Genomic DNA, 72,089 nt, shown 5'->3' with positions numbered 1-72,089 from the left:
AATGTGGAGATAGCCAACACTGTGCCTGCCTCGAGTGACAGGTTCCCCCTTGGGGTTACAGTGGGTATTTATGAGACATTTCCTGGAGCAAAATGCTTGTGCAAATACATCCCAGGAAATCCCAAGATCCCAGTGGGGAAGATATTCTGAGCTCCATCTATCAGACAGACCAACTAAGGGGCAGAGTCTGGAACAGAATACTCTGAGTTCCATCAGTCCTTCCCAGTATCCCATCTCTCAAAGCAGAGACACAGCCTCAGTTGGAAAACTTGAACATGTTTTGCTCATTTTCAACACAGAACCTTTGCAGAAACAGCCTGGTCTTCTGGGCAAGCCTCTGGAGGCACCACACCCCTCAAACTGGGCTCATCCCTCAAGATCCAGCCCAAAGTCCACCTTCTTCTGGAGGCTCTTCCTGCTGTCCCCAACCCAGAGTTAATTACACTGTGTTCCTGCCCACAGATTTGGCTGAACACATGCTGTCTTGCAACATCTCATGTAATTGCTTTGTATGGTGGGGAGCGGGGGAAGGATTTGGTCCTTAGGTCATTATTTAACTGTTCATGTATATATCTCTTCTCTCCCCAACATGCCTATCAGCTCTAGGTAGGAATCACCTCCGCTCATTCACTATTTCATTCAAGTTTTTCCTTTAAGAAATATTCTATGCCATCCTAGCAATAAATAGATGATCCACGATTACTGCCCTCACAGAACTCATATTCCTTATTTATTCTTTGATAGTGATCGTGTTAGTCACTCAGTTGTGTCCAACTCTTTGTGACCCCGTGGACTGTCCATGGAATTCTCCAGGCAAGAATACTGGAATGGGTTGCCATTTCCTACTCCAGGGAATCTTCCCAATACACGGTTTGAACCCAAGCCTCCTGCATTGCAGGTAGATTCTTTACCATCTGATCTACCAGGGAAGCCCATTTATTCTTTATGTCCCTGCTATGATTCCCCATGGGACCTGCTATAATTCATCTGTAACCAGCAGGCAGGAGTTAATAGTGACAGTCTCTGGCTAGCAAGTTCCAGCTGCATGTGTCTTTTTCATCTGGTCAAAGCCTAGTGAAGACTATTTTTAAGTAGAAAAGCAGGAAGGGCCACAGAGATGGGGCCTGAGCAGGGCTGCCTCTGGATGACAAGCCTAGAAGGGAATTCCTTCTGGGAGAGACTAGAAGCTCCAACCACAAGAGAGTCAGTGTTCGTGGGTTCTGAAGGGGTCTTTAGGCACACCAAAGGCACCCTCATGGCCAAGATGGAGAAACTGAGACACCCGGCGGGCTTGTGGCTGATCCAGTGCAGGGCTCCCAGCACAGTGCTCTTTTCCTGGACCCCCTGAGGTATAATTTCCTGCTAAAGGAAAAGATGCATTTTCCCACTTAGCTGTTGGAAGTCACTCTGGCACACTGTGGCAGGTGGAAAGAAGTGTGGGGAGACCAATTCACAACAGTGGCTTCCGTTACATTTAACTAGGCTGGAAAACGCTTGTGCTCTGACTCTGAGTGTCTCCTCCATGCCCAGCGCTGGGCACGGGATGGGAGAGGGGGCTGACTCTACCCCAGGAAGTCACACAGAATGATCAGCTGCTTGGCAGGTGTGGCCAGTGGGCCCCTGACAGGCACGAGCCCTGTGAGTGAGAGGGGCTGGGCTTGACTGGAATCCTGCCCTCCCTAGAAGCCCCCTGACCCTCTCTGAGTTCTGTGTAGGGTGGGTGGAGGTGTGTCTGCCCTGCCCACCAGAGCACATGGTGGAGGACTAAATGAAACACCATATGAGGAAGCACCTGTCCCGGAGCACACACTCCGTTCATTTTCACCCATTCAGAAGGCAGTTTTCATTATTCCCAACCACCTCCTTTGTTTCCCAAATCCCAGAAAAAGTATCCTGGCTAGTCTTTCTGAAGCAGGAATCGATGAGAGCGTGTGACCCCAACTGCCTCCTCCAGGGGTCATGATCCTGATGCTCCTGCTCATCCAACCACCCTCAGAATGGGTACTTTGGGTTCACCACTTGACGCCTGAAGCCAACGTGCTTCCTTTCCCTGTTCCTCACTTTTCTTACCTGTAGAAAGGGACTGCTCATGAAATAGGGACAAATCTGACTCCATATTGTTTCACTTTAACCTTTGTGTTGTATTGTTTTTGCTACTAAAGGGATGTTGCCTGTAGCTTGAAGTATACATAACTGCCCATCTCTAGGAACCCTGTGGGCTTCCCTGGTGGCTCAGGGGTAAAAAAAAAAAAAAAATCCACCTGCTAATGCAGGAGACATGGGTTCAACCCCTGAGTCAAGAAGATCCCATTGGAGAAGTAAATGGCTACCCACTCCAAATTCCTGCCGGGGAAATCCCATGGACAGAGGATCTTGGCAGGCTAGAGTCCATGGGGTCAGAATCAGATACGACTTAGCCAGTAAACAACAAGGAACACTGCCAAGGAACACCTGAGCATTAAGCTAAAATACCTTTGTTTAGCTCACAGGAAACCACCTGACCAGACCCACCTGTGAGTGGCTGCAGGCAAGAAGAAATAACACATTCCCTCTGGAGCCTGGCCAGAACCAGAAAATATAAACAACAACTTATCACCTTCTTTTTACTTTACCTCCTTACCTCCCCCTCTTTGTTCTATTTAAGAAAAAACAAACAAAGAAACTAGCAGCCAAACCTGGGCAAGATGGTTCTTTGTGACACTAGTCCACCATCTTCTTGTCTGCTGTCCTTCTGAATAAAATTGCTATTCTTTGCCCCAACAACTCATCTCTCTATTGATTGGCCTGTTTTGCAGTAATCAGGGCGAGCTTGGACTCAGTAACACGAGACTTACTCCCGTGAGGTTATGTGGCTCCACTGAGACCCTGCAAGTACATATTCCAGTGGGTCCCACTGGATACATGCTCCTGATTCCCTTCCCTCTCCTTTCTGGAGGGGGCTGTTCTTCAGAGAGGGTGGGAAAAGACCTAGAGGCGGGGCAAGAACCTCTTGTCCTCAGCTACCCCACTCTCTTCCCACCCCTTTCTACACCCTAAGCACAGGAGATGCCGTCACTGCTCCAGCCATCAGAAACACATGCAACGCGGGCCAGCTGCTGCTACCACCACCATTCCAGCCCAAGAGACAGAAGACATGTGTGAGACACTCTCCTTTTAGAAAAGAGGGCAATGGTGGGAGGGTTGCTGCGGGGACCCGGCTGTAGAAGACAAGCCACCTCCCTCCTCCCTACTCGGCTTCCACTTTTGAGTGTGGAGAAGTCTAGAGACTTACAGAAGTTAGATCTGGAGATAGCCTTGAAGGGGTTTCCCTGGTAGCTCCGCTGGTAAAGAATCTGTCTGGCAATGCAGGAGACCCCAGTTCGATTCCTGGATCGAGAAGTTCGCCTGGAGAACTTCCCCGGGAGAACTGAAGGGATACGCGTTCCAGTCTTCTTGGCCTTCCCTGGTGACTCAGATGGTAAAGAATCCACCTGCAATGAGGGAGACTCGGGTTTGATCCCTGGTCTGCTTGGGAAGATCCCCTGGAGGAGGGCATGGCAACCCACTCCAGTATTCTTACCCGGTGAATCCCCATGAACAGAGAAGCCTGGCGGGCTACAGTCCATGGAGTTGCAAAGAGTCGGACACGACTGAGTGACTAAACACAGCACAGCACAGAGCCTTGAAGATGACTTGTTCCATGACTCCCAAACACTTAAAATTAATTTTTACTTACTTGGGTAAAATTTTAACCGACTCACCTCCCTAAACTGTGTATGCAGATTTTTTTCTATGAAAGATCTAATGCAACCTTTTCTTTCTTTTTTAAAAAAAGTATTCATTTCTTTATCTGGCTGCATCAGGTCTTAGTTGCAGCACACAGGGTCTTTGTTGTGGTGCAAGACTCTCTAGTTGTGGCACGTGGGCCTAGCTGCTCCATGACGTGTGGGATCTTAGTTCCCTGACCAGGGATCAAACCCATGTGCCCTGCATTGCAAGGCACATTCTCAACCACTAGACCACCAAGGAAGTGCCAACCTCTCTTTCCTAGACGGGGAAAGAGAGTCGTTGGAGTGGGTGTGGCTTCCTGACGGTCACGCAGGAGTCGGTGGAGATGGAACTAGAGCCCTGGCCCCTAACGCGGGCTCCATGCCAAGGGGGGTGACTGTAGACCCTGAGGCTGGGCTCTGCATGTCAGACACCGGGAGGAAGGAGGCAGGGTGGGGCACATGTGACCTAAGTGCAAAAAGAATCCAGGCTGATCCAGGAACTCGGTAAATTTATATCTTAATTCCTTTTCCTAAGAATTGGTTCTTGGAACAAGGTCAGTATTTATAACTCAAGCTTTTGCAGGAAATTAAAATATTATTTTCGTCTTTTGTTTTTGAAAGGTGCCAAGAACCATTAGGCTCTGGGAGTCCCAGAGGGAGGAAATGTGGGCCTCAAACATCAGGCCTTGAAGGATGTCTGTCTCTGGTTCCCACTGTGAGTCGTGGCTTGAGACCTTCCGCAGAGTAGACTTGCCTGGCCTTCCTTGCTTTCTCCACCTTGCCTTGCCTTTCTTTTCTTCCCTCCTTCTTTTAACCCTATCTAGTTTGCACCCACAGAAGTTACAGGCCACAGAATGACAAGGCCTTACTTTAGGGCGGCAGCCCCAGCCTGTCCCCAGGACACTGGTTCCGCTAGAGCAGTGGAGTCTCTGGCAATTCAGCGCACATCAGCGTAGTGCAGGCTCCACCTGGTCAGCTGACAAGAAGGCATTGCCTCTTTCCAGATTTTGTGTTCACCTGGACCTACACCTGTGATCCTTGAGATGAAGAGGGCTCAGGGCCGTGGCACATGACATAGCTCAGAAAATCTCTGGACAGACTCAGGACCCTGGTTTTATCATCAAGGATGTGCTAGCTCTCCTCCTTATATCTCCACCTGGTGAACCCCTACACCAGCTCAAGGGCCACCACAAACGTTCCCCTCCTCAGCCCGCTCCTCCCCAAGAGAAGAGCTTACTTAGTTCTCTCCTCCAGTTCTCACTGAACTTTACTTTCATTCTGTCAACACACAACATTGAATGATACATTCTGGTGTGTGTGTGTGTGTGTGTGTATGTGTGTGTGTGTGAGAGAGCTCTGTAACCAGATGTCATGTGTACATACACAAACACACACCACTAACAGTATCACCTGTGAAAAGTGAGACCTTTCTGTTATTGAAGGAGAAGAATTTCATGGGAATTTAATATACCACAATAATTTATTAACAAATTAATTTACGTCATATATTGCTCTTCTTATCGGGAAAGAACAATAACTATCTTGATATGCGTCCCACCCACTGGAAGTTAACTCAGTTCTCTTCCTATGTCAGTAAGCATTCTCCAGTCCCTTATGGAGCAATAAACAATTCTTCCTGCTTCTGGGTCTGAGAGGAAGTTGAGTGTGCTGGGAGGGAACCCTGGTGTGAGAATGGGCTGCCCCTCTACAACCTCTAAACAGGACTCTTATTTTTAACTGGAGGCAGCTAAACCAGATTACCCTGGAGGGGAGGAGAATGGGTCTGGTGCTCTAAGACAGAGGTAAATGTGTTTTTAGGTGAAGAGTGTTTGTCATTAGAAAGAGTACACCACACACCACAGATCACTGAACACAATGTCTTCCTGAAATAACACAGTTGACTCATTCCCACACTAGCATTGATAGAGACATCTTTTAAACATCTGGGACCCAGGGTGATGTGGGGGTGCTAACATCCCCGGGTGGGGATTCCCAGCTCCCCGCACACAGGGCTGGGAGGGCCAGGCCTGCATCTTGTGTCACCAGGAGCAACAGCTACCATGGCAACTAGAGGCTGCAAAACCCCCTTTTAAGAATGCTAAGTCCCTAGAGGGCCTTTTGTAAACCCAAGGGAGAAGAAAAAGCAGGAATATGACTATATAAGGATATGAAGGATATGACTATACAGGCTACACTCCTCCTACTTGAGGGTCCAAAATAATTCCATTTCCTTTTAATAAAAGCAAGCCATGCCTGTAGTGAAAACTGCAAAAGCACAAGAGAACAGGCAAGGAGAGGAACATCCCTCCCATTTCCACAGGTGACGCTATGAGTGGTGGTGGAGGTATACACATGAGATCTGATTACACAGCTGCTCCCCTGACACACACACCTGTGCGCCAGAATGTACAGTTCTGTACTGTGCCTTCTGTTGTCTGCTTTGAAGATTGTTCTACGTCAGCTCACTCAGTGCCACTGGTTCTTTTTAATGACTAAAATTTCTAGTCTCTTTCAATGGATTCAACCTGACTTAGACACCATCAGGAGTGTGACATTACTTGGAGCTGACTGTCATGGTACAACTTCATTCCTATACTTATGTAGGTATTTAATATTCCATGTGTTACCAAGATTTGTGTCTGCATCTCTATCCCTCCTAAGAAGTGAGCCCACCAACTGCAAGGGCTGAGATGGAAAGTGGTTTAGCAGTGGCCCAGGAATGTGGTGGGGCGGGGTAGGGACAACTATAAGGGGACTCAGAGCGAGCTCCTTTGCAGTGACACAAAAGCTCCATATCGTGATTGTCATGATGGGCACAAATCTACACGTGTGACACACAGAACTACACACACACACAAAACACACACACAGCCCGACACACACACCATGAACACACACAGATAAGCATGTGCATGTGAACATCGTGTGGCTGTGCCTATGTCAGCTTCCTGGATTTACTATTACCCTGTGGTCTTATTGCAGATACTGCCACTGGGGAACGCCGTGCAAAGGGCACATGGGGCCTTTCTGTACCATATTTACAACCTCCCCTGAATCTATAATTATTTCAAGGTGAGAAGCTAGAAGGTTGGGGTTTGCGACGTCCTGGCATTCTATTCCCAGGTTCTGGTGCAAGCCCTGGAACAGAGAGGCACTGAAGGAGCGGACACTCTCTCCTTTCCGGGCCTCAGTTTCCCTGTCTGTACAGGGAGGCCCCTGAACTAAGTGATCTTCACACTTCCAGTCTCCATGTCCTGTTCTGTGCAGGCAGCATATAGTCCTGCCTTGGAATCAGTCAACAGAGCCTTTCTAAGCACTGACTCCCACAGTCCCCCTGCTCTCCCTCTCGCCCCACAGCCCCCTTGGGCAGAGACCCCCTGCATCTCCAGCAGAATACAGAGTGACTAAGATAGAAGGTGTAGCACTTTCTGAAGTGATGCTCCTGAATGCCTCTGACATGAGCAGGGGAGAATGTGTCAGATGTGTAGCTCAGCCTGCTGTGCTCCACGGGCTGCAGACACACAGCCAAGTGAAAGAGCTGTGTGATAATTAAGTCTAGGGCCTCTGGGCTCTCAGGCTCACCTTCCTCCACGTGAGGTTGCCTTTCCATTACCTCTGTCAACCGAGCTGGACTTGCTGGGATTTAAAGGAGACACTGGCATGTCGTGGACAGTGCTGGGGCTGCGCTCTGACTACCTTGCATCATTCCCGGGACCCTGCCCGCCTCCCATGGTAGACCCTCACCTCTCCTGGGGGAAACTGCCATCGGCGGCTGGAGTGGCCCCACGCTAAAGTGAAGAATTCAGGGCATTCCTGGAAGTAGGTGTCCTCTTCCTCTTCTCCCAGTGGGTGGTGGGCGGCAGCATGAGAGCCCAGCCCAGCCTAGGACGTCTCAAGTGTTCACACTCCAGGCTGCCCTGTGGAATTGGCAGAAGCTATCCTCATAGGCCTTTGTCTGAGGCTCCCCAGGCTTTGTCCTGCTTCCCCATCCCCTTACCTGTGTCCCCAAATTCATGCCTCACTATCTGCTTTGGGACAACCCATCTGAGCAATGCCATCCCTCAACAGGTCTAGCCATTGAGACCTGTCTCAGTGCTGCTCCTAAAGGAAGGGAGGCTGTCCCTCCCAGGGTGAAGTTTGGTGAGGAAAAGATGGTTAGAAGAGCTGAAAGCAAGGCCTAAGAAGGAAGAAGTAGTAGTTATTCTATCAAAGCTGACATCAATTACAAATTTAACTTGCTATTGACAAACGATGACCCAGTAAGAGATCTGGGACCCTCTAGAAGACCTAGGAAGAGGAACCACAGTTTGCCTCTCTTCAGGAAGCTGGCCTGTCGACTTTCGCCCCCCAATTCTCCATTTTATCTTCCACTTCCCTCCCTGCCATGCCCCAGCCCTAGGCACCAGGGCTGTCTTCAGACTCCATGATTTAAAAAGTGCTATTAAGGCAAGAGTACATACAATAAACTACAAATATTTCAAATGTACGATTTGATATGTTTTGACTTATATATAGATCCATGAAACTGTCACCACAGTGAAGACAGTGAACATATCCATCACCCCCCCAAGTGCCCACTGTTTTAATCTTAAATCAGTGTCAGGAAGACACAGCAATGTGGGAGCAGCCACAGTGAATGTGCAGGGACATGGGTCCCAGGTGGCATCCTGATCACACTGTTCCTGAAAGTGAATTTGCTGTGTTCTAGCCACCAGTTCTTTACAGCACTGGACCTTGCTTCTATCACCAGTCGCATCCACAACTGGGTATTGTTTTTGCTTTGGCTCCATTCCTTCATTCTTTCTGGAGTTATTTCTCCACTGATCTCCAGTAGCATATTGGGCACCCTCTGACCTGGGGAGTTCCTCTTTTGGTATCCTATCTTTTTGCCTTTTCACACTGTTCATGGGGTTCTCAAGGCAAGAATGCTGAAGTGGTTTGCCATTCCCTTCTCCAGTGGACCACATTCTGTCAGACCTCTCCACCATGACCCAACCGTCTTGGGTGGCCCCACACGGCATGGCTTAGTGTCACTGAGTTAGACAAGGCTATGGTCTGTGATCAGATTGGCTGGTTTTCTGTGAGTATGGTTTTAGTGTGTCGGCCCTCTGATGCCCTCTCGCAACACCTACCATCTTACTTGGGTTTCTCTTACCTTGGACGTGGGGTATCTCTTCACGGCTGCTCCAGCAAAGCGCAGCTCCTGCTCCTTACCCTGCATGAGGGGTATCTCCTCACAGCTGCCCCTCCTGACCTTGAACGTGGATTAGCTCCTCTTGGCCCTCCTGCACCCATGAAGCTGCCTGTTTCCAAGACAAACCATATCATGGTAATCAAACAATATCATGGTAATGCAAGCCTATGCCCCAACCAGTAATGCTGAAGAAGCTGAAGTTGAATGGTTCTATGAGGACCTACAAGACCTTTTAGAACTAACACCCAAAAAAGATGTCCATTTTCATTATAAGAGACTGGAATGCAAAAAGTAGGAAGTCAAGAAACATCTGGAGTGACAGGCAAATCTGGCCTTGGAGTACAGAATGAAGCAGGGCAAAGGCTAACAAAGTTTTGCCAAGAGAACGCACTGGTCATAGCAAACACCCTCTTCCAACAACACAAGAGAACACATGGACATCACCAGATGGTCAACACTGAAATCAGATTGATTATATTCTTTGCAGCCAAATATGGAGAAGCTCTATACAGTCAGCAAAAACAAGACTGGGAGCTGACTGTGGCTCAGATCATGAACTCCTTATTGCCAAATTCAGACTTAAATTGAAGAAAGTAGGGAAAACCACTAGACCATTCAGGTATGACCTAAATCAAATCCCTTATGACTATACAGTGGAAGTGAGAAATAGATTTAAGGGACTAGATCTTATAGACAGAGTGCCTGATGAACTATGGACAGAGGTTCGTGACATTGTACAGGAGACAGGGATCAAGACCATCCTCATGGAAAAGAAATGCAAAAAGGCAAAATGGTTGTCTGAGGAAGCCTTAAAAATAGCTGTGAAAAGAAGAGAAGCTAAAAGCAAAGGAGAAAAGGAAAGATATTCCCATTTGAATGCAGAGTTCCAAAGAATACCAAGGAGAGATAAGAAAGCCTTCGTCAGCGATCAATTCAAAGAAATAAAGGAAAACAACAGAATGGGAAAGACTAGAGATCTCTTCAAGAAAATTAGAGATATCAAGGGAACTTTTCAGGCAAAGATGGGTTTGAGAAAGGACCGAAATAGCATGGACCTAATAGAAGCAGATGATATTAAGAAGAGGTGGCAAGAATACACAGAAGAACTATACAAAAAAGATCTTCACGACCCAGATAATCACAATGGTGTCATCACTCACCTAGAGCCAGACATCCTGGAATGTGAAGTCAAGTGGGCCTTAGAAAGCATCACTATGAACAAAGCAAGTGGAGGTAATGGAATTCCAGTTGAGCTATTTCAAATCCTGAAAGATGATGCTCTGAAAGTGCTGCACTCAATATGCCAGCAAATTTGGAAAACTCAGCAGTGGCCACAGGACTGGAAAAGGTCAGTTTCCATTCCAATCCCTAAGAAAGGCAATGCCAAAGAATGCTCAAACTACCACACAATTGCACTCATCTCACACGCTAGTAAAGTAATGCTCAAAATTCTCTAAGCCAGGCTTCAGCAATACATGAACCGTGAACTTGCAGATATTCAAGCTGGTTTTAGAAAAGGCAGAGGAACCAGAGATCAAATTGCCAACATCTGCTGGATCATCGAAAAAGCAAGAGAGTTCCAGAAAAACATCTATTTCTGCTTTATTGACTATGCCAAAGCCTTTGACTGTGTGGATCACAATAAACTGTGGAAAATTCTGAAAGAGATGGGAATAACAGATCACCTGACCTGCCTCTTGAGAAATTTGTATGCAGGTCAGGAAGCAACAGTTAGAACTGGATAAGGAGCAACAGACTGGTTCCAAATAGGAAAAGGAGTCCGTCAAGGCTGTATATTGTCATCCTGCTTATTTAACTTCTATGCAGAGTACATCATGAGAAACGCTGGGCTGGATGAAGCACAAGCTGGAATCAAGATTGCCGGGAGAAATATCAATAACCTCAGATATGCAGATGACACCACCCTTATGGCAGAAAGTGAAGAGGAACTAAAAAGCCTCTTGATGAAAGTGAAAGAGGAGAGTGAAAAAGTTGACTTAAAGCTCAACATTCAGAAAACTAAGATCATGGCATCTGGCCCCATCGCTTCATGGAAAATAGAAGGGGAAACAGTGGAAACAGTGTCAGACTTTATTTTTGGGGGCTCCAAAATCACTGCAGATGGTGACTGCAACCATGAAATTAAAAGACACTTACTCCTTGGAAGGAACAGTTATGACCAACCTACGTAGCATATTGAAAAGTAGAGATATTACTTTGCCAACAAAGGTCTGTCTAGTCAAGGCTGTGGTTTTTCCAGTGGTCATGTATGGATGTGAGAGTTGGATGGTGAAGAAAGCTGAGCACCAAAAAACTGATGCTTTTGAACTCCGGTGTTGGAGAAGACTCTTGAGAGTACCTTGGACTGCAAGGAGATCCAACCAGTCCATTCTAAAGATCAGTCCTGGGTGTTCATTGAAAGGACTGATGCTGAAGCTGGAGGGATTGGGGGCAGGAGGAGAAGGGGACGACAGAGGATAAGATGGCTGGATGGCATCAATGACTCGATGGACATGAGTTTGAGTAAATTCCAGGAGTTGGTGATGGACAGGGAGGCCTGGCATGCTGTGATTCATGGGGTCGCAAAGAGTTGGACACGACTGAGCGACTGAACTGAACTGAGCCACCAGTTTCCTTTTGGTGTGTGATGATTCTTATGTCAGTTTTATAACTTCTCTATCAATTCTGTTAATGTACCAATAGTCTTCTGATCAGTGTTACTTAAGTTCCCCATAGCTGGTATCTGTTGCCCCTAACCTAAAACCTTTTTGATTGACAGATGGTGGGGGTAGATGGTGATTGTAAACAGATCACTGGATAAGAGCTCTAGGCAGGGGCCCTAGGGCCCTTCAAATCCATCAAAAGAGGATGCTCCAGAAGGTTGCCTCCCACCTGGTGCCCAGCTCCTCTATGGGCCCTTTAAAGCTCTCAAGAGGGGCCACTTAGGACCAGAACCAGATACACAGCTCCGTTCTCCCAACTGACCTCTGCTCTCACATGGGAACTTTTGGGGACAACAGACTACCCTGCCCCTGCCTGCTAAGGTAATATTAAGACAACTGCTCAATAATGATTGAGGCAGATCAGAGGGGAAGTTGGGAGTACAGCCTTTCAGATTAGCATGCCTAATTTCTTAATCCTGGCTCTGTTATTTTAATTGTATGTACTCAGGCCTCCATTTCCTCATCTGCAAAATAAAATAAAACCCACCTCACTGCCTGGAGAATGCCATGGACAGAGGAACCCAGTCCATGGGGTCGCAAAGAGTCGGACATGTTTGAGCGACTAACGCACACACAGACACAGACTGTGCTGAGGTTTAATAAGATGGTCCATGCACAGTGAGTGTTTGGATGTGTGCCTGGTTGTAACAAAAGTACCTGTTGTTTTGGCAGGTAGGGTAAGACATGCAGAAACAGGAACAACTTTCATAAGGGAAGAAGTGTGCTATACTCACAGATCCCTAGAAACAGGAGGCATGCCACACTTGCAGGTCTACGCAGGGAAATACCAGGGCCCAGCAGAAGGCAGAGAGAGTAGAGGAAACTGGGTGAGAGCCTTTATTGCAGCTTCATGGGAAAGATGGGTAAGGCAGGACTGGTTTTTAAAATAATTCTAGCAAGCTCTGGGGCACAGGGGCTATCCTGAGCTGTCCGGTACCTGACCCTGGAACGATTAGGACAGGAGAAGAGAGGCAGCAATTCCTCAGTCACCAAAGGGCAACATGAGGACATCCCTGAGGCCAGGAGGCTGTTAGCACTGAAAGTCACCGCCCAAGAGCCTCAGCTCTCTTTGTGGATCTGGAAGCACAGCAGGGGCCATGGTCTAGATACAGAAGCAGCAAGAGTCAAAGGACCTGCCAGGATGTGTAAGAGGGGAAGAGAAGCTGGCCATGTGTGTGTGTATATCCGTGTGTGTGTTGAGAGGTGGTGGGTAAACAGGTAGCCCTGGAAGTAGTTGAATTATATTGTCAAGAACACATTTTTAAATCCTTCCCCCACTGTATTTGCCTGAAGAAAATGTCTGATTTGTACATTCTGCAGGACCCTACACATGGGCATTGTCGGTCAACAGCAAACTTACTTGATAATGATCTGCATCATTATTTCCTGGGGTTTCTCTTGTCTTGATGGAGGCTTGCCACCTTAACTAAAACAGAAGTGCTCTTTCTCTGTTCTTCCCGTGTGTGAGCCTCACTTCCCCATATCATCAAGCAGGCTGCTAAGGGCCAACATGGGCTTGCCTGGACCTGCCTCTTATCACCATTCATCTGGACTGGGACAGAGCTTTCAGGCTCAGGCAAAACCACGGCTTACATCCTCATCAGTTGAGCAAAATCAATGAAGGGGTCTTGAAGCCAAATAGGAAGTAAGAAGTGAAATATGTCCTGCATATCAGCAAACAAGAATGTTATAGTCATTGGTGATTCCAGTCCTCCATCATGAGCTGGTGAGCCCTGAGAAAAATCAGGATGTGAAAACACAGGATACTGGCCCCAGATAGTTGAGAAGTCAAAGGAACAGTTTCAGTGAGCCCAGACTCTTGCATCTTCCCGCACATTGGAAAAGTGCTAAATTCCTTACCTTGGGATATCTAGTTTTCCTTAATTAACAGTAATCTTTTGATGTTCTGACTACCTGCCCTTTGTTGCAAAACTTCTTTATATCCTGACTCCTTCCCTCACCTCCTTGAAGCAGCTTCTCAGATCTGTCTGAAACACTGTCTCTCGGGGTACAGTCGTCATTTTGCCCCAAATAAAACTTAATTCGCAGCTCTCATGTCCTGTATTTTTTTAATTTAACAGAAGTGAAAGGACCCCCTTTTGGCCTCTTGAGGCTGAACTGTCCTGGCTATGAGGAGACCAGGACTTTCTCAGTTTAGCGCTGAACGTCTTGTGCCCTGCAAAACCCCTGGCCCCAGGCAACCTGGGTCAGTTGGTCCCCTTACCTGGACTCTGGTAGTGCTTGCCCTCCAACCTTCTACACGGGGCTTCTGAGGGTGACTGGCGGGGAGCAGAGCCTCCTGTGGGGCCTGCCGGGACTGTACCAGGTGTCCCAGGCACAGGGCCTACTCACAGCACCCCATCTGTTAGCTCTTGGTTCCAACACAGGTTTGATTTCTGAGAAGTCTGGGTTAGATCCAACAAGCTGGAGAGACTGAAAGGGCCACCAAGAGACCAGAAGATCATCCTTGTGGAATGACATGATGTCAGTAAGGAAACAAACTGAATGAGGTTCTGTTGAAAGGTGAAATCTTGGCTTGAGACAAGCAATGTGACAGGATGCTCCAGGAGACAGGAGGCTTGTACGTGTGTAATAAAGGAAGACAGGAACAGACTCCCTCCCCCCAATGGCTAGGAGCTCATCAGACAGCTGCATGCTCAGGCAGTGGTCCATGAGCCAAGACTGCCAAATAACACTTACCAGCAGGCACAGGGCACTGATAAAGTAAGATGGGAATGCTGGAAAGACTCTGGTTCCTATAAAAAAAATGAAAATGTCGGTTAAGAATTTGAAAGCAAGGAGACTAGGATAAGGAAGATGGGTCCGAAAGGGATTCAGAAGCAAGTGAGGAAACTCCAGCCTGGTTTGATCTAAGTGAGCAGAGGAGCAGGAAGAGAGAACAATGAGAAGGTAAGGCCCTGAGTCTTGGAGAGGGACATCCCCATCAAGGGGAGGGGCGACTCACCAAGAACCAGATGCCCACCTGATTGAAGCATAGCCCCAGCATAAAACTTTACAGTTAGCAAAAAGCTCCACAACATGTGGTCATTTGATCTGATCATCACAGTGACCCTGTGATGCAACAAAGCAGTGGTTACCCCACTTTATGGGTCAAGAGATGTACCCCATAGCAGCAGCAAGGAGCCTTCTGAGAACTCAGATGCAGACAGATGAGGTGGAGACATCACCGGTCACCTTGGCCACCAGCATGTCAGCTCACATCTTACGTTACACTGTGATGATGGCTGGTCCAAACTGCCCGGGTTTTCCATCCTCTTCTGCAAAAGTCTCAAAAATCCACCCTATGCTGTACCTTATCCCTAAAGTAAAAACATAATCACTGAAGCATGCATAGCTCGGGTTTGTGGGAAAATAGGGAATAGTTGGAAGAGAATGAAAATCAAGAGGCTCACTTCAGCCAAAAAATCAATAAGGGTCTGGAAGCCAAGCAGAGGACATGCTCTCGGTCTCCATGTCAACAGCTATCTACAGATTAACTGGAAGCTGGCTATGAGACAGATCCCGTTCAGACATAGAAATGAATGAGACACATGTCGTAACTGTGAGACTCTTCCTCTTCAGAGGGGAGGCAGACACAAAATGGATGAAGAGCAATAATCATAGCTAAGATGATATCTATTGTCCGCTGAGTGTGAACCCATACTGGCTCAACGCTTAGTGTCATCCCACTTACCTGCCTCTACAACTTGGTGGGACAGCAGTGTGATCAGATGAAACTGTGTATGTGAGGCGCTGGGCCTGGACAAGAGTGAGCAGATAAATGCTAGCTGTGGTTTAAAATAACTAATGCCCCTGTTTTAGAGGAGAGAGAAATGAGGCTTAAAGGGGTTAAAGTGATAGGCCTAGGATCCCACACTCTGTGTTGTTTGATTCCCTAATCTTGACCATTGATTCCAGCAGTTCCTTTTTTAAAACTTTTTATTTTATATTGGAATATAGTTATTAACAATGCATTAGTTTCAGGTGTACAGCAAAGTGATTCGGCTAGGCATATATGTGTATCTATTCTTCTTCAAATTCTTTTCCCATTTAGGTTGTTACATGATACTGAGCAGAAACCTGCTATACAGTAGGTCCTTGTTGGTTATTTTTAAATATAGCTGTCCTGATATCAGTGATTCTCAAGTTTGCTTGTTGAAAACACAGCTTCTTGGGCACTCCTGTTGGAGGTTTAGATTTTGTCAGGTTGATGGTGGCAGGGAGGTCATGACGACAAGAAGGAGGTATAACTGGCATTTAAGAGCCAGAGCTTTGGTCTGAGAACAAACTCTGCTCCTTACTAGCCTTGTGACCTTGCTAAATCTCACCAAGACTCAGTTTCTTGGTCTATAAAATGTGGCCTGTGATACAGGAGTCTGTAATGTTATCTATTATGCTAATATACACGCAAGGCACTTTAATAAAATGGTTGAGAGCATGAACTCCAGAGTCAAACTGCTGAAATTAAAATCTGGCTTCACCACTTGCCATCTCTGTTGTTTATTCGCTAAGTTGTGTCTGATTCTTCTGCCACACCATGGACTGTAGCCTGCCAGGCTCCTCTGTCCATGGGATTTCCCTGGCAAGAATACTGGAGTGGGTTACCATTTCCTTCTCCAGGGGATCTTCCCAACCCAAGGATTGAGCCCAGGTCTCATGCATCGGCAGGCAGATTCTTTACCACTGAGCCACCAGGGAAGCCCACCTTGTGCTTTTCTGTGCCTCAGTTTCTTCATCTATGAGATGAAAGTGATATTATTATCTCCTTCAAAGGGCTGTTCAGTCTTAAAGCGTTCATACTTGTAAAGTTTAGAACAGGGCCCGGTGAGCAGGAAGGACTCAACCAGTGTAAGCTGCTGCTATCATTAATATTGTTTTCACTATCATCACCATCCTGGCAAGAGGAAAGAGACTCTAATTAAGGCAGTGGTCGTAGGACTAGATAAGAAAGAACATGGGCTCAGAATTCAAAAGATGAGCTTCAAGGAGCAGCAAGAATAAGAAAAGGAGACTGTGCTGACCTTCATTCCCAAACTGGTGGTGGGACAGTGGGTGGACCTGGGGAAGTCCTGCTCATGCCACTGGCTTGCAGGGTGATTCTGAGCAGGGTCTCTCCTCTCATGATGTCTTGGCTTATCATCTACAAAATGAGGGGCTGGAGTCAGCCTAGCTTGTAGATCTCCTCCAATTTTAACATGGTGAGAGTCTAGGAGATTTCATGCTGATGTTTTTTAAAAACAACCTTGTGGGCTGGTGGGTTAGGGTATCCTCCTATGTTCCTAAGTTGTCATATTTTAGGCCTTCTGAAGGTTGCATTGATTTTCAGCACTACATGGGCACAGATCTATGAAGCTTGGCCAGCGAAAGCTGTTTTGTGCCCGAAAGTGAAACCCAGAAGCTACCTGTTGACACATCCCCCATGTCCCATCTAGGTGACCCAGACCAGAAAGCTCATCTGACAACCCCTGTCTTCTTTAAGAAACTCCAGTGACCTCTGGGAAATATGTAAGAAATATGGCCCTATCCTCATCTCCTGCCACCTACATGGGGATCAAGTACTGAGGGTTGAGGAATCCCAGTCAATGGGAACTGGCCACCCAAGGTTAGTTGCCTGCTCAGCTCACTCCTGCAGAGTAAGGATAGGAGGAACCCCGACCCACTCTAGCAGAGACAAATCCAGAAGCCTGCCTCCCGACTCCGAGCCATTCCTTCAAAGCAAGAGCAGAGATGTCCATAGCAGCCAGGATATTTGTCAATAACCTCTTCCTTTGCCCCTAAGTGGGTTAATTTAGTATTAGATTTCCAGCGATCATTGAGATGGTGGTCTCTCGCTCCTGCTACAGTTAGTGATACGAATGGAAGACCAGGCCCTCCCCAAGACTCATGGAACATGCTCCACAGAGGAGCCTTTCCACAGTGGCATAGGTATTCTGCCTAAAAGAATTATATATATATATAAACAAACTATATATATATAAACAAACAAACAAAAACAAAAAAAAAAAAACCTGTTCTTCTCAAATGCACAGAGAACACTCACTAAATTAGACAATAGACCAGTTCACAAAAAACTCTCAGTAAATTTTAAAAGATTGAGATCATTCAAAGTATTATCTAAAAACATAATAGAAAAAAAAAATAAGAAATCAATAACAGAAGTAAAACTGGAAAATTTACAAATATGAGGAAATTAATACTATGCACTTTGAAACAACCGATGGATCAAAGAAATTACAAGGGAAATTAAAAATGCTTAGAGACAAATGAAAGTGAAAACATAACATACAAAAATGGAAACAAGATGGCGGAGGAGTAGGTGGACGGGGAGTGCATCGCTCTCCGCAGATACATCAGGAATGCAGCTTCAGACACAGGAGCACACGCAGAACACCAGCTGAGAGCGGACAGGAGGACCTGACCAGCAGAAAAGAATATATAGAACCATGTAAAACTCGGTGGGACGAAGGAACTAGGGGGGGAAACAGGAGTGTTAGTAGGACCGGACATGCCCTCAGGGTGGGGGAACTGAAGCAGGGGTCTGATCCCCACATTGGAGCAATTGTCTGAGTCAGGGGAGAAACATTTAAGGCTGAGAGTGAAACGGCTGATCTGTGGCAGCCTAAATGGAATGAGAATCAGACAGTCCTTGCCGCAGCCATTCATACCCTGGACGGGGATGCGGGTCCCCTGGAAGGTGCAGCGGCTGGGAGCTGGAGTTTAGGAATTGGGGCGCAGTCCCAAGGCAAGGGCAGCTCTTGACTGAGGAGAGAATGATTGCGGGGACGTGAGGGAGGAGATTGCGGTAGGACATGCCTGTGGAAGAAAACCAGACAGCCGCGAAGCAAGACGATACTGCTGAGTCACAGGTAATGGGCAGAGCCATCGCCACAGCCTCTCTCTCCCCACACAACACCATTGGCAGCTGACTAGTAGAGAGGCTGGCCCATCAAACACCTAACGTACTGAACCACAGAGTAGGACCCCACCAAGGCTGCTCCTTTGAGTGACTGATGTGCAGAACTACAGAGTAGGACCCCAGTCAGGGGGGCCCTCTATGTGCCTGACTCCAAACAACAGAGAAGGATCCCAGCTAGGGAGTCTTCTAAGTGCCCGAATGGGCAGAGCTACGGAGAAAGACTGGCCAAAGAGGCCTTCTGATCACCAGCTACGAGAGGCTCAAAAAAAAGATTCTGATAGGGCCACAACTCCTGGGGCAGAGGCAACTGTGTCCCTGCACAATTGGCTCCACCAAGGTCCCCACAAGCCAAGCAGCTGCACCACCCTCATGCTCAACCCTCATGGGGCAGAGCTGCCACAGGCAAAAAAGTCTTGCATCTATGCATGCAGGGTTACTTGGGTCGTGTCCGACTCTGCAATCCTATGGACTGTGGCCTACCAGGTTTCTCTGTCAGGTGGGTTTTCCAGGCAAGAATTCTGGAGTGTATTGGCCAATACTGGTTGCCATGCCCTTCTAGAGCACTATATTTCCTGCTGCCCTAGCCGCCAACCCCCCTGAGTACCTGGTGCTGCCAGAACCCCTGCAACCCAAGCAGCTGCACCACCTCCACACCTGGCCCTCACAGGGGCAAACCCAAACCCTCCAGGGCAGCCTCAGGAGCAAACCCCAGTGGACGACCCACATGCAGAAGTGGAATTAAAACCACAGTTGAAACCCAGGGGCAGTGTGGCTAAGGAAGAAGACCCAAATCCTTTCCACCAGCTGTGCAAGCTGCAGATTAAATCCACACGACCAACTAGTCAGACTCTGTGTCTATGGAATATATAAAAGGCCGCTGAGAGCTCCCACAAATGAAAACATACTAGTTCTGACAGCTGTGGATGCTGGAGGCAAGAACACACAGGAGTAGAACCAGGTTAGACTCTGAGCTGCCCTCACAGCGGGTCCAGGGGTCAGCACAGTGTTTGGAGGGCATCCTAGGGAGGTCAGGTGGACGGTGACTCCCAGTGTGGGAAAAGACTGACAGCAGTGACTCAAGAAAAACATTTATTAGTCTTATATTTTGACTTGTTCTGTAGATTCTTTTGGATTTTTTTTACTTTTTTCTTTTTCTCCCCCCTCATCCCCGTTGTAGTTGTTGATTTTATTGGCACTATGAAATCTAATTAAGCTTTTGAGGTTTTCTTTTTCTTTTCCTCAGTAACATTTTTAATGTTGTTGTTAATTTCTGCCTCTACATTGGGCTTTTACAGTTCTGTGGAGTTTTTCTTTTTTTTTTTCTTCTTCCCATTTTTTTCTTTCTTTTCTTTTTTTAATTTTATTTTTTTAAACCTATTATTATTTTTTCTACATTTATTTCTTTGTTTGCTTTTCCTACCATTCTTTTCCCCTTGCAGTTAATCTTTAATGTATATGAATCTTCTTCATCTACCTCTATTTAACTTTGCATATCTATTCTTTCTTTCTTTCCGTTCCTCTCAACATATTTGTTACTTTTGATTTCATTGTTTTATTCCCCACTTGGTACCTTGCTTTAGTTTTGTTTTACTATTTGTGTTTTAGTTAGTTTTTTTCTTAACTGGTAGATATAATTTTTGGTTTCCTTTATTTGCTGGCCTAATCTATTGTACTTTATTTTAGCTGGACTGTTGTGATTTTGCTTATGGGTGTATATGTATATATTCAGTCACAATTTTTATTGTTGTTATAAACCTCTGCTTCTATGTTGGGCTTTTGCAGTTCTGTGGAGTTTTCCCTTTTTTTTTTTCTTTCTTCTTCCTTTTCTCTTTAATTTTTTTAAACCTATTACTATATTTTGTCTACATTTATTTCTTTGCTTTTCCGACTGTTCTTTTCCCCTTGCAGTTGTATTTAATTTATATAAATCTTATTTATCTACCTCTATTTAACTTTGCATATCTATTCTTTCTTTCCTTTTCTCTCAACATATTTGTTAGCTTTGTTTTCATTGCTTTATTCCCAACTTAGCACCTTGCTTTAGTTTTGTTTCACAGTTTGTGCTTCAGTTAGTTTTTTTCTTAACTGGTAGATATAATTTTTTATTTCCTTTGCTTGCTGGGTCAATCTACTGTACCTTATTTAGTTGGACTGTTTTGATTTTGCTTATGGGTGTCTATGTATATGTGTATATTCGATTAATTTAATTATTACTTCCCTAGTTTTGTAACTGCCGTTTGTCTGGGGTTCATCTTTGGTTTCTCGTTTTTGGGTATTTGTTTTAATCTGACTTAATGCCATAACAAACCACTTGTGGGATCTTCGTTCCTGAGCAGAGATGAAGCCCCGAGCCTTTGGAGTGTGAGCACTGACTCCAAGACCCTAGACCAGCAGAGAACTAACCCTGGGGAGCATCGAACAGTGAGGACTCACACAGAGGAAGCACTGAATACAAGACCCGGCATCACCCCAGTAGCACCCTGTGCAGGATGCCTCGTCTAAACAAATAAAGCAAAAATTCAAACCCTGTCAGAGGCAGGCAGGATTACCACCTCACTCAGCCTTGCCCATCAGAGGAAAAATCAAAACAAAAACTCACCACAAATATCACCCTATATGAAGCTTATACAAACCACTGGACCAAACTTAGGAGGGCAGGAACCAAAAGGAAGAAGAATTCAACCTTTGACACCTGGGAAAAAGAGACCTCAAACACAATAAGTTAAAATAATAATAATAATAATGAACAGGCAGAGAAATACAACACAAATGAAGGGACAAACTAGAAAAACAGAAATCCAAATAAATGAAGAGGAAATAAGCAAACTACCTGAAAAAGAATTCAGAATACTGATAGTAAAGATGATTTAAAAAAAAAAACAACCTTGAAAACAGAATGGATAAAATACAAGAATCAATTAACAAATACCTAGAAGAATTAAGGAGAAGGAAATGGCAACCCACTCCAGTATTCTTGCCTGGAGAATCCCTTGGACAGAGGAGCCTGGTGGGCTGCAAAGAGTCAGATACGACTGAAGCGACTTAGAAGCAGCAGCAGCAGAAGAATTAAAGAATAAACATGTGGAGACAAACAACACAATTACTGAAGTTAAAAATACTCTAGAATGAATCAATAGCAGAAAATCTGAAGCAGAAGAATGAATCAGTGAGCTGGAAGATAAAATGGTGGAAATAACTTCTGAAGAGCAGAGTAAAGTAAAAAGAATGAAAAGAACTGAGGATACTCTCAGAGACCTCTGGGACAGTTATCAAGTGCACCAGCATTTGAATTCTAGGGGTCCCAGAAGCCAAAGAGAAAAAGAAAGGGTATGAGAAAATTTTTGAAGAGATTATAGTTGAAAATTTCCCCAACAGTGAGAAGGAAATAGTCAATCAAGTCCAAGAGGAGCAAAGAGTCCCATCCAGGAGAAACCCAAGGAGAAACATGCCAAGATACATACTAATCAAACTAACAAAGACTAGACACAAAGAAAGAATATTAAAAGCAGCAAAGGAAAAGCAACAAGTAACATACAAGGGAAATCCCATATGTTTAACAGCTGATCTTTCAGCAGAAACTCAGCAGGACAGAAGGAAATGGCAGGATATATTTAAAGTACTGAAAGGGAAAAATCTACAACCAAGATTACTGTACCCAGCAAGGATCTCATTCAAAATTGATGGAGAAATCAAAAGCTTTTCAGACAAGCAAAAGTTAAGAGAATTCAGTACCACCAAACCAGCTTTACAACAAATGTTAAAGGGACTTATATAGTCAAGAAATACAAGAGAAGAAAAAGATCTTTTCAAGTTTTTTATTCTTTTTTTTTCTTCTTTTGGTTTTTGTTGTTCAATTTGAACAACAAAAACCAAAAGAAGAAAAAAAAAGAATAAAAAACTCGAAAAGTTGAAAATTTGAACAACAAAAACCAAAAGAAAAAAAAAAAGAATAAAAAACTTGAAAAGTTGAAAATTTGAACAACAAAAACCAAAAGAAAAAAAAAGAATAAAAAACTTGAAAAAGATCTACGAAATCTACCCCAAACTATTAAAAAAATGGCAATAAGAAAAAATATATCAATAATTACTTTAAATGTAAATGGATTAAATGCGCCAACCAAAAGAAACAGACTGGCTGAATGGATACAAAAACATGGCACATATATATGCTGTCTACAAGAAACCTGCTTCAGACCTAAAAACACATATAGACTGAAAGTGAGAGGATGGAAAAATATATTCCATGCAAATGGGAAGCAAAAGAAAGCTGGAGTAACAATCCTCATATCAGACAAAATAGACCTTAAAATAAAGATTACAAAAGATAAAGAAGGACACTACATAATGATCAAGGGATCAATCCAAGAGAAAGACATAACAATTGTAAATATCGATGCATCCAACATAGGAGCACCTCAATACATAAGAGAAACAATGACAGACATAAAAGGAGAAATTGACAGTAACACAATAATAGTAGGAGACTTTAACACCCCACTCACATCAATGGACAGATCATCAAAACAGAAAATTAATAAGGAAACACAAGTGTTAAGTGATACATTAGATATTAGATGAGATGGATCTCACTGATATCTTCAGGACATTCCATCCAAATGCAGAAGAATACACCTTGTTCTCAAGTGCACCTGGAACATTCTCCAGGATAGACCACATCTTGGGTCACAAATCAAACCTCAGTAAATTTAAGAAAATTGAAATCATGTCAAGCAACTTCTCTGACCACGCCGCTATGAGACTAGATATCAACTACAAGGAAAAAAGTGTAAGAAACACAAACACATGGAGATTAAATAACACGTTTCTAAATAACCAACAGGTTACTGAAGAAATCAAAAGGGAAATAAAAAAATTTCTAGAAACAAATGACAATGAAAACACAACAACTCAAAACCTATGGAATGCAGCAAAAGTAGTCCTAAGAGGTAAGTTCATAGAAATATAATCCTACCTTAAGAAACAAGAAAACATTGAATAGACAACCTAACTTTACACCTAAAACAATTGGAAAAAGAAGAACAAAAACCCCCAAAAGTAGTAGAAAGAAAGAAAGAAAGAAAGATCCAAGCAGAAATAAATGAAAAAGAAGTAAAAGAAACAATAGTAAAGATTAATAAAACTAAAAACTGGTTCTTTGAGAAGATAAACAAAATTGACAAACCTTTAGCCAGATTCATCAAGAAAAAGAGAGAAGAATCAAATCAACAAAATTAGAAATGAAAAAGGAGAAGTTACAACAGACAATGCAGAAAGACAAAGGAGTATAAGAGAGTATTCTGAACAACTATATGGAAATAAAATGGATAACCTGGAAGAGATGGACATGTTTTTAGAAACATTCAGCCTTCCAAGACTGAACCAGGAAGAAATAGAAATTATGAACAACCCAATTACAAGCACTGAAATTGAAGCTGTGATCAAAATTCTCCCAAAAAAACAAAAGCCCAGGACCAGATGACTTCACAGGAGAATTCTATCAAACATTTAGAGAAGAGCTAATGCCTATCCTTCTAAAACTCTTTCAAAAAATTGCAGAGGAAGGAACACTTCCAAACTCATTCTACAAGGCCACCATCACCCTCACACCAAAACCAGATGAAGACAACACACAAAAAAGAAAACTATAGGCCAATATCACTGATGAACATAGATGCAAAAATCCTCAACAAAATTTTAGCAAACAGAATTCAGCAACACATCAAAAAGCTCATAAACCATGATCAAGTTGGGTTTATTCCAGGAAAGCAGGATTCTTAAATATACACAAATCAACCAATGTGACATACCATATTCACAAATTGAAAGATAAAAACCAGATGATAATCTCAATAGATGCAGAAAAAGCCTTTGACAAAATTCAGCACCCATTTATGATTAAAACTCTTCAAAAAATGGGCATAGAAGGAACCTACCGCAACATAGTAAAGGCCATATATGATAAGCCTACAGCAAACATTATTCTCAATGGTGAAAAACTGAAAGCATTTCCCCTAAGATCAGGAACAAGACAAAGGTGTCCAGTTTCACCACTATTATTCAACACAGTTCTGGAAGTCCTAGCTACAGCAATCAGAAAAGAAAAAGAAATAAAAGGAATCCAGATTGGAAAAGAAGAAGCAAAGCTCTCACTGTTTGCAGATGACATGATACTGTACATGGAAAACCCTAAAGATACTATCAGAAAATTACTAGAGCTAATCAGTGAATTTAGCAAGGTTGCAGGATACAAAATCAAACCACAGAAATCACTTGCATTTCTATATACTAACAATGAAAAATCAGAAAGAGAAACTAAGCAATCAATACCATTCACCACTGCAACAAAAAGAATTAAATATGTAGGAATAAACTTACCTAAGGAGACAAAAGAACTGTACACAGAAAATTATAAGACACTAATGAAAGAAATCAAAGATGACATAAACAGATGGAGAGATATTCCATGTTCCTGGGTAGGAAGAATCAATACTGTGAAAATGACTATACTACCAAATGCAATCTACAGTTTAAGTGTGATCCATATCAAATTACCAATGGCATTTTTTCAAAGAACTAGAACAAAAAATTTCACAGTTCATATGGAAACACAAAAGACTTCAAATAGCCAAATCAATCTTGAGAAAGAAAAATGGAGCTGGAGGAATCAACCTTCCTGACTTCAGGTTATACTAGAAAGCTACAGTCATCAAGACAGTATGGTACTGGCACAAAAACAGAAATATAGACCAATGGAACAAGATAAAAGGCCCAGAAATAAACCCACGCACCTATGGTTACCTTATTTTTAACAAAGGTGGCAAGAATATACAATGGGGCAAAGACAGCCTCTTCAATAAATGGTGCTGGGAAAAATCTGGACAACCACATGTAAAAGAATGAAATTAGAACACTTCCTAACACCATACACAAAGATAAACTCAAAATGAATTAAAGACCTAAATGTAAGAGCAGAAACTATAAAACTCTTAGAGGAAAACATAGGCAGAACATTCAATGACTTAAATCAAAGCGAGATCCTCTATGACCCACCACCTAGAGTAATGGAAATAAAAACAAAAGTAAACAAGTGGGACCTAATTAAACTTAAAAGCTTTTGCACAGCAAAGGAAACTATAAACAAAGTGAAAAGACATCCCTCAGAATGAGAGAAAATAATAGCAAATGAAACAACTGACAAAGGATTAATTTCCAAAATATACAAGCAGGTCAGACAACTCAATACCAGAAAAATGAACAACCCAATCAAAAAAGACTTAAACAGACATTTCTCCAAAGAAGACATACAAATGACTAACAAACACATGAAAACATGCTCAATATCACTCATTGTTAAAGAAATGCAAATCAAAACCACAATGAGATATCACCTCACACCAGTCAGAATGGCCATCATCAAAAAGTCTACAAACAATGAATGCTAGAGAGACTGTGGAGAAAAGGGAATGCTCTTGCACTGTTGGTGGGAATGTAAATTGATACAGCCACTATGGATGACATTATGGAGATTCCTTAAAAAACTAGGAATAAAACCATCATACGACCCAGCAATCCCTCTCCTAGGCACATACCCTGAGGAAACCAAAATTGAAAAAAACACATGTATCCCATTGTTCATTTCAGCATTATTTACAATAGCTAGAACTTGGAAGCAATCTAGATGTCCAGGATAAAGAAGTAGTGGTACATACACACAATAGAGTATTACATGGCCATAAAAAGGAATGCATTTGAGTCAGTTCTAATGAGGTGGACGAACCTAGAGCCTATTATACAGAGTGAAGTAAGTTAGAGAATGATAAATATCATATTCTAACACATATATTTGGAATCTAGAAAAATGGTACTGAAGAATTTGTTTATACGGCAACATTGGATAAACGGACATAGAGAATAGACTTATGGACGTGGGGAGAGGGGAGGAGGGGGTGAGATGTATGGAAAGAGTACCATGGAAACTTACATTACCATGTGTAAAATAGAGAGCCAACGGGAATTTTCCATATGGCTCAGGAAACTCAAACAGGGACTCTGTATCAACCTAGAGGGGTGGGATGGGAAGGGAGATGGGAGGGGGTTCAAAAGAGAGAGGGGGTATATGTATACCTATGGCTGATTCATGCTGAGGTTTGACAGAAAACAACAAAATTCTGTAAGGCAATTATCCTTCAATTAAAAAAAATAAAATAAAAAATATACAAAAATGTGTTAGATGCCGTGAAAGCAGTACTCAGAGGGAAATTTATAGCAATAAATGCCTATGTTAAAACATAGAAATATTTTAAATGAATAATTTAGGAACTTCCCTAGTGGTCCAGTGGTTAAAACTCTGTGCTTCAGTGCAGGCAGCACAGATTCCATCCATGGTCAGGGAACTAGGGTCCCACATACTGCACAGCCAAAAAATAAAATAATAATTTAGCTTTACACCTTAAAGAACTAGAAGAAGAAGAACACAATAAACACAAAGCTAGAAGGTGGAAGAAAATAATAAATATTAGAATGAAGATAACAAAGTTAGAGCATAGGAAAACAGAATAAGTGAAAATAAACTTAGGTCTTTGAAAAGACCAACAAAATCGACAAATTTTTAGCTAGAATAACACAGAAACAGAAAGAGGAGACTCAAATAACTAAAATCAGAAATCAAAATGAGGACATTACTAACTACTTTACAGTAATAAAAACAACTATAAGAGAATACTATAAACCATTGTATGCCAAAAAATTAGATCTAGATGAAATGTACAAGTTCCCAGAAACACAGATATCAAAAACAGAATCAAGAAGAAATAGAAATAGAAAATCTTGATAGACCTATAGCCAGTAAAGATTGAGTCAGTAATCAAAACCCCCTTCCCAAGAAAGAAAAGCTCAGGACTAGATGGCATCACCAGTGTATCTACCAAACATTCAAAGAAAAATTAACACCAATACTTCACAACTCTTTCAAAAGACAGAAGAGGAGGGAATACCTCCTAATTCATTCTATGAGGTCAGATAAACACATTTCAAGAAAAATTACAGCTCAATATCCTTTATGAACACAGATACAAAAATCTTTAAGAAAATACTAGCAAACAAAATCCATTGGCATATTAAAAAGAATAGACACTGTGTCCAAGTAGGATTTATCCCAAGAATGCAAGTGTGAATCAGTATAAGAAAATCAATCAGCATAATACACATTAATAAAAGAAATGAAAAAACCATATTATCTTCCCAACTGATGCAGAAAAATCATTTGATAAAACTCAACACCCTTTCATGTTTGAAAAAAATGCAGGAAACTAGAATTGATTAGCACTTTCTCAACATAAAAAAAGAACCCACAACTAGCATCATACTCAATGGTGGAAGATTGAAAGCTTTCCCCCTAAGATCAGGAACTAGATAAAGATGATCACTTTCTCCACTGCTATTCAACATTTACTGGAAGTTCTAACCAGGGCACTAAGGCAAGAAAAAGTAATTAAATGCACCCAAAAGGAAAAGAAGTCAACCTATCACTATCTGCAGATGACATGATCCTATACAGAGAAATTCCAAATAATCCACAGAGCTACAATAACTATATAGTACTATATAGTAACTACACAAATTATAATAAATTCAGAAAAGTTGCACAGTAGACAAAATCAGTTATGTTTCTAAACATCAGCAATGACCAAGCTGAAAACAATTCCATTTACAATAGCATTCAAAAGAGTCAAGTACCTGAGAATAAATTTCCCCAAAGAGGTGAAAGATTTTTACACTAAAAATATAAAACATTGTTAAAAGTCATTAAAGAAGACCTAAATAAACAAAAAAAATCATTTGTTGATGGAATATTTCTATTTTAAGACCCAGGATATCTACAGATTTAATGCAATCCCTTTTAAAATTCAAGCAGTCTTTTTTTTTTTTCCAGGAATGGAAAAGCTTGTTCTCAAATTCATATGGAATTGCAAGTTGCCCTGAATGAGCAAAAACAATCTTAAAAAAGAAAAACAAAGTTGGGGAACTCACACGTCCCCATTTCAAAACTTATTAAAAATCTACACTAACCAAAATAGTGTCATAATCAGTTCAGTTTAGTTGCTCAGTCATGTCTGACTCTTTGCAACCCCATGAACCGCAGCATGCCAGGCCTCCCTGTCCATCACCAACTGTCCACCCAAACCCATGTTCATTGAGTCAGTGATGCCATCCAACCATCTCATCCTCTGTTGTCCCCTTCTCCTCCTACCCTCAATCTTTCCCAGCATCAGGATGTTTTCCAATGAGTGAGCTCTTCGCATCAGGTGGCCAAAGTATTGGAGTTTCAGCTTCAACATCAGTCCTTCCAATGAACACCCAGGACTGATCTCCTTTAGGATGGGCTGGTTGGATCTCCTTGCAGTCCAAGGGACTCTCAAGAGTCTTCTCCAACACCACAGTTCAAAAGCATCAATTCTTCGGTGCTCAGCTTTCTTTATAGTCCAACTCTCACATCCACACATGACTACTAGCAAAAACATAGCCTTGTCTAGAGGGACCTTTGTTGACAAAGTAATGTCTCTGCTTTTTAATATGCTGTCTAGGTTGGTCATAACTTTCCTTCCAAGGAGTAAGCATCTTTTAATTTCATGGCTGCAGTCACCATCTGCAGTGATTTTGGAGCCCCAAAAAATAAAGTCAGCCACTGTTTCCACTGTTTCCCCATCTATTTGCCATGAAGTGATGGGACCGAATGCCATGTGTCATAATAGCACAGAGATAAACATGTAGATCGATGGAGTAGAATTCAGAGTTCAGAAATAAACTCATTTATCTATTGCCAGTTGATTTTCAACACTGGTGCAAGAACATTCATTGGGGAAAAATAATCTCTTCAACAAATGGTGCTGGGACAACTGGATATTCAAATACAAAAGAGTAAAGTTCAACTCCTACCCACATCCCATTCAAAAATTAACTCAAAATGGATCAATGACCTAAGTATTAATGTAAGAGTTCATACCACAAAACTCATAACAAAATATACACTATCATATGTATCTCGGAAAGCAAGGACTAAAGAAAGAATTTTCAAATGAACGATTCAAGAACTTTGCCAGACTATAGAGGAAATATTTTGAATATTCTCAAATCATGCTATACATCTTTGACCCTGTATAATCATAGAAAACCTCTTTAAGGCTGCAAGTAACACAAAGCTATCATTTATTAAGCCCTTAGTATGTACCAGTCCCTTCACATATGCTATTCTTTTTAAACTTTTTAATTCACCCAATATCAACAGGTATTCTATATCATTGAAAAAAAATAGAAGGTACAATCTGGAATTCCCTCAATTTTTTGCTACAGAACCTATAAGCTCAACTTTATCTGAGCCCATTCTTTCTCCTTCCCTCTTATTGCAATAAAGGAGGTGTTAATCTTTTCATCTATAGAAAAAAAAATCCTCTACCAGAACTCTACATCTCATTTGCTCCATTTCACCCTGCTACCCATCTTCAGTCTCTCCTTTTCTTCTGGCTGCTTCTCATCAGCTCCTGAACATGAGTCTCACCTATCCTAAAATAACAAGTATTTTCCCTAGGCTTTACTTTCCCCTCCAGATAATCATCTTTTCCTCTCATTCTAGTCTGTTAAGTATCTCAAGAATTGTCTACATTTTATATTGCTACTTTCTTATCTCAACTTATTTGTCCAGTATGCCTTCCTCATCAACACCTCTACCACAACCTTTGTTGCACCAACTGAGAACAGGATCTTCAGTCTTCATCTCGATTTCCCAATTACAACAGTGTCAATTCCTCCTAAAGACTTTAGTTCCAACTGAAAGTACTGGAGGCAGATGTTGTTACTGAGGCTGCACAGGGATATTCCTGAGCAAATGGCTTGGGATAAGATGCTGAGCTTTGCAGGAGAAGTGAGGGCAGTGGAGAAAGGCAGTGAAAGAAGAGAAGCAGGGAGGCATGGACCACCTCCCCCATGAGGGGCGCCCCATCAGCAAGTATGTTCTTGAAATGACAAAAAAGCAGGGTTCTTCCAGGCTCCACATTTGCCCCTTTCATCATGAAGGAAGAACAGCTGAAAAGAATAGATGTTTTGAATACTGCTGTGAAGCAGAAGGAAACCAAGACAATGTTTTAGATAAATAAGGAGAGGAAAAAAAGGAAAGGAAGCCCAAAGCCCAAAGTACCAGTGGCAAGTATCCACCAGGGAAGATGAGCATGATGAGCAAGATCCCAAAGATGGCAAATTCTTCTTTCTTTAAATACTTTTCCTTTGGCTTCTATTTTGGAGAAGAAAATAGCAACCCACTCTAGTATTCTGACCTGGGAAATCCCACAGATAGAGGAGCCTGATGGGCTACAGTCCATGGGGTCACAAAGAGTTGGACATGACCGAGCGACTTTCCCTTCACTTCACTTGACTTCTATTTAACTACACTTTCCCTAGTATGCCTCTTACTTCTCTATTCTTGCTCCTAGTTGCTTTAGGAGCTCCTTTTCCTTATTTGTCTTTTTAAATGGGAGTTCCGTAAGCCTTAGTTCTAGGCCTTCTTCTCTTCTCTATATATTACATAGAGAATCCTGCTATTTCAATGGTTTAAATTTCCATTTATATGCAGATAGCTCCCAAATACTTATATTCCCAGCTATTTCTTAAGTTTTAGACCAATATATCTAACTGGTACATGTCTCATAGGCATCTTAAATATATCAAAAAATAGTATTTCCTAAGTCATCTCATCCATAAATTTGCTTACTCTTAAACATACTGAACCGAGAACAGCCAGATGTTCAAGCTGGATTTGGAAAAGGCAGAGGAACCAGAGATGAAACTGCCAACATCCGTTGGATCATAGAAAAAATAAGAGAGTTCCAGAAAAACATCTACTTATGCTTTATTGGCTACACCAAAGTCTTTGACTGTGTGCATCACAACAAACTGTGGAAAATTCTTAAAGAGATGGGAATACCAGACCACTTACCTGTCTCCTGAGAAATCTGTGTGCAGATCAAGAAGCAACAGTTAGAACTGACATGCAACAACGGACCAGTTCCAAATTGGGAAAGGAGTACGTCAAGGCTGTATATTGTCACCTGTTTATTTAACTTATATTCAGAGTACATCATGTGAAATGCCAGGCTGAGTGAAGTACAGGCTGGAATCAAGAGTGCAGGGAGAAATATCAAAAACCTCAGATACGCAGATGACGCCACCCTTATGGCAGAAAGCAAAGAGGAACTAAAGAGCATCTAGATGAAGGTAAAAGAGGAGAGTGAAAAAGCTGGCTTAAAATTCAGCATTCAAAAAATGGCTTCCAGTCCCATCACTTCACGGCAAATAGATGGGGAAACAATGGAAACAGTGACAGACTTTATCTTTTTGGGCTCCAAAATCACTACAGATGGTGACTGAAGCCATAAATTAAAAGATGCTTGCTCCTTGGAAGAAAAGCTATGACCAACCTAGATAGCATATTTGCTATCAAAATCCGTCTAGTCAAAGTTACGGTTTTTCCAGTAGTCATGTATAGATGTGAGAGTTGGACCATAAAGAAAGCGGAGCATTGGAGAGTTGATGTGAACCGTGGTGTTAGAGAAGATTCTTGAGAGTCCCTTGGATTGCAAGGAGATCCAACCTGTGAATCCTAAAGAAAATAAACTGAATATTCACTGGAAGGACTGATGCTGAAGCTGAAGCTCCAATACTTTAGCACCTGAAGCAAAGAACTGACTCATAGGAAAAGGCCCTGATGCTGGGAAAATTTGAAGGCAGGAGGAGAAGGGGACGACAGAAGATGAGACAGTTGGATGGCATCACTGACTCGATGGGCATGAGTTCGAGCAAGTTCTGGGAGTTGGTGATGGACAGGGAAGCCTGATGTGGGGCAATCCATGGGGTTGCAAAGAGTTGTGAGCGACTGAACTGAACCTAATGTGTTAATATTATTGAGCACTCCTTTGTCTTAAACGTCAAACAATCACCAAGTTCTATTGATTCTTAAATCCTAAATATTCTCTTAAACTCAACTACTTATTTCTATTCCCTTTGTTACCTTCCAGATCCAGAACATCATCTTTCACCAGATTCCTATAGTCTCCTAACTGACCTCTACTCCCAATCTTGTTCCCCCCTTTATGTACCCTGCAGCCAACTAGAATGACTTGTTAGAAATGCTTAAAATCATTTAAAATATTCTTATGGTCTTTAGGACAAAGTACAAACTCCTAAACACAACTGAAATTCCTGGACATTGTATATAAAATAGATATAAGAAGACTCTTAAATGTGGACAAAATAAGGCATACTGGCTAAAGACCTCTGAACCCAAGAAATGACATGGTAGTGCATTCTCCATGGATTTCCCTGGTGGCTTAGATGGTAAAGAGTCTGCCTACAATGCGGGAGACCTGGGTTCAAACCCTGTGTTGGGAAGATCTCCTGGAGAAGGAAATGGCAACCCATTCCAGTATTCTTGCCTGGGATAATCCCATGGACAGAGGAGCCTGGCAGGCTGTAGTCCATGGGGTCACAAAGAGTTGGACACAACTAAGTGACTTCACTTGCAGTGCATTCTCCAGATTTCCTTCTTTGCCTCATATGCCCCAGACTTGGAGCTGAAGAAGTTGACAACTCTGAAAAAGGAGGCAGCACAAACATAAAAACCCCATAAAAGCCATTCCCTTTAGCCAAAGGATCTGGGAAGGGGAAGGCTAACAATGCAGAAAACTTTTAGATAGTAACCACTCTATTCCAGCAAAATAGTACAGAAAAACTGTGACCTCCAATCCAACTATCTTTACCAGCAAAACCCAAGTAGGGATGCTGCCCTCACCAGTGTGGTGCCAGAGAAAGGGAAGCAGGAAGCCAGAAATTTCATCCCTGATGGGTGTACTGAATAGTGGAGACCATGTGGACAGCCTGGACTTCTACCTTTATTCAGCAGTAGTAAGTCATCCTTCCTGCTCACCACTACAGTGGTGAAAAAGGAGGCCTAGTGGAGAGTCAGAATGTTCACTACTAACTTAGCAGGAATGATAATCAACTGATGTCAACACCAAGATGACAGAGATGTTAGAATTATATGACAAAAATGTTAATGTAGCCATCATAAAATGCTTAAGTGAACATTATAAATATGATCAATATAAATGAAAAAGTATAAAATCTCCCCAAAGAAACCAAAGATATAAAGGAGTACCAAATGAAAATTTTAGAATTGAAAAATAAAATAACTGAAACAAAAAGCTAAGTGAATAGTCTCAACAGAAGAATGGGGTCAGGAGGCAAGGAACAGAGGAAAAAATAAGTAAACTTGAAGACAGAGTAATAGAAATTACACAAATCTGAATGAGAAAGCAAACCAAAAAAATAAATAAAGAGAGCCCCAGAATCCATAGTACTATAATAAAATGACATGCCTGTCACTGGAGTCCTAGGAAGAGAGATTAAGGTAGAGTTGAAAACATGTTCAAAGAAATAATGAATGAAAAGTTCCCAAATTTGGCAAAACCCATAAGCCTATAGATACAAGAATCTGAACAAATTCCAAATAGGATAAATCTAAAATAATCCACACCAAGACATATTATAGCAAACGTCTCAAAATTAAAGTCAAAGAAAAAAGTGACATCTTACCACCAAGAAACAAAACAAATGACAGTGGATTTCTAATCAATTACACTTCTGTATTTTAGCAATGACCATGTGAACACTGAAATTAAAATACCATTCCAAGTTGTTCAAAATGAAATAGGAATAAACCTGGCAAAATGTAAGAAGGCTTGTCTACAGGAGACTCAAAGTACTAATGAAAGAAATTAAAGATCCAAATAAACAGAGAGACAGATTGTGTGAATGGATTGGAAGATTCAGTAAAGATGTTACTCATCTCTAAACTGATATCTAAGTTTGATGCAGTTTCTATCAAAATCCCACAAAGATTTTTTTGTAGACATAGCAAGTTTTTTATAAAATTTACATGGGAAGGCCACAAAGCTAGAAAAACTATTTAAAATAAGAGAAAAAAGGGAAAGGGACTTCCCTGATGGTCTAGTGGTTAAGACTCTATGCTCCCAATGTAGGGGGCATGGGTTCAGTTCCTAGCTGAAGAACTAAGATCCTGCATACCCCATGGTGTGGCAAAAAAAAAAAAAAAAAAAAGGGAAGAAATAAGAGAAATTCATTTATTTAATTTCAAGATTTATTAAAGACAGTAATCAAGACTGTATGTTATTGGCAAAGGGATAAACACTAAACCAATAGAATAAAGTATTCAGAAATAAATAGATCTCTGCATACATGCCTAATTGATTTTTAAAAAGATACAAAAGCAATTCAATGGCAGAAAGATAGACTTCTCAAAATATGGTGCTTAAGCAACTGAACATTCACAGATTAAAAGCAAACCCTCAACCTTAGCTTCACACCTTATGTAAAAATTAACTCAAAATGGATCATAGACTTATAAGTAAAATGTAAAACTATAAAACTTTAGGATAAAAACATAGGAGAAAATCTTTCAGGTACAAGGCTACAGAGCTCTTAGTCTTGACACCAAAGGCATCATTCACAAAAGGATTAACTGGATTTCATCAAAATAAAACTTGTGCCCTCCAAAAGACTATGTTAAGAGTATGAAACGAAGAGGGCAAAGTATTTGCAAACCACATATGCAACAAAAGACTAGTAACTAGTATGCATAAAGAGCTCTCAAAATTCAACAGGGGGGAAAAAAGGAAAAGGAAATTAGAAAGAATTCAATGAGAAGACAAAATACATGAAGTGACATTTCACCAAAGAGAACATAGTGATGGCAGATAGGCACATGAATACTATGAATAACCATTATGAAAATGCAAATTAAATCTACCATAATCTACTACAATACATACCCATTAGAATTTCTAAAAAAAAGAAAAAAAAAGATAACAGCACCAATGCTGACAAGGATAAAGAGAAACTAAATCATTTACATATTCCTGGTGGGAATGTTAGATGGTATGACCTCTATGGAAAAGAGTTAAGAGAGTTTCTTTGAAAACTAAACACACAGCTTCCATACAATCTAGTTATTGCACTCCTGGGTATTTATCCCAGAGAAATTAAGACTTACATTTACATAGAAAGCTATATAAGAATTCTTATACAGCTTTATTTGTAATAGCCCAAAACTGGGAATAACTCCCATGTCCTAGAAGGGGTGGAATGGTTAAACCCTAGTATACCTGTTTCATGAAATACTACCCAGCAATGAAAAGGAGGGATACAGCAACCGGGGTGAGTCTACAGATAATTGTGCTGAGTGAAATTAGGCAATCTCAAACATTTACAATTACACAATTCCACTTATACAAAATTCTTAAAAGACAAAATTATAGAAATGTAGAACACAATCATTGTGTCAGGGGTTAGTGAAGGACTGGGGGCTGGAGAAAAGTGTGGCTATAAAAAAGGCAACATGAAGGATCTTTGTGCTGATAGAAATGTTCTGAAGATTGACTGTATCAATGTTAATATCCTGGTTATGATATTTTACAATAATTTTGTACGATTTTACCATTGGGGGAACTGATGTAGGGTGTACAGAATTTCTCTGCATTATTTCTTACAACTACTGTGAATATACAAGTATCTCAAACTAAAAATTTCAGTTAAAAAAAAAAGAATAAACTGGGGAAAATATCTGTAGCAAGCATATAAGGGCATAGGATAACAAAATCATTTTACAAAAAGCTTTAAAATAAACATTTCTTAAAGTTTTAATAAAAAGCTTTTTTAAAAGCTTTAGTAAATTAATAATTAAAATAGTAAAAGTTTTCCAGAATGATAGGGAAACAGATGTATATATATAATTCAAAAAAGAAATACAAATTACTATTAGAATTTGGAAAAAGAAACATTTATCAGATTTAAAGGAATACAAATTAAAACTTTAATAAAGTATAATCGCCTTTCTATGAAATTGGCAAAGAAATAAAACCCTAAATTTAAAAAATATATCCAAAGGTGACTAAGTTGCATGAAAAAGTGCTCTTGTATACTCCTTGGAGTATGTAAATTTGCTAGTGTTAACTGTAAAAAACGTTTCTAAATTTTGACTTAGTAACCCAAATTCAAGAATCCATCTGAAGAAACATAAAAATGTCATCAAGGATGTACAATCAGTAATGCTCACCCCAGCTTTGTTTGCAGTAGAAAAACTTGGAAACAAGCGCATGTTTAACAATAGGGAATGCTTTTACAATTTATATATAGTACATACATACAATGGAATTATCTAAAAAATATGCTTTTAAGAACAATTACTGACAAGAAAATGTTCAAGATATATTAAGTAAAAAATATACACTAATTTGTCACTAAGTGATTCTCTTTGGGTCATGGGTTTACAGATTTATATTTTTTTGTTTCTATTCTTAATATTCCAAATCTCAGAGTGGGAAGGGCAAGACACAAAGCATAAAGACTCTCAAAGAAAAAATGTGTAAATTGGTTTTATAAATGTTTTAAATTTCTACATGGGAAAATCAAAATACAAACAGTAAGCCTGCAAAAACTATTTGTAAGACTATGACACAAAATTCTAATTTCCTTATTATATAAAAGATTGTATGCATCACTAAGAAAGAGCAAACCATAGAGAAATAGACATGAACAGACTATTTCCACAGATAAAATATAAATAGGAACAAATGTTCAACTCATAACTAAGAAATATACATTATAACAATAACTAGCTGGCATTTTTTCATTTATCAGATTGGACAAATGTAAAAGTTTGACAAAGTATCTCACTTTCACAGGTGTGAAAAACCCAGCACAACTGAAAGTGCATGTCTACACAAAAAACATGCACATGGATGTTTATAGCAGCTTTATTCATAACTGCCACATCTTGGAAACAGCCAAGATATCCCTTCAATAGGTGAATGGATAAACTGTGGTACATCTGTACAATGGAATACCATACAGTACTGAAAGAAATGAGCTGTCAAGCCACAAAAAGACATGGAGGGGCCTTAACTGCATATTGCTAAGTGAAAGAAGCCAATCTGAAATGGTTATGTACTATATGATTCTAATTATATGATATTCTGGAAGAGGCTAAAATACACAGTAAAGATACCAGTACTGCCATGGACTGGAGCAGAGATATCACTTTGCCAGCAAAGGTCCATATAGTCAAAGCTATGTAGTCATATAGGGATGTGAGAGCGGGACCACTAAGAAAGTTGAACACTCAAGAATTGATGCTTTCAAATTATGGTGCTGAAGAAGACTCTTGAGAGTCCCTTGGACTGCAAGGAGATCAGATTAGTCAATCCTAAAGGAAATCAACCCTGAATGTTCATTGGAAGGACCAATGCTAAGCTCCAATACTTTGGCCACTTGATGCAAAGAGCCGACTTATTGAAAAAGACCCTGAAGCTGGAAAAGGTTGAAGGCAAAAGAAGAAGGGGGCAGCAGAGGATGAGATAGCCAGATAGCATCACAGACATGAATCTGAGCAAACTCTGGAATAGTGAAGGACAGAGGAGCCTGGCATGCTGTAGTCCATGGTGTTGCTAAGAGTCAGACACTACTTAGCTACTGAACAACAAATGGAGGGTTGGGAGAAGGAGAGATGAGCAGATGATGCACAGGCATTTTTTTAAGAGAGTGAAACCATTGTGTATGATATTGTAATGGTGAATGCGTGGCATTTTACATTTGTCAAAACTGAAAGAAAGTACAACACAAAGAGTGAAACTTAAGGTACTGTGGACTTCAGTAATAATAATGTATCAACATTGGTTCATCAGTTGTAACAAATGTACCACACTAACATAAGCTATAAATAATAGGGGAGATATGGGGGGAGGAGAGCAAGGAATGTAGGAACTTTGTACTCTTTTTAAATTTTCTTGCAAGCCTACAACTGACCTAACAGAATAAAGATCTGATTTCTTTTTTCAAGATCTGATTTTTAAAACCTGGTCCCATTGGAGGATTCTATGAACTAGCTGTTCTGAAAATTATTAAACATAGAGGAAGATTCAAGCACGTGATGCCTTTCCAACACACTGGACCACTGGGGACTCAAACAACATATGGGAGGCACTTTTGCTTTATAAGACATATTTCAGCTAATAAAGGAAGGAATGACATCCCCTTTTTAAACACCTGATCGATTAATCTATCCATGTAATAATCATCAAAGGCTGCTAAAAATATAAAAACAGACATACCAGATTGACAACACATCTTGACAAAAAACAAAACAATCAACCTGAGTCTGACAAAGCCTCTCTAGATATAACTACCAACTTACCAAAAACATACTAAATGGCACTATGGGGATATAATCAGTCAAATCCATGCTGTGTAAAACCACAGGTCCAATGACCAATTTCTTTGACAAATTTCAAGAAGGGGAAAAAGAAGAGGTGTAGGTTAAAAGAGATTTAAATCAACTAATCTCGATGTGTAAACATTATTTGGATCTATTTAGTTTGTTTCATTCAAACAAACTAAGTTTTTTATTATAGCTTTATTTATTTACTTGTTTTTGATCTTCGCTGCTTTGCACAGGTGTCCTCTGTGACACGCAGGGGCTGCTCTCTAGCTGTGCCTGCACTTCTCGCTGTGGTGGCCTCCCTCGTTGCCAGTGGGCTCCAGGCACGCAGGTTTCACTAGCGAGCACACAGGCTCAGTAGCTGCAGCAGGTGGGCTCTAAGGCACGTGGGTTTTGCTTTAGTAGCTGTGGCACGCAGCCTCAGCAGGTGCAGCTCATGGGCCCTAGAGCTGGGGCTCAGCAGCTGTGGCACACAGGCTTAGTTGCTTGGGAGCATGTGGGATTTTCCCTCACCAAGGATCAAATCCATGTCCCCTGCATTGGCAGGTGGATTCTTATCCACTGCGCCACCAAAGTCCAGGCTGATAAAATTTTAAAATTATTACGCAATCAGAGATTTGAACATTGACTAGATTTGATGATGTAAAGAATTATTAAACTTTTATGTGTGGTATTTTTGGTAGTGTTTTTTTTAAAAGCTTATAGAGCTTCACACTGTCATATTTACAAATAAAATGAAAACGTATCTGGTACTTAATCCAACATAAAATAGGAAAGAGAAAAGGGGGTTAGGTGAAATAAAATTGGTCATTAGTAGATAATTGTTGAAACTGGATGCTGGGTACATGGGTTTATTAATCTGTTTACTTTTGCACACGTTTAAAATTTTCCATAGCAAAATTATTTTTTAAAAAATAAGCAACAATGGACCTCCGTGGTGGTCCAGTGGTAAAGAAATCCCCTGCCAGTGCAGAGGACACAGCTTCAATCCCTGGTCCAGGGAGATCCCACAGGCTGTGGAGAAGCAAAGCCCGAGTGCCACAAGGACTGAAGCCCTTGCACTCTAGGGCTCACACACCGCAACTACGAAGACCATGTGTTGCAACTGTTGAAACCCACTCTAGAGCCTGTACTCCACAACAGGAGAAGCCACTGCAATGAGAAGCTTGTGCACTGCCACTAGAGTAGTCCCGACTAGTCACAACTAGAGGAAGCCCTCACCCAGCAACGAAAAGCCAGCACAGTCAAGAGTAATAAATAAATCAATGATTTTATAAAATAAAATAAGCAACAGTAGTAAACAGTAAAAGTGTTATGAAACAGAAGTTTTATACTCCTTTTTATAATACAGATAGCTGTGTGGGAGTTATTTTTGATCCCTCCTACTTCCTCAGTCACCGTATCCATTCAATCACCAAATCCTGTTGATTCTACCTCTTAACTATCACTTCTTCCCATCCAGTCCAAGCTAAATTTGACCTATGCAGAGTACACTTTTACTTCTGCCTACTTTCAAAACTATAGCCAGAGTGGGGTTTTTTAAGAACACAAATTTGATCATATCTAGCCTTTGCTTAGAATCTACTGACGACTTCACACTATTAGATAAAGGCTAAAATTATTCAATATGCAATTTGAGGATTTGCAAAATCTAGTCCAGCCCCATGTACCTTACCAGCTCCATCTGGAGGTGCTCTCTCCTACCTTTCTTTTTTGTTTTTTAAATTTCATTTATTTTAATTCTCCCCTACCTTTCTATACTCTGGCTGCTTCTTGAACTTGCCATTATTCATTTTCACCTCATAGCATTTACACATGCTCTTCCCTCTAGCTGGAATGCCCCCTTCTTCCTTACACACAACCTTATCCTACAGATCTCACTTTAAATGCTACTTTCTTCAGGTAGTTTTCCCATTATTCTTGGTCTTGGTGAGGTCAAATTTCTCAAGCTTTTGTAACAACTTATCAAAATTGAAATTTAAAAACTGCTGAAGTTATGTCTCTTTGATGCTATAATTTCAAAGAGAGAAGGAACTAAACCCTACTATTGCATTCCCAAAGTCTAGCATTTTGTCCTACACAAGGTCAATAAATGTTTATTAAACTATAAATAACTGGGTTGCACTCCCAAAGTCTAGCATTTTGTCCTACACAAGGTCAATAAATGTTTATTAAACTATAAATGACTGGCCTGATAAATGAATAACTAAATTAAATACTTCATAGCTCAGTGGTAAAGAATCTGCCTGCAATGCAGGAGATCTGGACTCGATTCCAGGGTCAGGAAGATCCCCTAGAGAAGGAAATGGCAACCCACTCCAGTATTCTTGCCTGGACAATCCCATGGACAGAGAACCTAGCAGGCTACAGTCTTTGAGGTCACAAGAGTCTGACATGACTTAATGATGAAACCACCACAAATCATGCAACAGAATTACCTGTACCATAATTACAAAATTACAGTTAACCTTAATGGTGTTAGTCATGTGTGTGTGCATGTCAAGTCACTTCAGCTCTGTCTGACTCTGTGCAACCCTATAAACTATATAGCCTGCCAGACTCCTCTGTCCATGGAATTCTCCAGGCAAGAATACTTGAGTGGGTTGCCATGCCCTCCTCCAGGGTATCTTCCTGACCCAGGGATCGGAACTGCATCTCCTGAAACTCTTGAACTGCTGGTGGATTTTTTACCATTGAGCCACCAGGGAAGACCATGTTAGTCATACTCTCAAATATAAAATTTGGAAAGCTTCCATGTATATGTGTATAAACAAACAAAAGGAGAAAATAAGTGAGAATGATCACATTACAAATCCAGGTTACAGTCCTTCACTGACACTCCAGAAGTATTTAACAACAAAGGAATAGGGATGTATCTTAATATATCATCTACCTTTCAAAGGTGGCACATATATACTCAGATAAAAGTAGTTTTGATACAAGCTCCAATTATGCTATTCAGACAGAATACTCAGATCCTCTAAAAGAGTAATAAGATAACATATCCTAAAATTTTATATTTATATGCAATTATTTAAAGCCAGCTACTCTGGAGAAGGGAATGGCAACCCACTCCAGTATTCATGCCTGGAGAATCCCATGGACAGATAGCTGGTAGGCTGCAGTGGTTGCAAGGGGTTGCAAAGAGTTGGACACGACTGAGTGACTAACACGACTACTACTACATATATAGTGGACTGCACAGTCTCTTAAGTCTTATAAAATGGAAGAATTTACTAACCTATCAACTAAAATCAAAGTTTAAACACTTTAAAGATTAGACACTCATAACTTTTAAAATTAATGAGAGAAACTACAAACTCCTGAACCAAATTTTTATTTTAAATTGTTAGGTTTCAGTGCATATGAAAATTTTTCGTAACACATGACATATAAAGATGTTAACACAGTAAACTACAATAGAAAATATTTTCATACAACTTTTGAACCACTAATATGCTTATTTCTCCCACAAATGAATGCATAGTTAGCTTGAATCATCTTTGTCATGAGTATCAAGTATGTGTAAAATTTTTATATTATTATTTAATAACTGCTTAAGGAGGTTGTGAGTTTCTTCTCCATGACCAACACATAGTATTTTTTTCAATGTACGGACTACTACAGTAGCTTTCCCTCTCATCTCTGATGGAACATATTTTATATCTAAATATTCAGATAATTTATATCTAGAATTATACAGCATGTTAATAACAGTTACAATGTCATAAACTCCACCACTGCTTCGTCCTTGTGGTAACAGCTGGGATTTATACATTTTTTCTAATTTATGTTCTGCTGCTACTGCTAAAGCAAGGCTTCGTTTTAGGTGTTCTTTAGAGGCTCGAATGTCCGCTCTATATTCTGGCTTGTAGCTCTCAGGAAGAGGTACGTGATGCAACTGTGAATTAATATCTGCAATTCTTTTCAAAATGTCTTCATTATACACATCATGTGATTCAAGATAATCCATTCCATTGTCACCGGAGAGCTGAGGAACATCTTCTTCTTCCATGACGGTATCAAAGTCAGTGCTCCTACTTAAAGAGGTGGCATCTCGGCTTGGTTCAGTAACACTTGGCACTTGCTTTGGGGCCTCAGCGCCATGCTCAGTTGGCTCTGGCTCTGGCTCTGGCTCTGGCTCTGGCTCGTCTTTCTCAATATAAGGCTCTTTTGCATGTAAAACAACAGAAACATTATTTGGTTTAATCGACCAGAATGCTGTGCTTTTAGTACGTTTTTTCTTGTCTATTTCCAGTGTGAAGCCCCTAGTGGGGAAAGTTGTAGTTTCTTCACTGACAGGATTGATTAAAACATCATTGCCACCCGGACTTACATCATGTGTATAGCTTATCTCCTTAACTCTTGACACTCTCGGTCCTATGGAACTAACGTTATTTGGAGCCTTTGACTTCTTCTGGCGACCTGGCTCCTTAGTGGGGACACTTAGTATTAGGTTCTGTAAAACTTGTACATAATGGTTCAAGTTTTGTTCTTCATCAGGTGTCACAGTTACTCCTTAAGGAAAAAAAAAAGTAACATTTATTATTATACATGACATACTGACGGTATCTACTCACCTAAGTTTACTTCATATGCTATCACTTAAAAGTTGAGATAAAGAACCAAGAAATAAAGCACCTCTGACACCATCAACTCTCACCTAAATGAACAAAATTATTTTTTCAGATTCTTATTAAAATACATGAGCAAGATTACTGTAAAAGTTGCATATTAACACAATTCTCTATATTTCTTTGCTTTTACTATCTCATATAACTTATGATTCGGTAGGTAGCTTATTAAAAAAATATTCTTGGTTATGTTCTCTTACACAGGGGTGGGCTATAGTAGACTCACAGTGGCTCATTAGAGCCAATTATTAAATTTAAATGAACTTCATGAGCCAGATGGTAAACATAGACATCATTAAAAATTAAATTCTGTATTTACAATTAAGTAAATATATTCATCAAAACAAGGTAATAAATATTCAAAACTCATCCTTTCTTATTTTATCTTACTATTATTTATGCTCTTGAGGTTATTTATATCTCAGTTCAGTTCACTTCAGTTGCTCAGTTGTGTCCGACTCTCTGCGACCCTATGAATCGCAGCACGCCAGGCCTCCCTGTCCATCACCAACTCCCGGAATTCACTCAAACTCATGTCCATCGAGTCAGTGATGCCATCCAGCCATCTCTGTCATCCCCTTCTCCTCCTGCCCCCAATCCCTCCCAGCATCAGCGTCTTTTCCAATGAGAAAACTCTTCACATGAGTTGGCCAAAGTATTGGAGTTTCAGCTTCAGCATCAGTCCTTCCAATGAACACCCAGGACTGATCTCCTTTAGGATGGACTGGTTGGATCTCCCTGCAGTCCAAGGGACTCTCAAGAATCTTCTCCAACAGCACAGTTCAAAAGCATCAATTTTTCAGAGCTCCACTTTCTTCACAGTCCAACTCTCACATCCATACATGACCACTGGAAAAACCATAGCCTTGACTAGACGGACCTTTGTTGGCAAAGTAATGTCTCTGTTTTTTAATATGCTGCCTAGGTTGGTCATAACTTTCCTTCCAAGGAGTAAGCATCTTTTAATTTCATGGCTGCAGTCACCATCTGCAGTGATTTTGGAGCCCCAAAAAAATAAAGTCTGACACTGTTTCCACTGTTTTCCCATCTATTTCCCATGAAGTGATGGGACCAGATGCCATGATCTTGGTTTTCTGAATGTTGACCTTTAAGTCAACCTTTTCACTCTCCTCTTTCACATTCATCAAGAAGCTCTTCACTTTCTGCCATAAGGGTGGTGTCATCTGAATATCTGAGGTTATTGATATTTCTCCCAGCAATCTTTTTTTTTTTTAACTGAACCATTTCACAATCACTACTTTTATTGCCTAATTAGATTTTATTTCCATCTGGACAGCTTACTTTTTATTGGTACGTGATGATATGATTTGTTTTTTGTTTTTCCTTCTGAACCCTGGATGAAAAGAAAACTCAGTTCTGGGAGGGACTGTAAGATAACGGTACAGAATATGGTGAAATGGTGCTCGGTATCCTCAAAAAAATTAGCAAAATCAATCCTAGAAGATCCCTTATTTGCCCTCTTGCTAGTTAATAAATAGACTGCTGGGGAAAGGGAGGAATAGATTCAAGGGCAAAGAAGGGTCCAGATGGGATGAGGAAAGCAGGGACAGGCGTGTCTACCCCACTCTCTCCTGCTCTCACTTATACCTATCCTCTAAATAAAGTAGTAGTAGACTTTACTGCTAAGTCACTTCAGTCATGTCCAACTCTGTGCGACCCCATCCCTGGGATTCTCCAGGCAAGAACACTGGAGTGGGTTACCATTTCCTTCTCCTCTCCCGGCAATCTTGATGTTATAAATGCTATATAGTGGTTGGCTTCCCAGGTCACTTAGTGGTAAAGAATTTGCTTGCCAATGTAGGAAATGTGGGTTCAATCCCTGGATCAGGAAGATCCCCTGGAGTAGGAAATAGCAACCTGCTCCAGTATTCTTGTCTGGAAAATTTGTATCTAGTACATTATAAACCCTATATAATGGTATGTCTCTGTTTATGTCTTTCACCTCCGTGTTGAGTGATGTCAAGTAGGTCGTTTGAAATCGACCATGGTGAGAGTATTTATACCATGTAAATGGGCAAATGCTGTAAGTCAGGGTGTACTCATCTCTCAGAAAAGCCAGTTGTTAAACATTTATATCAGTCGGACACAACTTAGCAACCAAAACATCACCACTCCTTTCGACCCAGAAAAGATCTAATTACAGCCTGTGAGTCATATCCACCCAAATGTTTTTATAAGTAAAGTGTTTGTTTTTTTTCTTGCTCCTTTGTTTATGTGTTGTATACGGCTGCTTTTGGCTGTTCAGTTAGAGCTGAATAGCTGGAACAGAGACTTTATGGCCTAGAAAACTCTCTGGGCCTTTACAGAAGAAGTTTACTGATTTCTGGTTTAAATCATCAACATTTTACTCTTATAATAAAATGGCAGTTCTATTTACACTGGCATTTTGTAGCATCTTCTCATTTCCAATGTGGAAAACAGAAAAGATTACTGAATAATATACTCTGAAATTCTGTTCAACTCCCCTACTCTAGAGTCAGAAGTTTTTTAAGTGCTAGAATCTTGTATTACAAGTAATTTTGAATTTATTTTGCCACTATTATGGATATAAATTGATTTAATTCAAGGAGGTAAGTTACTTTTTCCCAAACACTAATGAATAAGTTCTAACTGAACATTCCCTCTGCAGGCAAAATGAAATAGCAAACTTTCTGCCTAGGAGGAACTTTTATTCAGCTCTTTAGCAAGCACAAAGTAGTCCCCAAATGCTTTTCCTCCTCTCTTTCTTAACTCATCTGTTAAATTTAGACCAGATGGAATTTTAATCAAACTTGAAAGCATATTTCTAAATTTAAAAAAGTCTTAATCAGAAGTTTAATAGGCAATGTCATAGTGGAAAGATACTAGACATGTCTACTAGAGATCTAGATTCTAAAAGCAGACTCTGTATTTTATGTCATGTTTAGAAAAGTCTGGCATATTTCAAGATCCATTTGATGATAGGTGAAAAACGAAAGACAGAGAACATAGATTTATTTGTATATTATCCTCATAATTTTTTATGAACCAATGATATAGCATCATACATTTGTGTGGGAATTGAGAATTTTTTTACTAATTAGAAGGATAACATTATCAAATTCATGTGGGCATTTGCCCCTGAGGAGAGAGAATGGGACTGAAGTTGGACATTAAAGGGGTCTCTGGACTTATCTATAAACTTTTACTCTCTAAGCACACACACTCAATCATTTAACACAGTAAACAATTAAAGGCCATATTTTTAAAAGAAAATACTTATTTATGTATTCTTATGTGTATAAATTAGATTAGGTCCAGTAGACAGAGTGCCTGAGTAACTATGGATGGAAGTTTGTAACATTATGTAGGAGGTAGTGACCAAAACCATTCCAAAGAAAAAGAAATGCAAGAAGGCAAAGTGGTTGTCTGAGGAACCTTTACAAATAGCTGAGGAAAGAAGAGAAAAAAGGCAAAGGACAAAGGGAAAGATATATCCAACTAAATGCAGAGTTCCAAAGAATAGCAAGGAGAGATAAGAAGGGCTTTTTCAATGAACAATGCAAATAAATAGAGGAAAACAACAGAATGGGAAAGACTAGAGAACTCTTCAAGAAAACTGAAGCTATCAAGGGAATATTTCATGCAAGAATGGGCACAATAAAGGACAGAAACAGGAAGGACCTAACAGAAAAAGAAGAGATTAAGAAGAGGTGGCAAGAATACACAGAAGAATTATACCAAAAAAAAAAAAAAAATCTTAGTGACTCAGATAACCACAATGGTTCTAACCACCTAGAACCAGACATCCTGAAGTGTGAAGTCAAGTGGGCCTTAGGAAGTATTACTACCAACAAAGCTAGCAGAGGTGATGGAATTCCAGCTAAACTATTTAAAATCCTAAAAGATGATGCTGTTAAAGTATTGCACTCAATATGCCAGCAAATTTGGAAAACACAGCCATGGCCCCAGGACTGGAAAAAATCAGTTTTCATTCCAATCCCAAAGAAGAGCAATGGCAAAGAATGTTCAAACTACCATATAATTGTGCTCATTTCACATGCTAGTAAGGTTATACTCAAAATTCTTCAAGCCAGGCTGGAGCAGTGTATGAAACAAGAATTTCCAGATACACAACCTGGGTTTAGAAAAGGCAGAGGAATCAGAGATCAAATTGCCAACATTCACTGGATCACAGAGAAAGCAAGGGAATTCCAGAAAAAAAAATCTACCTGTGCTTCACTGACTAGGCTAAAGCCTTTGACCTTGTGGATCACAACAAACTATGGAAAATTCTTAAAGAGTAATACCAGATCACCTTACCTGTCTCCTGAGAAACCTGTTTGTAGGTCAAGAAGCAGTTAGAACTAGACATGGAACAGTTGACTGGTTCAAAATTGAGAAAGGAGTATGACAAGGCAATCACCCTGTTTATCTAACTTAAATGCAAAATACATCATGTGAAATGTCAGACTGGATGAATCACAAGCTGTAATCAAGACTGCCCGTAGAAATATCAACAATCTCATATACGCAGATGATATCACTCTAATGGCAGAAAGTAAAGAGGAATTAGAGAGTATCTTGATAAGGGTGAAAGAGGAGAGTGAAAAAGCTGGCTTGAAACTCGACATTCAAAAACCTAAGATCATGCCTGCAGATACCATCACTTCATGCCACATAGAAGGGGGAAGAGGAAGCACTAACAGATTTTAACTTCTTGGGGACAAAATCACTGCATGGTGACTGCAGCCATGAAATTAAAAGACACTTGTTTCTTGGAAGGCAAGTTAAGACAAATCTAGACAGTATATTAAAAACCAAAGACCTCACTTTGCAGACAAAGGTCCATTTAGTCAAAGCTATAGTTTTCCCAGTAGTCATGTATGGATGTGAGAGTTGGACCATAAAGAAGGCTGAGTGGTGAAGAATTGATGATTTCAAATTGTGGTGCTGGAGAAGACTCTTGAGAGCCCCTTGGACTGCAAGGAAATCAAACTAGTCATCAATCCTAAAGAAAATCAACCCTGAGTATCTATTGGAAGGACTGATGCTAAAGCTGAAGCTCCAATACTTGGACCACCTGATGCAAAGAGCTGACTCAATGGGAAAGACCCTGATGCTAGGAAAGATTGAGGGCAGAAGGAGAAGGGGGTGACAGAGGATGATATGGTTGAATGGCATCACTAACTCAACTGACATGAGTTTGAGCAAATTCCAGGAGATAGTGGCGGACGGAGGAGCCTAGTGAGCTGCAGTCCATGGGGTACCAAAGTTGGACCTGAACTGGTGATTGAACAACAGCAAATATTTATAAAATGCATTGTCCTGAATCTAGGGGTTTTTCTGGAGGAAAACGCTAAGGAAAATTAACTTGGGACCTAGTGCAGTGAAAAATTATCTTTCATTCTGGTTCTGGTTCTACCACTTTCTAGTATCATGACCTTATTTCTCTACTACTAAATTACTACCTACTAAATTTCTCTGAATATTTACTTAACTATAAAATTAAGATACTAAATCTGCCCTTTATCTCATAGGCTTAAAAATATTCGTTATTTGAAAACACTTTAGGGGGCGGTCCTAAGATGGCACAGGAATAGGACAGGGAAACCACTTTCTCCCCCACAAATTCATCAAAAGAACATTTGAACGCTGAGAAAATTCCACAAAACAACTTCTGAATGCTGGCAGAGGACATCAGGCACCCAGAAAGGCAGCCCATTTTCTTCTAAAGGAGATGGAGAAGTCTTGAGGCTACTGTAACCATAAGACTGAAAACCAGAGGCAGGAGGCTTGAGTCCAAAATCTGAGAACACCAGAGAACTCCTGACTCCAGAGAAAATTAATCGATAAGAGCTCATCAAAAGCCTCCATACCTACACTGAAACCAAGCACCACCCAAGGGCCAACAAGTTCCAGAGCAAGACATACCATACAAATTCTCCACCAACATAGGAACATAGCCCTGAGCTTCAAATACAGGGTGCCCAAAGTCACACCAAACCCATTGACATCTCAAAACTCACTGTTGGACACTTCATTGCAATCCAGAGAGAAGAAATCCAGCTCCACCAACCAGAACACTGACACAAGCTTCTCTAACCAGGAAACCTTGACAAGCCACCCATCCAACCCCAACCACAGCGAGGAACCTCCACAATAAAGAGGAACCACGAACTGCCAGAATACGGAAAGACCACCTCAAACACAGCAACATAAACAAGATGAAAACGCAGAGAAATACTCAGAAGGTAAAGGAACAGGATAAATGCCCACCAAACCAAACAAACGAGGAAGAGATGAGGAATCTACCTGATAAAGAATTCAGAATAATGAGTGAAAATGATCCAAAATCTTGAAAACAAAATGGAGTTACAGATAAAGAGCCTGGAAACAAGGATTGAGAAGATGCAAGAAATATTTAATAAGGACCTAGAATAAATAAAAAAGAGTCAATATATAATGAATAATGCAATAAATGAGATCAAAAACACTCTGGAGGGAACCAACAGTAGAATAACGGAGGCAGAAGATAGGATAAGTGAGGTAGAAAATAGAATGGTAGAAATAAATGAAGCAGAAAGGAAAAAAGAAAAAAGAATTAAAAGAAACGAGTACAACCTTAGAGACCTCTGGGACAATGTTAAATGCCCCAACATTCAAATCATAGGAGTCCCAGAAGAAGAAGACAAAAAGAAAGACCATGAGAAAATACTTGAGGAGGTAACAGTTGAAAACTTCCCTAAAATGGGGAAGGAAATAGTCACCCAAGTCCAAGAAACTCAGAGGGTCCCAAAGAGGATAAACCCAAGGTGAAACACCCCAAGACACATATTAATCAAATTAACAAAGATCAAACTCAAGGAACAAATATTAAAAGCAGCAAGGGAAAAACAACAAATAACATACAAGGGGATTCCCATAAGGATAACAGCTGATCTTTCAATAGAAACTCTTTAGGCCAGAGGGAATGGCAGGACATACTTAAAGTGATGAAAGAGAAAAACCTACAGCCCAGATTACTATACCCAGCAAGGATCTCATTCAAATATGGAGGAGAAATCAAAAGCTTTACAGACAAGCAAAAGCTGAGAGAATTCAGCACCAGCAAACCAGGTCTCCAACAAATGCTAAAGGATCTTCTCTAGACAGTAAACACAGAAAGGGTATATAAACCCAAACCCAAAACCACAAAGTAAATGGCAACAGGATCATACTTATCAATAATTACCTTAAATGTAAATGGGTTGAATGCCCCAGCCAAAAGACAAAGACTGGCTGAATGGATACAAAAATAAGACCCCCATATATGTTGTCTACAAGAGACCCACCTTGAAACAAGGGACACATATAGACTGAAAGTGAAGGGCTGGAAAAAGATATTCCACACAAACAGAGACCAAAAGAAAGCAGGAGTAGAAATACTCATATCAGAAAACACAGACTTTAAAATAAAGGCTGTGAAAAGAGACAAAGAAGGACACTACATCATGATCAAAGGATCAATCCAAGAAGAATATATAAGAATTATAAATATATATGCACCCAACATAGGAGCACTGCAATGTGTAAGACAAAAGCTAACAAGTATGAAAGGGGAAATTAACAATAACACAATAATAGTGGGAGACTTTAATACCCCACTCACACCTATGGACATATCAACTAAGCAGAAAATTAACAAGGAAACACAAACTTTAAATGATACAATAGACCAGTTAGACCTAATTGATATCCATAGGACATTTCACCCCAAAACAATGAATTTAACCTTTTTCTCAAGTGCACAGGATAGATCACATCCTGGGCCATAAATCTAGCCTTGGTAAATTCAAAAAAATTGAAATCATTCCAAGCGTCTTTTCTGACCACCATGCAGTAAGATTAGATGTCAATTACAGGAGAAAAACTATTAAAAATCCCAACATATGGAGGCTGAACAACACATTACTGAATAACCAACAAATCACAGAAGAAATTAAAAAAGAAATCAAAATATGCATAGAAATGAATGAAAATGAAAACATAACAACCCAAAACCTATGGGACACTGTAAAAGCAGTTGTAAGGGGAAGGTTCATAGCAATACAGGCTTACCTCAAGAAACAAGAAAAAAGTCAAATAAATAACCTAACTCTACACCTAAAGCAACTAGAAAAGGAAGAAATTAAGAACCCCAGGGTTAATAGAAGGAAAGAAATCTTAAAAATTAAGGCAGAAATAAATGAAAAAGAAACAAAAGAGACCATGGCAAAAATCAACAAAGCCAAAAGCTGGTTCATTGAGAAGATAAATAAAATTGACAAACTATTAGCCAGATTCATCAAGAAACAAAGGGAGAAAAATCAAATCAACAAAATTAGAAATGAAAATGGAGAAATCACAACAGACAACACAGAAATCCAAAGGATCATAAGAGACTACTATCAGCAACTATATGCCAATAAAATGGACAACTTGGAAAAAATGGACAAATTCTTAGAAAATGACAACTTTCCAAAATTGAACCAGGAAGAAATAGAAAATCTTAACAGACTCATCACAAGCACAGAAATTGAAAGTGTAGTCAGAAATCTTCCAGTAAACAAAAGCCCAGGACCAGACAACTTCACAGCTGAATTCTACCAAAAATGTAGAGAAGAGCTAACACCTATCTTACTCAAACTCTTCCAGAAAACTGCAGAAGAAGGTAAACTTCCAAACTCATTCTATGAGGCCATCATCACCCTAATACCAAAATCAGACAAAGATGCCACAAAAAAAGAAAACTACAGGCCAATATCACTGATGAACATAGATGCAGAAATCCTTAACAAAATTATAGCAAACAGAATCCAACAACCTATTAAAAAGATCCTACATCATGACCAAGTGGGCTTTATCCAAGGGATGCAAGGATTCTTCAATATCTGCAAATCACTCAACATAACACACATTAACAAATCAAAAGATAAAAACCATATGATTATCTCAATAGACACAGAGAAAGCCTTTGACAAAATTAAACATCCATTTATGATAAAAACCCTCCAGAAAGCAGGAATAGAAGGAACATACTTCAACATAATAAAAGCTATATATGACAAACCCACAGCAAACATTATCCTCAATGGTGAAAAATTGAAAGCATTTCCCCTAAAGTCAGGAACAAGACAAGGGTGCCCACTCTCACCACTCCTATTCAACATAGTTTTGGAAGTTTTGGCCACAGCAATCAGAACAGAAAAAGAAATAAAAGGAACCCAGACTGGGAAATAAGTAAAACTCTCACTGTTTGCAGATGATATGATCCTCTACATAGAAAACCTAAAGACTTCACCAGAAAATTACTAGAGCTAATCAATGAATACACTAAAGTTGCAGGATATAAAATTAACACACAGAAATCCCTTGCATTCCTATAAACTAACAATGAGAAATCAGAAAGAGAAATTAAGGAAACAATTCCATTCACCACTGCAACAAAAAGAATAAAATACTTAGGAATATATCTACCTAAAGAAACAAAAGACCTATATATAGAGAACTATAAAACACTGATGAAAGAAATCAAAGAGGACACAAATAGATGGAGAAATATACCGTGTTGATTGGAAGAATCAATATAGTGAAAATGAGTATACTATTCAAAGCAATCTATGCAATTCCTATCAAGCTATCAACAGTATTTTTCACAGAACTAGAACAAACAGTTTCACAATTTGTATGGAAATACAAAAAACCTCGAATAGCCAAAGCAATCCTGAGAAAGAAGAATGGAACTGGAGGGACAACTTGCCTGACTTCGGGCTATACTACAAAGCCACAGTCATCAAGACAGTATGGTATTGGCACAAAGACAGAAATATAGATCAATGGAACAAAATAGAAAGCCCTAAATCCACACACTTATGGACACCTTATCTTTGACAAAGGAGGCAAGAATATACAATGGAGAAAAGACAATCTCTTTAACAAGTGGTGCTGGGAAAACTGGTTGACCACTTGTAAAAGAATGAAACTAGAATACCTTCTAACACCATACACAAAAATAAACTTAAAATGGATTAAAGATCTAAATATAAGACCAGAAACTATAAAACTCCTAGAGGAAAACACAGGCAAAACACTCTCCGACATAAATCACAGCAGGATCCTCTATGACCCACCTCCCAGAATATTGGAAATAAAAGCAAAAATAAACAAATGGGACCTAACTAAACTTTAAAGCTTTTGCACAATGAAGGAAACTATTAGCAAGGTGAAAAAACAGCTTTCAGAATGGGAGAAAATAATAGCAAATGAAGCAACTGACAAAGAATTAATCTCAAAAATACACAAGCAACTCCTGCAGCTCAATTTCAGAAAAGTAAATGACCCAATCAAAAAATGGGCCAAAGAACTAAACAGACACTTCTCCAAAGAAGACATACAGATGGCTAACAAACACATGAAAAGATGCTCAACATCACTCATTATCACAGAAATGCAAATCAGGACCACAGTGAGGTACCATTTCATGCCAGTCAGAATGGCTGCTATCCGAAAGTCTATAAGCAATAAATGCTAGAGAGAGTGTGGAGAAAAGGGAACCCTCTTACACTGTTGGTGGGAATGCAAACTAGTACAGCCACCATGGAGAACAGTGTGGAGATTTCTTAAAAAACTGGAACTACCATATGACCCAGCAATCTCACTGCTGGGCATACCACACCGAGGAAACCAGAATCGAAAGAGGCACGTGTTCCCCAGTGTTCATCGCAGCACTGTTTATAATAGCCAGGACATGGAAGCAACCTAGATGTCTATCAGCAGATGAATGGATAAGAAAGCTGTGGTACATATACACAATGGAATATTACTCAGCCATTAAAAAGAATACATTTGAATCAGTTCTAATGAGGTGGATGAAACTGGAGCCTATTATACAGAGTTAAGTAAGCCAGAAAGAAAAACACCAATACAGTATACTAATGCATATATATGGAATTTAGAAAGATGGCAATGATAACCCTACATGCAAGACAGCAAAAGAGACACAGGTGTATAGAACAGTCTTTTTGGACTCTGTGGGAGAGGGCGAGGGTGGAATGATTTGAGAGAACAGCATTGAAACATGTATATTATCATATGTGAAACAGATCACCAGCCCGGGTTCGAGGCATCAGACAGGGTGCTTGGGGCTGGTGCACTGGGATGACCCAGATGGATAGGATGGGGAGGGAGGTAGGAAGGGGGTTCAGGATGGGGAACACATGTACACCCATGGCTGACTCATGTCAGTGTATGACAAAACCACTACAATATTGTAAAGTAATTAGCCTCCAATTAAAATAAATTTTAAAAAATAAAAAATAATAAATTTCTATGTAAGACTTCAACTATTTCTATATGTTAAAATATAATGTTTGCAAACTAAACTAGTTGGAAATATTTTGTTTCTTGATTTACGCATTGGTTACCCAGAAACATTAACTATAAAAATTGATTAAACTATACATTAGACTGTGCACTTTATTCTATGTATATTATATATTTAAAATCTCATATTGGTAACTGGTTTGCATTATACTTACTGAACATTAACACAAAGGTTTTAACAATCATTTTTAAAGAACTAGAATTAATAAAATTTAATTTTATCAGTAGACGTTATTTTCATTTTAGTTAGCAGAGCTTACTGAAGGCATACATTAAACCAAGAGTTTTATTTACCAGTTTCATTATGCTATCTCTTTTCATTATGCCATTATGCCATAATATATGTCAAATTTTACTATTTTAAAGCACGAGGAAGTTAATATAAAATTGCATGAATCTATCTAATTGAATGAAAACTTCAACTCAATAGGTGTAAAAACAATTTCTTCCACAATATCCTTTTAAAAGAATGGAAATATATAAATGCATTGTTTTGTAAAAACCTCAATGGTTATACCTTTATCTGTTTCTGGAGAGATTTCCTAATTAGTAAAACTAAAGTGCATTAATTTGTTCTAACTAATAAATTTTTCTGGAAACCTTACACTGAAAAGGGGGGTGGGGCAAGAGTTTCTATGCAACTAAAAAGTGACTGCACACCAAAAATAACAATAAAAAGCAATGACACTAATGCTAACGTTAAAAGGCTTATTAGAAAGATACCTAACTCTTTACTTCCTTTGAGACTAAAGTTTTAAGAAATAAAAAAAAGTCACCCTAAATCTTGATCAAAGAACAAATAGCTTCTAAGCAAATAAAAAGGAAAACTAAACCAAAAACTCCAGCTTTTTGGTTAAAAAAAAGGAAAGAAGCTACAATTTTTAAAAGATCTATAACCTCAAATTTGGAAGCTTTAATATGAAAAATCTTTACTTCAAAGGGTAATAAAATGTAGGACTATAAGAAAACTAGGTAATTTTAATATTTCTTTGGTAAGTTCCTTATTTAATGTAGCAATTTAAAATCTCAAAAGAAAAGTGGTAAATCTTGACTTTTTTTAAGACTTTTTTAAAAACTTACTTTTAGAAACGTATTCTTATGTGTTTTATTTATGTGGTCATTGTGCAGTTATTGTAGAATACAAAACTGGAAAGTAAGGACACATCCAAATCTATATGCAGAATTCGGATTTTTGCACTTGAGGTCCATATAGGTAAACTTTTCAAGAACGGTATCAAACACCACATATATAAAATGTGAATATGGGATTTTACTTGAAATGTATTATGAACCAAACACTTGGAATCTCAAAAACTGGTTATTATAAAACTCACACAATACTGTAAAATCATAAGGACCAATAGAATTTTTCCATTAAAATGTTCTATGTATAGTCTTTAACTGCTATAATTCTCTGACAACATTTAATATGAATTGTATTTTATCTTGACATTAACTTGGTTATAATTCCTGACATTCTTAATTATGAACCTGCAAACTAAAACAATTTTAAATTAATAGCATATGTATTAATCTAAAGACTTTTAAAAGACAAAAACTTGAGGTTTGGTATCAAACATTTTAAAGTAAAAAGAATATTGCTAGTAAAATAAAGTATACTGGTTAATTGCTTATAATAATAAAAAATTAAAGGACAATTTTAAACAAACTCTCAAAATATTGAGTTTATTTATAGTCTCTTTCTAATTTAGAGTACTATGAGTCACTACTCAGATAAAATTTTATCTAAATAACTTAAATAGATATCTGATAGTCAATTAAGACTTCTCTCTTCTTTCCAATAACTAGTACCTATCAACTACAAATTGGCATTTGCCACTGGCACTTGCCATCCACCTCTACAAGGATTAGATCATGTGCTGCTGTACCTGCTGATTTTCAATACCTACCCCCCTCAAAAGGAGTTCAGGGTGGAGAACAGAAATGAGGCACTCTACTCAGGGAAAAACTGGCAAGACAGGTCTTCAAACAGATATTTTCAGGAGCCGATTTTATGAGCCCAATTCTTGTATCTACTCATATTTTAAAAAGCACTAAAATCCTTCATGGTGATGAATGACCCTCATGACAGGCAGAAAGCTTCACAAGACTAGCAGAAACTTTCTGGAAAAATATGTGTCTGGTTGCATATATTCCTCCTTCACCAAAATTACATATATACTGACTATCCCCTCTGCCTCTTTGGAACAATTTCTCCAAAATCTGAGGTGCTGTCTCCCGGGCTGCACTCCTCATTTATTCCCAAATAAAACTTAACTCACAACACTTTCATTGTGCATTTTTTTAAGTCAACATACTTTATACACAAACTGGAAAATAATATAGACAAAATGACTGTAAACTTAATTCCAACATATTTTGACCAAAATGAAAAGTAGGTCATCACAGTCATCACAGTGTGTTCTACTTAGGTAATGTTGTTTACTTGTAAAACATAATGCCTCTTCCATAAGCCCCAAATAAAATGTTTTAAAACAATATATTTGGAATTCTACTTCCAAACAGATAGACAATATATATTTTTCTCTATCCTTCCTACTAAAACAGTTAAAAATCCTGAACACTATATGTAAGACAAGCATGAGATGAGAAGATTCTGAAAGGTAGAACGATGAAGGCAGACCAACTAGGGACTTCAGGACCTGAGTAATGACATAGCAGTGAGTTCCCTGGGTTTTCTTTTTGCCATATATATCCTAGACTGGGAACTGGAGATGCTGGCAATGTAAAAACACCAAAGGACACAGACAAAAAAGGCTCAAAGAAAAAGACTGCTCTCTTCATGGCCAAAAAACCAGGAAAAGAGTAAACTAACAAGACAGAAAAGGGAGGGGATATATGTACACCTATGGCTGACTCATGTTGAGGTTTGACAGAAAACAACAAAATTCTGTAAAGCAATTATCCTTCAACTAAAAAAAAAAAAATAAGGCAAAAGCACAGAAAACCCTGCAATCCTACCCCCACCAGCAAAGACTGAGTGGAGAACATAGACTTTCACCCTCATCAAGTTTCATTAAGCTTCCCCAATTCCTCTGCCCTTATCCCACGAAGTGCTGCAACAAATATGAATACCTCTTCTTTTCAAGCAGAGAAGGCCAAATAAGGAGCGAGGACTTTCAGCGCCTTCCTGTGGTAACAAAGCAACACCCTCCATCCACCACTAAAGTGGTATCAGAGATCTATTTAAATCTGTAGCAAAAGTGTTAAATAAAGTCCAGAGTCTTACAACATAATACCCAAAATATCCAGGTTTTAATCAAAGGCCCCTGGTCATTGTAAGAACCAGGGAAAATCTCAATTTGATTAAGAAAAAAAAAACCAACAGATGCCAACACTGAAATGATGCAGATGTTAGAATTATCTGACAGGGATTTAGAAGTAGCCATCATAAAAATGCTTCAACAAGCAATTATGGAGTGCTTGAAACAAGCGAAAAATAAAAGTCTTAATAAATAAGTAGAAAATCTCAGCAAAGAAATAGAATATATAAGGATGAATTAAATTTTAGAATTGAATAACACAATAACTGAACTGAAAAACTCAGTGGGTAGGTTCAACAGCAGAATGGAGGGGAAAGAGGAAATAAGCAGTGAACTGGAAGATAGAATAACAACAATTATCCAATCTGAATAAAAGAGAGAAAATGAAATGCAAACAAATGAAAAGAACCTCAGGGTCCTGTGAGACTATAACAAAAAGATCTAACATTCATATCACCTGAGCCTTGGAAAGAGAAAAGAAAAAGGATGAACAGAAAAGGTATTCAAAAACATAATGACTGAAAATTTCCCAAATTTGGCAAAAGACATGAATTTACAGATTCAAGAATCTGAATCTCAAAACAGAATAAATCCAAAGAAATCCATGTTAAGATATATCATGGTCAAACTTCTGAAAACTCTAAAGACAAAGAAAAAAATCTTGAAAGAAGCAGGTTAAATTACAATTATAATTCTCAGGAGAAATCATGAATGTCAGAAGGAAATGGCATAATATTTTTCAAGTGATAAAAGGAAAGGACTATCAATCTAGAATTCTTTATCAAGGGAAAATATCCTTCAGCAATGGAAGGATAATCAAGACCTCTCAGATGAAGGGAAGTTAAGAAAAGTTGTTGCCAGAAGACCTATTCTAAAAGAATAACTAAATTAAGCTCATAAAACAAAAAGGAGGGCATCCCTAGTGGATCAGCAGTAAAGAATCTGCCTGCAATGCAGGATACACAGGTCCAGTTCCTAGGTCAGGAAGATTCCCTGGAGAAGGAAATGGCAACCCACTCCAGTATTCCCAATAGACTGTAATAAGTTATGTATACATAATGTAATACCCAGGCAGTACAAAGAAATATGCTCAAAAACCATACAAGTCAAGATAGAATCCTAAAAATTCCTAAATCCTAAAAAAAAAAAACAAAAAACCTCTCAATATAAGATGAGTTCCCTTGCAATCCCATAGAAGAAATGGAGTAGCCCTCATAATCAACAAGAGTCCAAAATGCAGTACTTGGATGCAATCTCAAAAACAGAATGATCTCAGTTTGTTTCCAAGGCAAACCATTCAACATCACAGTGATCCAAGTCTATGCCCCAACCACTGATGCCGAAGAAGCTGAAGTTGACCAGTTCGATGAAGACCTAAAAGACCTTATAGAACTAATACCAACAAAAAAGGTTCTATTTATCATAGGGAATTGAAATGCAAACATAGGAAGTCAAGAAATACCTGCAGTAACAGGCAAGTTTGGCCTTGAAGTACAAAATGAAGCAAGGCAGAGGCTAACAAAATTCTGCCAAGAGAACACAATGATCAGAGCAAACACCCTTTTCCAACAACACAAGAGACGACTTTACACGTGGATATCACCAAATGGTCAATATTGAAATCAGATTGATTATGCATTCTTTGCAGCTGAAGATGGAGACGCTCTATACAGTCAGCAAAAACAAGACTGTGAGCTGACTGTGGCTCAGAACATCAGATCCTTATAGCAAAATTCAAGCTTAAACTAAAGAAAACCAGGAAAACCACTAGGCCATTCAGGTATGACCTGAATCAAATCCTACCTAAATCAAATCCCCTATGATTATATAGTGGATATGATGAATAGATTCAAGGGATCAGATCTGGTAAGCAGAGTACCTGAAGAACTACAGAGAGAGATTTGTAGTACTGTACAGGAGGCACTGACCAAAACCATCCCAAAGATAAAGAAATGCAAGAAGGCAATGTGGTTATCTGAGGAGGACTTACAAACAGCTGAGAAAAGAAGAGAAGTGAAAAGCAAGGGAGAAAGAGAAAGGTACACCTAACTGAATGCGGAGTTCCGGAGAATAGCAAGGAGAGACAAGAAGGCCTTCTTCAATGAACAATGCAAAGAAAGATAGTGAAACAATGGAAGGGAAAAGACTAGAGATCTCTTTAAGAAAATTGGAGATATCAAAGTAACATTTCATGCAAAGATGGGCACAATAAAGGACAGAAAGGGTAAAGACCTAATAGAAGCAGAAGAGATCAAGAAGAGATGGCAAGAATACATAGAAGAACTGTACAGAAAAAGATCTTAATGACCCAGATAACGATGATGGTATGATCACTCACCTAGAGCCAGACATTCTGGAGTGTGAAGTTTAGGAAGCACTGCTGCCAATAAAGCTAGTGGAGGTGATGAAATTCCAGCAGAGTTACTTAAAAATCTTTAAAAAAAATGATGCTATTAATGTACTGCACTCTAAATGTCAGCAAATTTGGAAAACTCAGCAGTGGCCACAGGACTGGAAAAGGTCATTCTTCATCCCAATTCCCAAGAATGGCAGTACTAAAGAATGTTCAAACTATCAGACAATTGTGCTCACTTGCCATGCCAGTAAGGTTATGCTCAAAATTCTTCAAGCCAGGCTTCCATAGTACTTGAATCAAGAACTTCCAGACGTACAAGGTGGGTTTAGAAAAGGCAGAGGAACTAGAGACCGAATTGCCAACATTTGCTGGATCATAGAGAAAGCAAGGGAATTCCAGAAAAACATCTACTTCTATCTCATTGATGATTGTAAAGCCTTTGACTGTGTGGAAAACTCTCAAAGAGATGGTAATATCAGACCATCTTACTTGTCTTCTGAGGTATGCAGAAGACACAACTGTATGCAGGTCAAGAACCTTATATGGAAAAGCTGACTGGTTCACAATCGAGAAAGGAGTATGACAAGGTTGTATATTGTCACTCCGTTTATTTAACTTATATGCAGAGTACATCATGTGAAATGCTGTGCTGGATGAGTTATAAGCTGGAATCAAGACAGCCGGGAGAAATATCAACAACCTCAGATGACACCACTCCAATGGCAGAAAGTGGAGAACTAAAGAGCTTCTTGATGAGGGTAAAACAAGAGTGGGAAAAAGTTTAAAACTCATTACTAAAAAAACTAAGATCATGGCATCTGGTCCCATCACTTCATGGCAAATAGATGGGGAAAAGGTGGAAGCAGTGACAGATTTCCTCTTCTTGGGCTCTAAAATCACTACAGATGGTAACTTCAGCCATGAAATTCGAAGATGACTACTTCTTCGAAGGAAAGCTATGACAAACCCAGACAGCGTATAAAAAGCAAAGACATCACTTTGCCGACAAAGGTCCATATAGTTAAAGCTATGGTCTTTCCAGTAATCACGTGTGGATGTGAGAGTCGGACCATAAAGAAGGCTGAGGGCCAAAGAACTGATGCTTCTGAACTGTGGTGTTGGAGAAGACTCTTGAGAGTCCCTTGGACTGCAAGGAGATCAAACCAGTCAACCCTAAAGGAAATCAACCCTGAATATTCATTGGAAGGACTAATGCTCAAGTTGAAACTTCAATACTTTGGCCACCTGATGCATTGGAAAAGACCCTGATGCTGGGAAAGATTGAAGGCAGAAGGAGAAAAGGACAACAGAGGATGAGATGGTTGGATGTATCACCGATTCAGTGGACATGAACTAAGGAAAACTCTGGGAGATGGTGAGGGACAGGGAGGCCTAGCGTGCTGCAGTCCACAGGGTCACAAAGAGTCAGACACAACTTGGCGACTGAACAACAACAAAATAAGATGAGTGCTATCTGATCATGTGCTTAAAATGCAATTTATGTTTTTAAAAACTAAGGCCTTAAAGCCCAATAATATTATTAATTTAAACAAAAAAACTGGCATAACAATAAATATCTGGTAAGTTAAAGGTAACAACAAAATGTTCAATATAACTGGGGGAAACATAGTAGCTCAGTAAAGAGGGAAAGATAAATTTTTAAACTTCTCAGATACAGACAAAAGTAGTTAAAGTTCAACAGAACATGATTGGTCATTGTGCTTTAGAACTCATATATTTTTACTGTAATCTTAACATAGTACTTGGTGATTGTACCCAATTTAAAATAAGAATCGTGGATGCTCATCTTTTAAAAGATTCAAATATAACTAGGATTTGTATTACCACAAGAGTAAATGGCTTTGTCAACAAAGAATTCATGTATATAAAGCTTAACATATACCCATGCATTGAATCATTTATAGATGGGCCAGACTCTGCCTGAATGTCTTAGCTCTGGAGAACAAATTGCTTTTATTTTCCATCCAAGTCATGAAATGAGCTCATAAAGAACAGACTTCCCATACTCTACAGAAGTGTTGCATGTAAGAATTAATACCTGAAAGCTGTCAGCATGTAAGAACTTCCATCTAAAACACCAACACCTTCAAATTAAAAGAAACTTGAATAACTGAGCTGAAGTACTTCCAATTCAAAGCTGTAATAACTATGCTTCATTAGTATGCTTCATTACTTAAAGAATGATCAGAAAAGGAAATGTCACATCTTGTTATTCATGCAGCAGTTTTCCTATAATTTGTTAATTCAAATTTTAACTTTTGGTAGCAGGTAAAACAAACAAGTAATTATGTTTATATGAATTAAGTCTTCATGTTAAGGAAACATAACTTCAGGGTTAGGGATAGGGGAAATGGGGAGAAAGACTGGTAAAAAAAAAAATACAAATTTTCAGTTATAAGAAAAATAAAGCCTGAGGATCTAATGTATAATATGGTGATGATAGTTGATGAAACACACAAAAAGGTAAAGATGTGAGGTGACATATGTTAATTAATTCAATGGTGGGAGTTAATATATATATTAATACATATGTCAAATTATCATATTGTACAGTTTAAATATATTATAATTTTGTTGATCAATTATGTCTCAATGAAGCTGAAAACAGAAGAAACATAACTTTATGGCTTTGCTCTTCTTGGTATTTATGTTTTAGGTTAATGTGTCTCTTCCCACACTGAATATAGGTTCTTCCCATGTGACTGTCTTGGCCTATTATAGGACACTAGCAAATCTGACGTGGCATAGGCTTTATAAAAACTTGCATATTGAGGGCTTCTAAAGTTCTGTCTTGGAATCAAGCTCCCATGATATAAGGACACTTGGGCTAGATTACTGAAAAATGAGAAGTCACGTAGAGAAAGACCCTGAAAGATAAGCAGCCATGTTGTATGTTCTCATCCAAACTGAGCTTCTTCAGTTCCACCACATGAAGCAGAACTGTTCAGCTGAGTGCAGACAACTCACAGAATCGTGAGAAATGATAAAATTTGAGGGTGGTCTTTCATGCTGCAACAGAAAACCAAAATAACTATACTAAATTATATTTTGAAAAAGGAATACAAATTTAGTTAAGGTGAAGAGTCAAAAATCAGAACATTATCTTATGAGTAATGTTAAAGTTTAATCAGAACCCAAATAAGTTCATGACCATGAAATATATCTCTTCTAGTTCTGTTGAGTAAAATGACCTAAATAATAATATTACCTCAGCATTGACATATATCCCAAGTACTCGGGTCTCTAACACCATGTACTATTTTGTCTTCTCAGAAGGGTGGCTAATCCCATTCAGAACACAGAATATACAAAGTGGTCTTGGTCCAACTGGTCACTGTCAGAAAACAAGAAGTCTTAAAAAACACAAGACCCCATCAAAAGAACATGGACAACAGCTCCAAAGAACAGAAAGACAGAATTTTTCCCCTAAAATATTAACAGGCTAATGAAACTACTATACCCCCAGAGGCCACCCTCTGACACCTGCATTAGAAGACATACTCCTTATTATCTAAAACATTAATGAAGAGTGTCATAACATTCCATTCACAGGTTTGAAAGACTCTACCAAGTGCCATGGCCTTGAGCCTTGAAATAGTGAAAAATGAACTTGCAGCACCAGAACCAAGTGAATTTCACATTCTCAGTGTTCTTGAAATAAAAGCAATCTGCTTTCCCTTTCAAGTCCAATCAGTCGCCAATAGATATGAATATTTATTGCCTTACTACCTCCCTTGCCTTCTATGGTCTTCTATGCCTTCCTAAAGACAAAGACAGATGCCAAACAAGTACTGATGTTTTCAACAAATATAATAATTCCTGTGATGTTTGCATAAGATAACCTCAAAACTATCTTGTATTCTAAAAAAATTGTTAAAGATGCACTTTTCCTTAAAAAAAACCAGTGTGTCTTTTATCTGGCATGAGAGAGCAGTTTTTTTCATGGCTCTCTTGACAATACTGTTGGAAGAGTAGACATACAAAACAAAGAGTACGTACCTGATTTAAATCGAACACAATGATAAACCTGGTTTCACAGGAAAAGTAGCCATGTTAGCACTGCCCTACGTATCCCTTAATCTACTTCTATGGAAAAGATGTAAATTACATTTTCTAAGATACCTTTGTGATCTATGACCTGTATATATATATTTCCTTTTCTCTTGTATCATCTGTATCTTCAACACAAAATCATTCCTTTTTCTGAGAAGTATCTTTTCATTTCTTACAAGCCTTAAGAAAGTTTAGGTTAAGAGGGTACAAAGAAAGTGCACAGGCCATGAAGTTTTGGAGTTAGACAAGAGATCGAACTGAGTTGAGTATCCAGGTATTGCTCTCAAGCAATCTCAGAGAGTGCTGTGTGACAGTATTAATTTCACTTCAGCTGAAGTTTGCATATGTATTAGTCAGCTGTGACCTACTGCTCTACAACTACCAAAATTCAATCTCTGGTGTTAGTAACAATGACCACTAGTAACAGCAAGAAAAGATAATTATCATCTTCAGTATGCTCTGTTCTTTACAGCAAAAAAAAAAAAAAAGAATTTTACAAAGACTTTTGTTTAAAACAACTAACAATCATTAAGTGCTAGTATTGAAAAGGCTAACTTTAGTTACCTAGGGCACTTTATTCAGAACTTTATCCACTACTATTTCTGACTTCGGTTGTGCTGTGTTTTCATTTTAGAAATTTAATTGTTAACTAAGAGCTTTTAACAAGTCTGAAATACAGCTCTGCATAACTAGCATGCACTTTAGTACTTTTTTCACACCTACTTGTTAAATTTTATTTAGTTAGTTAAACCAAACCCCAACATCACTAGATACTACAATGAACTAAGGTTAGGCTAGATGAACAGACCTCATGGTCTATCTGGGATACCAGATATCAGACACTTAAATACCTCAAGGTGTTCATGTGATATTAATTTAGTAGTCTCAGCACCCCTGAATATGACCTTATTAGTTTTCAGCCATCGGAGAGGGACAAATAATTAAGTCATAACCCTGTTCTACTAAGGTTTTGAATCCTGTGCGCCTGAAGATGCTCTGTGGGCGTGCATAGGAGGTCAGCGAATGTCCTAGACAGCCGTCCACAATCCACACTCTCCCTGTTTAAACATGGGCTCAAAGTCTTTCTATCAAGGGCCAGAGAATAGTTCAGGCTTTGCAGCCCATCCTGTCTCCGTAGCAACTACTGAACTCTGCTGTTAAACGGCGGGAAAGCAACCTGGACAACAGGCTGGCTGTGTTTCAAGAAAACATGACGAACAATGAAATTGGAATTTATACTTTTGCACATGTCACGAAAGATTACATTTACAGCGAAAAAGGTAGCGAACAATGTAAAAAAACCATGCCCAGCCAGGCAGGCAGCCATCCAAAACGCAGGCGCCCCGGCCTACTGGCCGCAGGTGCTCCCATCCTGCTTTACCACACCTGCAGCGACTCTCCGGCAAACGACGCCAGGTGAACAAGGGTTGTTTCTGCCCAGGGTGAGGTCACTTGCGCAGTCCCAGGTGCCCAGCCCGGTTCACCCCAGCCACGCTTGGGACCCAAAGCCTGGATCATTGCCTCACCGCGCGCAGGTGGGGCGGACCAGAACTGGGACACAATTCGGCACCTGAGGCCGAGCCCCTGGAGAATGGGGTCTGGGAGGCATGTAGGGCCAAGAAAAGGAAGAGCTGGGTCTGAGGCAGGCCCGGGAACCCATGGAGGTTCCCCCACAAGTGTCCCCTGGAGTGGCAGCCGCCTCTGGCCAGTCACTCACTTCGATACGCTGGCAGGGACGAAGGCCATAGCAGCAGCGCAACTAGAAGGACTAAGAACTTCATGGGCATCATCCACAGCACTCCGCCATGCGTCGGGAACGTCCTGGGGCCACCAGGCCGGGTACCTCAGTCCGAAAGGGGAGGGAGTTGGCGGGACGACCGTCCTTCCTCAGGGCCCCAGGCGCCCCGCAACGGTTGTCCCCAGCACGCAAGCGCAGAAGCCCTGGGTGGGGGAAAGGGGTCGCGAACGGCCGTGGCCACGCCCCCTATTAGCGCCACACGCAGGGGGTGGGGCCACGGCGCCTGGCCCCGCCCTCCTAGACACAGTTGCTAAGCCTTGGAAGCCCTTATCAAGAAAAAGTTAGAAAGTTAAGTCGCTCAGTCGCGTTTGACTCTTTGCGACCCCGTGGACTGTAGCCCACCAGGCTCCTCCGTCCATTTGATTCTCCAGGTAACAATACGGAAGTGGGTTGCCAAGGGAAGGAAGGGGAAAATCTTGATGCCCAGGGGAACATTGAGGCTTTAAAGGGTGGGTGTGGTGGCCTTGGCCTATTCCAGGAACTGGACTTGCTGTGCCTAAAACTCGGTCGCTGTGCAGAAGGAAGTGACTGGGGGAAAGACAGACAAATAACCTGGCCGTTACAACAACTTGGAAGTGTCATAACGGGGAAGCATAGTGGCCAGCCATCTGAAGTTAACAACTGACCAGTTGCGAGCAGTCATTGAAGATGATCCTCTTATAGCTACAGAAGTTGTCTAAGAACTCAGTGTCGATCATTCTACTGTCATTTGGTATTTGAAGCAAATAGGATAGGTAAAGCTAAAGCTAAAGGCAAAGGAGAAAAGGAAAGATAAACCCATTGGAATGCAGAGTTCCAAAGAACAGCAAGGAGAGATAAGAAAGTCTTCCTCCGTGATCAATGCAAAGAAATAGAGGAAAACAATAGAATGAGAAAGACTAGAGATCTCCTCAAGAAAATTAGAGATACCAAGGGAATATTTCATGCAAAGATGGGCAAATTAGGACAGAAACAGTATGGACCTAGCTGAAGCTGACAATATTAAGAAGACGTGGCAAGAATACACAGAAGAACTATACAAAAAAGTTCATCATGACCCAGATAACCATGATGGTGTGATCACTCACCTAGAGCCAGACATCCTGGAGTGCCAAGTCAAGTGAGCCTGAGGAAGCATCACTATGAACAAAGCTAGTGGAGGTGATGGAATTCCAGTTGAGCTATTTCAAATCCTAAAAGATGATGCTGTGAAAGTGCTGCACTCAATATGCCAGCAAATTTGGAAAACTCTGCAGTGGCCACAGGACTGGAAAAGGTCAATTTTCATTCCAATCCCAAAGAAAGGCAATGCCAAAGAATGCTCAAACTACCACACAATTGCACTCATCTCACATGCCAGCAAAGTGGTGCTCAAAAGTCTCCCAGCAGGCTTCAACAGTATGTGAACCATGAACTTGCAGATGTTCAAGCTGGATTTAGAAAAGGCAGAGGAACCAGAGATCAAATTGCCAACATCTGTTGGATCATTGAAAAAGCAAGAGACTTCCAGAAAAGCATCTATTTATGCTTTATTGACTATGCCAAAGACTTTGACTGTGTGGATCACAACAGACTGTGGAGATTCTTAAAGAGATGGGAATATCAGACCACCTTACCTGCCTCCTGAGAAATCTGTATGCAGGTGAAGAAGCAACAATTAGACCTAGACTTGGAACAATGGACTGGTTCCAAATCAGGGAAGGAGTATGTCAAGCTGTATATTGTCACCCTGCTTATTTAACTTATATGAAGAGTACATCATGCGAAATGCCAGGCTGGATGAAGCACAAGCTGGAATCAAGATTGCAGGGAGATACAATATCAATAATCAGATATGCAGATGACACCACCCTTATGGCAGAAAGCAAAGAACTAAAGAGCCTCTTGATGAAAGTGAAAGAGGAGCGTGAAAACACTGGCTTGAAACTCAACATTCAAAAAATGAAGCTCATGACATCTGGTTCCATCACTTCATGGCAAATAGATGGGGAAACAATGGAAACAGTGACAGGCTTTCTGTTCTTAGGCTCCAAAATCACTGCAGATGGTGACTGTAGCCATGAAGTTAAAAGACGCTCCTCGGAAGAAAAGCTATGACCAACCTAGACAGCATATTAAAAAGCAGAGACATTACTTTGCTGACAAAGATCCATCTAGTCAAAGCTATGGTTTTTCCAGTAGTCATGTATGGATGTGAGAGCTGGGCTATAAAGAGAGCTGAGTGCAGAATTGATGCTTTTGAACTGTGGTGTTGGAGAAGACTCTTGAGAGTCCCTTGGACTGCAAGAAGATCCAACCTGTTCTTTCTAAAGGAAATCAGTCCTGAATATTCATTGGAAGGACTGATGCTGAAGCTGAAACTCCAATTCTTTGGCCACCTGATGCAAAGAACAGTCTCATTGGAAAAGACCCTGATGCTTGGGAAGATTGAAGGCAGGAGGAGAAGGGGATGATAGAGGATGAGATGGTTGGATGGCTTCACCAACTCAATGGACATGAATTTGAGCAAGCTCTGGGAGTTTGTGATGGACAGGGAAGCCTGGCGTGCTGGAGTCCACGGGGGTCGCAAAGAGTTGGACATGACTGAGCAACTGAACTGACTGACTGACGATTGTGTAAATTATACAAATTCAGGGTGAGGGGGAATATGTCATAAGATAATCATAATAGATCATCTATAATATAATTTTTTAAATAAGAGAATAGTAAATTATATTTGTTGGTTAGAATGCCAGGCAACCATTATAATGATGCTTATAAAGTATACTTAATTTGGGAAAATGTTCAAGTTCTAGTAGATCATATTTGAGATATCATCTGGGCTTCCTTGTCCTGTTCCCTTTCATTCCACCATTGAGATATCAATGTACTTGCCTTAGGGAAGGCCAGCTAGAATCTCAGAGACTTAAAAGAGGACCTGAGTTTTTACTAATTCATGGTGGGATTGAAAGTCAAAACACAGTTGTAGGAGCTACTGCTAAGGTAAAAAGTTTTGTTTTGTAAACTTGTTTTGTTGGTGTTTTAGTGGACATACTTGCTTTGGATATCAAAAATCAAGGAAACTAGACAGTGGGAGAGCAAAATGCATAGATTGGGGTGGATTCCAGAGATGGAAGGTCTACTTCCCCCATGCAGAGTAAAATTTCTTGGAGTAGAGAAGAGGGTTTGCAGTTTGCAGACAGAACCCTGGACAGGATTGGAGGTTGCAAAGATTGTGTCTCTCTTTCTAGGGTAGAGTTCAAGGAAATTGGGTGAGGAGCTTTAAGTGAGAGTTTAAAATAAGATATCTATTTGAGAGACATGGATAAAGAAGATGTGGTATATTATGTATACAATGGAATACTACTCAGCCATAAAAAGAATGAAATAATGGCATTCACAGCAACATGGTTGGACCTAGAAATTATCATACTGAGTGAAGTAAATCAGACAAAGATAAATATCACATGATATCTCTTATATATCTAAAATATTATACAAATGAACTTATTCAAAAAACAGAAACAGACTCAGACATAGAAAAGAAACTTATGATTACCAAAGAGGAAAAGTGTAGGGAGGGATAAATTAGAAGTTTGGGATCAGCAGACACAAACTACTATATATAAAGTAGATAAAAGCAAGGTCATATAATATATCACAGGGAGCCATGTTCAATATTTTATGATAAACTATAGTGAAAAAGGAATATAAATATATATATAACTGAATCACTGTGCTGTACACCAGAAATTAACACATTTCAAATCAACCATACTTCAATAAAAATAAATAAATATGAAAAAAAAAGATGTCTGTTAGGTCCAGAGTTGAGGTGGGTTCTTTTGCTTGCTTTGTTTATGCAAATAAGATAAGACCTTAGTTGCTCTCACTTTATGGACCATCAAAATGGACCTGGTGAAATAGCCTTACTGTGAAATTCTATTTAAGGAGGAGTTTAAACTGTATGTACTAACATTAAAAAATCTCCAAAATATGGTACTGAGTTTTTTCTGAAGTGCAGAAAAACACATATATCCATTTATGTAAAATCACAGCAGACTTATATATTCACATAAATACAGTAGAGATCATTCTGAAAAAAAAACACAAAAAGCTGAGCGTTGTTTGCTTTTAGGAAAAGAAATGAGATTGGGCAGAGAACCACCAATTTTAAAGAGAGAATTTTACTCTATTTTCCTTATCCTTTGGATTTTTCCAAATGTGCATTGCTCATATAATAGAAAATAAAAACAAGAACTTTCTTTTTTCAAAGTCTGGAAGCTTAGAGGAGGTGCGGGCAGTGGTGTGTGCGTGTGCTCACTCAGTCATGTCCAACTCTTTGTGACCCCATGGACTGTAGCCCTCTATGCTCCTCTGTCCACAGCACTTCCCAGGCATGAGTACTGGAGCAGGTTGCCATTTCCAACTCCAGGGGATCTTCCTGACTCAGGAATCAAACCCACCTCTTGTGTCTCCTGCATTGGCAGGCAGATTCTTTACCACAGTGCCACCTGACTCAAATATTTCAAGTCTCAAATATAACATCTACTAGGAATGCACCCCTCCCTTATCTCTCATTAGAATGAACTGTGTCTTCCTTGGAGAAGGCAATGGCACCCCACTCCAGTACTCTTGCCTGGAAAATCCCATGGACGGAGGAGCCTGGTAGGCTGCAGTCCATGGGGTCGCTTAAGAGTCGGACACGACTGAGCAACTTCACTTTCATTTTTCACTTTCATGCATTGGAGAAGGAAATGGCAACCCACTGCAGTATTCTTGCCTGGAGAATCCCAGGGACCGGGAAGCCTGGTGGGCTGCCGTCTATGGGGTCGCACAGAGTCAGACACTACTGAAGTGACTTAGCAGCAGTATCTTCCTTATGACGTATTTCCATAACGCTGTGTTATAGCCATTATTTTACTGAATTACTGTAGCTTATGTTTTTACAAGTCAAACTTCTCTTGACCAAGGTCTTTGAGTGCAAGGAACCAAATCTAAGTCATCCCTTCATTGTTCTTCCCAATGAGCCAAAGTCTTACATTCAACAGGAGCTCAGCAAATGAATGTTTGAGGTCAACTGAAATTAAAAGGTTGGGGATTTTATAAACGTTTTTACAGAATCATAATGGGAGATAAGAGTAGCAACCAGACACAGAGACAACTGCCAACACAATCCCAATCTCCAGAAGGAACCCCTAAGGATCTCTAAGCATCTGTGATGCCATCATTTAAGCCTAGGTGAAATGAAGGGCACGTGGTCTTATCATCTGCTCTTTTCTCTACCTACCTCCACAAGTAGTTCTGGACAATGAATTCCTAATGCTGGATTTGCTGTGTCAAACGGAATGCGCCAGTTTCCATACCCATCAATGCTATAGTGACTTACTAATACTGGCTGTCATAATCTCTGAGGATAAGCCATGGTAAATATGGTATCCTGTTTTTTTTAATCTGTTATGCTTATTTTTTTCAGTGAAGCAAAGGGTTTTGCCTATTCTCTCTTCCTGTCCCCACCTCAAACTTTCCCTGTATAAACCTTCTAGTGTATATCTAACGCTCACATTTACCTACTTTCTATTCTTTCTCTTGTCAACCCAATGGATTTCAATTATTAATAATAGGCTATAACATACGCTTGTGCCCCTGGGGGAAGAAACGCATTTGGAAAATCCTGCCTCCA

General features: G+C 39.9%; 1 protein-coding gene across 1 annotated transcript; it reads right to left on the bottom strand.

The window, feature by feature from the left end:
* Positions 1-42,241: 42,241 nt before the first annotated feature.
* Positions 42,242-66,603, bottom strand: SPESP1 (sperm equatorial segment protein 1). Its single transcript, XM_020880500.2, has 2 exons — positions 66,368-66,603; positions 42,242-43,438 (listed from the first exon to the last, which is right to left on the bottom strand). The coding sequence occupies exons 1-2, from the start codon at positions 66,438-66,440 to the stop codon at positions 42,408-42,410; spliced, it is 1,104 nt and encodes a 367-aa protein (XP_020736159.2). The 5' UTR covers positions 66,441-66,603; the 3' UTR covers positions 42,242-42,407.
* Between the last annotated feature and the right edge of the window lie 5,486 nt (positions 66,604-72,089).

The sequence above is a fragment of the Odocoileus virginianus genome, chromosome 6 (genome assembly GCF_023699985.2).
Source record: "Odocoileus virginianus isolate 20LAN1187 ecotype Illinois chromosome 6, Ovbor_1.2, whole genome shotgun sequence".
Lineage (NCBI taxonomy): Eukaryota > Metazoa > Chordata > Mammalia > Artiodactyla > Cervidae > Odocoileus > Odocoileus virginianus.
Note: the sequence above shows the minus strand (reverse complement) of the source record. Positions and strands in the feature narration are given on the sequence as shown.

Excerpts from the sequence above, each read along its gene's own strand:
- SPESP1 (XM_020880500.2), bottom strand. The coding sequence starts at position 66,440 with ATGATGCCCATGAAGTTCTTAGTCCTTCTAGTTGCGCTGCTGCTATGG. Across the intron at positions 43,439-66,367 it reads GTCCCTGCCAGCGTATCGAA|GAGTAACTGTGACACCTGAT; the intron begins GTGAGTGACTGG and ends TTTTTCCTTAAG.